Source organism: Triticum aestivum, chromosome 4B (assembly GCF_018294505.1).
Source record: "Triticum aestivum cultivar Chinese Spring chromosome 4B, IWGSC CS RefSeq v2.1, whole genome shotgun sequence".
Taxonomy (NCBI): Eukaryota; Viridiplantae; Streptophyta; class Magnoliopsida; order Poales; family Poaceae; genus Triticum; species Triticum aestivum.
Genome location: NC_057804.1, coordinates 530691663 through 530763751, shown reverse-complemented (window position 1 = coordinate 530763751; position 72089 = coordinate 530691663). Strand labels below are relative to the sequence as shown.

Sequence of the window (72089 nt, the reverse complement as noted above, 5' to 3'; positions counted from 1 at the left end):
ACAACTCTACGCACGCTTAACGTTCGCTTTACCTAAAACAAGTATGAAACTAGAAGGACTTTGTAGGGATTGTTGGATAGAATTGCAAGATAATAAAAGGCACATAAATAAAAAGTAGGGGATGTTTAGATAAAGAAGCAATAAAGTAAATATAGCGAGTGTGGAAAAGTGGTGGTACGAGTTGTGAAATTGTCCCTAAGCAATTGACTACTTTACTAGACCGATAGCAAGTTTTATGTGGGAGAGGCATAAGGTAACATACTTTCTCTTCTTGGATCATATGCACTTATGATTGGAACTCTAGCAAGCATGCGCAACCACTAAAGATCATTAAGGTAAAACCCAACCATAGCATTAAAGCATCAAGTCCCCTTTATCCCATACGCCACAACCCCCTTACTCGGGTTTATGCTTCTGTCACTCAAGCAACCCACTACAAGCGAATCATGAACGTATTGCAACACCCTATAGCGGGAATCCCTCACGCTTGCACAACACGGAGGGCACAAATAGGACAGCAACATAACTACAAGCAAATTAAACCAATCATAGCAATTCACCAATTACCGATAGGACAACAAAAATCTACTCAGACATCATAGGATGGCAACACATCATTGGATAATAATATGAAGCATAAAGCACCATGTTCAAGTAGAGGGTACAGCGGGTTGCGGGAGAGTGGACCGCTAAATATAGATGGGGGAAGGTGACGGAGACGTTGGTGAAGATGACAGAGGTGTTTGTGTAGATCGTGGTGATGATGATGGCCCCCAACGGTGTTCCGGCGCCACCGGAAGCAAGGGGGAGAGAGCCCCCCTTCTTCTTTTTCTTCCTTGACCTTCTCCCTAGATGGGAGAAGGGTTTCCCCTATGGTCCATGGCCTCCATGGCGTGGGAGGGGCGAGAGCCCCTTTGTCGGTGTCAAAACCGGCGGATCTCGGGTAGGGGGTCCTGAACTGTGCGTCTAGGCGGATGGTAACAGGAGACAAGGGACATGATGTTTTTACCCAGGTTCGGGCCCTCTCGGTGGAGGTAAAACCCTACTCCTTCTTGATTAATATTGATGATATGGGTAGTACAAGAGTAGATCTACCACGAGATCAGAGAGGCTAAACCCTAGAAGCTAGCCTATGGTATGATTGTTGTTCGTCCTACGGACTAAAATCCTCCAGTTTATATAGACACTGGAGAGGGGTAGGGTTACACAGAGTCGGTTACAATGGGAGGAGATCTTCGTATCCGTATCGTCAAGCTTGCCTTCCACGCCAAGGAATGTCCCATCCGGACACGAGACGAAGTCTTCAATCTTGTATCTTCATAGTCCAGGAGTCCGGCCAAAGGTTATAGTCCGGTCATCTGGACACCCCCTAATCCGGGACTACCTCAGTAGCCCCTGAACCAGGCTTCAATGACGACAAGTCCGGCGCGCTGATTGTCTTCGGCATTGCAAGGCGGGTTCCTCCTCCGAATACTTCATAGAAGATTTTGAACACAAGGATAGTGTCCGGCTCTACAAAATAAGTTCCACATACCACCGTAGAGAGAATAATATTTGTACAAATCTAATCTGCTGCCATATTTCACAGCATGACATCACGCCACGGCCAAGCCTTTATTCGAATCATTTTACTGTCCCACCTTAGCGTGTTTAGCGAGGCAGTTTATTTGGCACGTCTTGTCGAATCAGAGATCGTGTCCCCTTATTCCGGGATTCTCATCAGTACGGGCGTGGGTAACCCAACTGCACCATTAATCATGGCGCTTGAGAGATAAGCGAGTTTTACTAGGCTGGTGGGGGTACATAGTTTTGTCCGCCCATATAAGGGGATAAGGATCCGCCCTTTCCATCTACGCCTTCTTCCTCCTTTGCTTATCCATCCCCGCGCACTCGAGCTCCAACGCCCAAGTCTGCACTTCCCACCTCAACCTTCTCCAACCATGTCCGGATCAGGAGGCAGGTTGATGGCCTCTTCCGTCACGGAGAGGCATATCAAAAAGTTGAGGAAGGCCGGATACTTGTCAAACGACATTGCGCACCGGCTCCCAGATGAGGGGCAGCTCATCCCCACCCCCAGGCCCCATGAGAGGGTGGTGTTCCTCCCCCATTTCCTCTGTGGACTGCGCTTCCCACTTCACCCATTTGTCAGGGGGCTCATGTTCTACTACGGCCTAGATTTCCACAATTTGGCTCCAAACTTCATCCTCAACATCTCGACGTTTATCGTCGTTTGCGAGGTATTCCTCCGCATCAAGCCCCACTTCAGCTTATGGCTAAAGATCTTCAATGTCAAGCCAAAGGTAGTGGGCGGCCAGCACGCGGAGTGCGGAGGCACCATGGTGGGCAAGATGGCCAACGTCACATGGCTCGAGGGTTCTTTTGTGGAAACCATTAAAGGGTGGCAGTCGGGGTGGTTCTACATCACCGAGCCGCGTGACCCTGAATGGGCAGCGGCCCCCGAATTCTGATCTGGCATCCCCACCCGGCTCACCTCATGGAAAGAGACGGGCCTATCATGGGGTAATTCGGCAGAGCTGACCGGACTCCAAACCTGCGTCAAAGACCTGATTGACAGGAAGGTTAAACTTGTCACCGTAGTCTAGGTCATGCTCTTCCGTCGGATCCTCCCGTGTCAACGACGGGCTTTTAATTTGTGGGAATTTGACCCGGCCCAGCACCAAACTTTGTCCAGGCTCTTCGACACAACGCACGAAGATGCCTGGAAGGTGCTTTTCAAGAGCTCCGAGGTTCACCCTCCCACTACCGAGGATCACGGATTCTGCGCGAAGCGCCAAGCCAGCGCGGTAAGCTTAGTTTACCCATTACAGGGTACTTGTTTTTCATAGATTGACTCTATGCGGGATCTAGACTCCCATTCCTTTAACAGGACTGGCAGAAGAAGTCCGGACAGATCGACTGTCTGGCTCCTTTGCCCGAAGGCCCAGCACATGCCCGCTTGGCGAAGCTGCTGGTCCCGGCACCTCACGTGGTGCCGGAGAAGAAGGCCAAGAAGAAGGCCACGAGAACTCGAAGGAGATCTCGGCGCCTGGTGGTGTCGGACTCGTCGCCCGACGACCCTGAAGCGCCCTCCTCCTCCGAAGATGAGGAGGAGGAAGAAGAAGCCTCTCCCCCTCTGGCAGGGGGAGGAAAGAAAAGGAAGGCCGCCCCAACTAGGGAGGCCGGAGTGTCCAAGAAGGGTAAGACCCTTCTTCTGGACTACGCCACCGACGCCGAAGACGGCGGAGAGGAGTGGCCATCCAGGGCCAAGCCCCTGGCAACATCGTAAGTATCCGGATACTAGAATAACTCATGGCGTTCCTTTAGTGCACAGTATCTTCTAACGCCGAACATAATCATGCAGTCCGCCCAAGGCCCATCTCGACGCTTCATCGAGCGGATCCCTGGATTCGTCGGATGTGAATAGTCTTTCACTTCCGACTGCTACCTCCCCTCGCCCGACGGATGATGCTGAGGTGGAGTCCCAGAAGGGGCCAGGCCAGGAGGAGGTAGCCCCAGAGGCGCCGCAAGGCGACCTTCCGGACTCCAGGCGCAAAGGGGATAAAACCCCAGAGGGATCTAAGTCCGGCCCTGGGCCGGACACCGCACCGGAACCTTCAGTGGTTCCGGAGTCCGGCAGGTGGCCCCTTCGTAAGAAGGGCAAGCCTAGGACACCGGTGACCTCCGTCCAACCGGAGGCACCGGAAAATTTGCTGGAGGTGCTTAACGGCGCCTCCATCAATGGGGAGCACCGCACTATTATGAGTGCGGTGATCCAGAAGGTTCAGTCCGCCAAGAGCGGGCTGATAGAAGCCTGTGCCAGCCTTCTAACAGGCTTTGAGGTATGTATTTAAGACATGTAAAAATATTACCGCATAGAGAGTAGCCCCTGATGCTCAGTTCGGTGTTTGGAAAGAAAAGCCGGACTGAGGATCTGAAAAGATATACGCAGGAGTCTAACATAAATATGTCCATTTGGGAATGCAGGCTGCGCTGCTGACCTCTGCCGCACTGACTGCGGAGGTCGATGCATTGAAGCAGAGCCTCGAGCGGTTCGAGAACGAGCTCGACCTTGCCAAGAAGCAGCTCGAGGGCAAGGAAGCTAAGTAGTACCTTATTTAAGTATATAAAAATATCTGGCTGCAAATAATGACAGGACCAACGTGAATGTTACAGGGGCCACAACCGAGGTGGCGACCCTGAAGGAAGCGCTGTCCAAGGACGAAGACAATGTAGCCGCGGAGCGCAGCGAGCGAGAAAAGCAAGAGGCGCGGGCGGAGGAAGTGTGGCAAGAGCTCCATGCTCTTGTGAAGAAACACGAGAGATTGGAGCTTGACTCAAAGACTCGAGAGTCCGAGATTGCCTCGGCCCTTGAGAGCGCCAGATCTGCCAAGGCCGAAGCCCATAAAGCCCTCCAGGAAATTGAGGCGATGAAGAAGATAGCGGCGGGTAAGGCATTCTTTAAGCAAAGCAAGCACATGAAAGTGAATTACTTGTTACTTACCCGAGTCCGGAGCTCTCCAGGAGCATTCGCAGATCTGCCCCACAGTGTGTCTGCCGCCTCCGCATTCTACCGAGCCGAAGAAGGGAGCTCGGTGGAGAAAGTGTTCTGGTCCCAGTATGCTGAGGCCGGACACCAGCTGCCCTTGAGCGACCAGCTGAAGCAGCTGGTCGAGCTCCATAAGGTAGCCGAACAGGCCATGAAGGGCCTTATAGGCCGGTTGTGGCCTGGGGAGGTCCTGTCTGGGAGCTACTTTGGACTGGTGAGGCGGCTGGTGGATGCCTGTCCACGGCTTGAAGTCATCAAGCACTCTGTATGCATCGAAGGCGCCCGTAGGGCCCTTGCCCGCGCTAAAGTGCACTGGGGCAAGCTAGATGCTGAGAAGTTGGTGACAGATGGGCCACTGGAGGGGAAGGAGCATCGCAGGCCCAAAATGTATTATGAGGGCGTCCTGAAGGGTGCCCGCCTTGTGGCGAATGAATGTACCAGAGATGTAATTTTTGAGTAAACTCGCTCGTGTTTATCCTGTGCGCTAAAAACTTGTTCATATGCGCTAAGCAACGCTTGTTGAATTTAAAATATTACCTTCTGTGCGGCCGTTTATTAAATCTGAGAGATGCGAGTCGTCGGCTTCTGCCCCCATGCCACGAGTGTTGGGGTGTTCGGGATAAACCTGAGTGCTCTTGTTCCCATTCTTGGGTCCTTTGAGGGAGGCGCTCAGCACAACGAACAAGGCAATCAGACTACAATGCTTTATCACTCTCACTTAGCCATAGAATTCTATAATTTTAAATTTCAGCAAAGCCCCTAGTATTCTGAAGACCGAGTTCGGGGCACTATCCACGCCTAGGCCGGACAAAGCTAGCTCCTCGCTCTAAGCGGCATAAGTCTTTAGGGACTCGAAAAACCTCTCGAATAGCGACCGGCTCTCGCCTTATCATGACGGTCAGTTTTAGCTTTCTCTACTGAGGTGCTTAACCCAGCTCAACTGGGGCACAATCACAGCAGTTCTCCCAGCGCTACCTTAGCCGATATAACGGAACGTAAGGTACCAAAACATGGGAGCCGGGCAAACCCAACTATTGACCCAAGACATGATTCGGAGCCGATGCATATAATGCTATAAGTTCGGGGTGCCGCACTCGTGAGAGTGTTCGGACTTCTCACACCATATTCAGGGGTACTTAAGCCCCTGATGTATTGGCCGTACCAAAGTGTATGGTTGCATGATGTCGTAACTGAACATACTTACATAAAAAATGAATGCGATAATAGACAAGAGCTATGCATTGTTTATTAAAAGGCTGCTGTGAAAGCAGAACGATACAAATAGTGCGATAAGCAAGAGATGGATTATTTGATATGTCCCCCTCTAGGGGCAAGCTATGGGACTTTAAGTTAGACAGGTATTTAGCTCGTTAAAGAGACCACCTGGACATTCGACATAGCTTGCTGCCTCCCTGGATGTTGCATCGTGTGTTCGGCGATTGTACTGCCGGACAGGCCTTCCGGAGAATGGAGTCCTGAAAGTAAGAAAAAGGAAATGACAAAATTTGGAGCCCCTAGTGCGGTTGAGCCGCATGTTGGGCGTGCCGTGGTTGTGCCCCTCCCCTTATACCCATGGTACTTCCAGAGCGTAATTATGTATGTGTAACACTGGCTGCACAATTTCCCGAGGGCTGGGGTTGGGGCCGCACTGCTATGCTTGCTCGGAACGTGTCGGGCGGTCTTTTTGTAGGTTACTCCGGGCGCGCTTGACGGTGTCCGGACGTTTAGTATCTGGACTGGAGAATTGCCTTGAGACGCTACTTTGTACTTCCGCCGCTAGGGCCGTATGCTCCTCCGTTCGGGGAGAGCGTTCGGTGTTTCCGTTGACCGTAATGACTCCTCGAGGGCCTGGCATCTTGAGCTTGAGGTATGCGTAGTGCGGCACCGCATTGAACTTTGCAAATGCAGTTCATTCGAGCAGGGCATGATAGCCGATGCGGAATGGGACTATGTCGAAGATTAACTCCTCGCTTCGGAAATTATCCGGGGATCCGAAGACCACTTCTAGTGTAACTGAGCCTGTACAGTTGGCCTCTACACCTGGTATGACGCCTTTAAAGGTTGTCTTTGTGGGTTTAATCCTTGAGGGATCTATGCCCATTTTTTGCACTATATCCTGATAAAGCAGGTTCAGGCTACTGCCGCCGTCCATAAGGACTCTAGTGAGGTGAAATCCATCAATGATTGGGTCTAGAACCAATGCGGCGAATCCGCTGGGGTGGATGCTAGTGGGGTGGTCCCTTCGATCGAAGGTGATCGGGCAGGAGGACCATGGGTTGAACTTTGGGGCGACTGGCTCCAACGCATATACGTCCCTGAGTGCACGCTTCCGTTCCCTTTTAGGGATGTGGGTTGCATATATCATGTTCACCATCCGCACTTGTGGGGGAAAGCCCTTCTGTCCTCTATTGTTCGGCGGCCGGGGCTCCTCCTCGTCGTCGCTATGCAGCCCCTTGTCTCTGTTTTCGGCGCTTGACTTGCCTGCCTGCTTGAACACCCAACAGTCCATGTTAGTGTGATTGGCTGGCTTTTGGGGGGTGTCGTGTATCTGGCACAAGCGATCGAGTATTCGGTCCAAATTGGACGGGCCCGGAGTACTTCTTTTGAATGGCTTTTTCCGCTGACCGGGTTTAGAGCCTCGGAATACGGCGCTAACTGCTGTATCCTCCGCATTGTCACCGTTAATGTGGCGCTTGTGTTTGTGGCCACGCGACCTGCCATTGTTGTCCTTGGTATCCGAATTACCAGGAATCTTGGTCATGTTATTACTGCGAGCTAGCCAGTTGTCTTCTCCCGCACAAAAGCGGGTCATGAGTGTTGTGAGGAATGCCATGGATTTCGGCTTTTCCTGTCCTAGGTGTCGGGCAAGCCATTCGTCATGGATGTTATGTTTGAAGATTGCGAGGGCCTCTGCGTCCGTATAGTCTACTATTTGATTTTTCTTGGTTAAGAACCGTGTCCAAAATTGTCTGGCCGATTCCTCTGGCTGCTGAATGATGTGGCTTAGGTCATCGGCGTCTGGTGATCGCACATAGGTGCCCTGGAAGTTGTCAAGGAATGCGGCTTCCAGGTCCTCCCAGCAACCAATTGACTTTGCTGGCAAGCTGTTAAGCCAATGCCGAGCTGGTCCTTTAAGCTTGAGTGGGAGGTATTTGATAGCATGTAGATCATCACCGTGGGCCATGTGGATATGAAGGAGATAATCCTTGATCCATACCGCAAGATCTGTTGTGCCATCGTATGATTCGATGTTTACAGGTTTAAAACCCTCGGGGATTTGATGATCCATTACTTCATCTGTGAAGCATAGTGGGTGTGCGGCGCCTCTGTACTGGGCTATATCGCGACGTAGCTCAAATGAGCTTTGTTTGCTGTGTTCGGCCTGGCCGTATTTGCCATATCCGGCACGACGGTTATCGTTACGTGTCGTGGGGCGCCCATGTGATCTGTAGATCGATCTTGTTTGCCTTGCCTTGTCCTCCAATATGTCTCATAGCTCCGGCGCGTTTCCCCGTGCCTTGGTATAGCGACGCCGGGGTGCGGCTTGAATTGATGGTCGAGAGGCCTCTCTGTCACGGCCACGAGGTGGCCGGATGGCCGCGTCGTACACTGGTGATGTAGGTTTAGGTGCTTCCACCTTTAATCGGGGTAGCAGTCTGCGCTTTGGGTAGCTCTTAGAGGGGCGTTCGAGTTCATACTCTTCGACCGCAAGGACTTCAGTCCATCGGTCGGCTAGCAAGTCTTGGTCAGCTCTAAGCTGCTGTTGTTTTTTCTTGAGGCTGCTTGCCGTGGCCATAAGCCTGCGTTTGAAACGCTCTTGTTCGACGGGATTCTCAGGCACGACAAATTCGTTGTCTTCGAGGCTTGCCTTGTCTTCGGAGGGAGGCATGTAATTATCATCCTCGACCTCCCTGTCTGCCGCTCTCTCAAGAGGGCTGGCTTCTCCATCCTCCTGTGCTGAATCCTGCTGGAGGGGGTTGTCTTCGGCACTGTTCGGGGTGTTATTATCACCCGTGCCAGAATCACCGTTTTTGCTTTGGCGGGATTTAGAGCGGTGCCACTGACGCCGGCGCTTAGGGTGCTTCTTGGAGGGGTCGTCCTCCGTTGTTCCATCGCCATTCCCTTCTTTTGGGGTGTCCACCATGTATATGTCGTATGACGAGGTGGCCTTCCAGTGCCCTAGAGGCGCTGGGTCTTGGTCGTCTCCTGCATCGTCGTCCATACCGTCGATGTCTTCGGAGTCGAAATCGAGCATGTCGGTTAAATCATCGACAGTGGCTATTAAGTGGGCTGTGGGTGGGCTTTGAATTTCTTTGTCGTCTGCATCCCATCCTTGCTGACCATAGTCCGGCCAGGGCTCTCCTGATAAGGAGAGAGACTTTAGTGAATTCAGAATGTCGCCGAAGGGCGAATGCTGAAAGATGTCCACGGCGGCGAACTCCATGATCGGCGCCCAATAGGATTCGATCGGCAGGGGCGCGGAAGGTTTGGAGTCCGGAGAGGAGTCCGGCACCTTGGAGTCGCGAGCTTCGCAAAGGACAAAGACTGGTGTTTCGCTCGATCGCCGTAGAGGTTGCAGCCCCCGAGGCGGTGTCTAGCCATCCGTCCTTGATTGGCGCAGTCGGCTCCGAACTAAGGGTCGGAGCGGACACCGGGGCGGCCTCTTGGGCACTGTTCGGCGGCAGAGCTAGATCATGCCCATCGCGACAGTGCGGCGCGCCCGGCCGTGGCTCGAATCTGTCGAAGATCAAGTCTTCGCGGATGTCGGTTGTGTAGTTCAAGCTTCCAAATCTGACCTGATGGCCAGGGGCGTAGCTTTCGATCTGCTCCAGACGGCCCAGCGAATTGGCCCGCAGTACAAAGCCGCCGAATACGAAGATCTGTCCGAGGAGAAAAGTCTCACCCTGGACCGCGTCGTTGTTGATGATCGGAGGAGCCATCGGGCCTAAAGATGATGACACAGAGGAATTCTCAATGAAAGCACCAATGTCGGTGTCAAAACCAGCGGATCTCGGGTAGGGGGTCCCGAACTGTGCGTCTAGGCGGATGGTGATAGGAGACAAGGGACATGATGTTTTTACCCAGGTTCAGGCCCTCTCGATGGAGGTAAAACCCTACTCCTGCTTGATTAATATTGATGATATGGGTAGTACAAGAGTAGATCTACCACAAGATCAGAGAGGCTAAACCCTAGAAGCTAGCCTATGGTATGATTGTTGTTCGTCCTACGAACTAAAACCCTTCAGTTTATATAAACACCGGAGAGGGCTAGGGTTACACAGAGTCGGTTACAATGGGAGGAGATCTTCATATCCGTATCGCCAAGCTTGCCTTCCACGCCAAGGAATGTCCCATCCGGACACGAGACAAAGTCTTCAATCTTGTATATTCATAGTCCAGGAGTCCGGCCAAAGGTTATAGTCTGGTCATCCGGACACCCCCTAATCCGGGACTCCCTCACCCTCCGAGATTGGATCTGTCTCTCTGTCTCTCTCTGTTTTGTGTTCCTGATTCTGCCCTTTCACCTTTTCTTATATTCCCGGAGATCCGTAACTCCAATTGGATTGAAACCTTCGCCAAGATTTTTCTCCAAAAATTAGCTTTCTTCCGGCAAAAGAAGAGCATCAACCACCTTACGGGGTGCCCACGAGGGTCAGAGGGCGCCCACCCCCCGGGGCGCGCCCCCCTGCCTCGTGGCCCCCTCGTGCCCCCCTCGGGCACCGTCTCGCGTTGATTTTTCTTCCCAAAAATCATAAATATTCCAAAAATATTCTCCGTCCGTTTTATCATGTTTGGACTTTGTTTGATATGGGGTTTCTGCGAGACATAAAACATGCAACAAACAGAAACTAGCACTGGGCACTGGATCAATATGTTAGTCCCAAAAATAGTATAAAAAGTTGCCAAAAGTATATGAAAGTTGAATAATATTGGCATGGAACAATCAAAAATTATAGGACGACAGAGACGTATCAGCATCCCCAAGCTTAATTCCTTCTCATCCTCGAGTAGGTAAATGATAAAAAAGATAATTTTTTATGTGGAATGCTACCTAGCATAATCTTGATTATGTAATCTAATCATGGAATGAATATTAAGACACGAGGGATTCAAAGCAATAGTCGATCATTTGACATAAAAACAATAATACTCACGCATCCCAACAAACAATCATGCCTTTCAAAATATCAATGCTTACAGAATGTTATCCCTACAAAATCATATAGTCTTTTATGTTCCCTTTTCTTAACACAAGGTACCCCTCATGTCTATCCCGGTGTCAGCAGTTTCTTGCATAGTATAAGCAGTTTCTTGCAACGTTATCATATTGGAAACATAAAGAGGTGGAGATGTAGTTCCTCTCTCATAATAATTGCAAGTTGGAGCATAAAGCACATGCATATTATATCTATCTAAATCATCATGTGCAATGGTAAAATGCAACCCAACAACATAATCCTTAATAAGAGCAAACTTCTCCGATATAGTGTAGTTTGGAGAATTCAAAAAGATAATAGGACTATTATGTGTGGGTGCAATAGCAACAATTTCATGTTTAACATAAGGAACTATGGCAAGTTCATCTCCATAAGCATAATTCATATTGGCATCTTGTCCACAAGCATATCAAGCATCATCAAAAAGGGGTATTTCAAGAGAATCAACGGGATCATAACAATCATCATAGCAATCATCATTCGGTAATCACGAAGGGAAATTAAACAATGTATGAGTTGAAGAGTTACTCTCATTATAAGGTGGGCACGAGTGGTCAATCCGCTCTTCCTCCTTTTGTTCTTCGCTGTCCTCCTCATCTTTTTCATCCAATGAGCTCATAGTTTCATCAATTTCTTCTTCCACAGACTCCTACAAAACATTAGTCTCTTCTTGGACAGCGGAGGAGTCCTCAATATATGGTTTAACATAGGCATTAGAAGCATAATTATCATAACAATATTGAAGTCTGGCAAAATTTTCAGATTTGTAAAGAGTAGCATCATACTTTTCAATCAAGCAAGCAATTTTGTAAGCACCCTTAAAAGCAACAAATTCTTCAATTTCTTGAACATCATAGTAATTATAAACACCCTTAGCATACCAAGATACGATTACATTATCACTAAACTCACATTGATATGGAAGTTGTTTCTTAGGGTTTTCAGAACAACAAGTAAAATCATATATTTCACATAAATTCCAGGCATATCATTGCAAATGATGAATTTGATCCAGTAAAAGTTTCCCTTTTTGAGATAAGTGGTGTAGCACATAATAAGCATGCTCTCTAAATATTTGCCCTCAACTAAGCTAGTTGGGGTTTCAGCACGAGCACATAGGGATCAAAGATGATCCAAGTAAAAAGCTTCAGGAGTGTGATAGATTTTGAGTGGTTCTTCAACCATTGGTGTAGTAGGTACAACTAATTTTTTTGGTATTTTGCATTTCCTACCCATAACTAAAGATAGAAAACAACTAAGAACAACAAATAAAAATTACTTAGTGATAAAGCAAACAAGCACACACGAGAATATTCACCCCACGCTATAACTCCCCGGCAACGGCGCCAGAAAAAGGTTTTCATACCCCACAAGTATAGGGGATCAATTGTAGCCTCTTTCAATAAGTAAGCGTGTCGAACCCAACAAGGATCTAAAGGTAGAACAAATATTCCCTCAAGTTCTATCGACCGCCGATACAACTCTACGCACACTTAACGTTCGATTTACCTAAAACAAGTATGAAACTAGAAGGACTTTGTAGGTGTTGTTAGATAGAATTGCAAGATAATAAAAGGCACGTAAATAAAAAGTAGGGGCTGTTTAGATAAAGAAGAAATAAAGTAAATATAGCGAGTGTGTAAAAGTGGTGGTAGGAGTTGTGAAATTGTCCCTAAGCAATTGACTACTTTACTAGACCGATAGCAAGTTTTATGTGGGAGAGGCATAAGCTAACATACTTTCTCTTCTTGGATCATATGCACTTATGATTGGAACTCTAGCAAGCATCCGCAACTACTAAATATCATTAAGGTCAAACCCAACCATAGCATTAAAGCATCAAGTCCCCTTTATCCCATACGCCACAACCCCCTTACTCGGGTTTATGCTTCTGTCACTCAAGCAACCCACTATAAGCGAATCATGAACGTATTGCAATACCCTACAAAGGGAATCCCTCATGCTTGCCGACACGGAGGGCACAATAGGACAGCAACATAACCACAAGCAAATTAAACCAATCATAGCAATTCACCAATTACCGATAGGACAACAAAAATCTACTCAGACGTCATAGGATGGTAACACATCATTGGATAATAATATGAAGCATAAAGCACCATGTTCAAGTAGAGGGTACAGCGGGTTGCAGGAGAGTGGACCGCTAAATATAGATGGGGGAAGGTGATGGAGACGTTGGTGAAGATGACAAAAGTGTTGGTGTAGATCGCGGTGATGATGATGGCCCCCGGTGGCGTTCCGACACCACAGAAAGCAAGGGAGAGAGAGCCCCCCTTCTTCTTATTCTTCCTTGACCTTCTCCCTAGATGGGAGAAGGGTTTCCCCTATGGTACATGGCCTCCATGGCGTGGGAGGGGCGAGAGCCCCTCCAAGATTGGATCCGTCTCTCTCTGTTTTTGTGTTCCTGATTCTGCCCTTTCACCATTTCTTATATTCCCGGAGATCCGTAACTCCGATTGGACTGAAACCTTCACCAAGATTTTTCTCCGAAAATTAGCTTTCTTGCGGCAAAAGAAGAGCATCAACCGCCTTACGGGGTGCCCACGAGGGTCAGGGGCGTGCCCACCCCCTAGGGCGTGCCCCCCTGCCTCATGGCCCCCTCGGGCACCGTCTCGCGTTGATTTGTTTTCCCAAAAATCATAAATATTCCAAAAATATTCTCCGTCCATTTTTATCCTGTATGGAATTCGTTTGATATGGGGTTTCTCCGAAACATAAAACATGCAACAAACAGGAACTGGCACTGGGCACTAGATCAATATGTTAATCCCAAAAATAATATAAGAAGTTCGCAAAAGTATATGAAAGTTGAATAATATTGGCATGGAACAATCAAAAATTATAGATACGGCGGAGACGTATCAGCATCCCCAAGCTTAATTCCTGCTCGTCCTCGAGAAGGTAAATGATAAAAAAGATAATTTTTGATGTGGAATGCTACCTTGCATAATCTTGATCATGTATTCTAATCATGGAATGAATATTAAGACACGAGTGATTCAAAGCAATAGTCTATCATTTGACATAAAAACAATAATACCCAGGCATCCCAACAAACAATCATGCCTTTCAAAATATCAATGCTTACAGAAGGTTATCCCTACAAAATCATATAGTCTTTTATGTTCCCTTTTCTTAACACAAGGTACCCCTCATGCCTATCCCGGTGTCAGCCAAGCAACACCACGGGGTCTTGTTCATCCACCCCCACCGGGAACTGTTCATCCAAACCCGCGCAGCAACGCTCACTGTTCATCCAGAGGCAGCATCGATCGACTTCAGTTAGCAGCAGTAGTGAAGGAATTGCTCGATCGAGTTCAGTTAACAGCTATCGATCGATCGCTCGGGTTCAGTAACGCGTAGCCTGCAGTGCAATCGCTCGGGTTCAGTAGGCGAACGCCTCGCTCAAGTTCAGTTAGAGCCCAACGCCTCGCACCCACATGTGTGCGTGTACGAGAGAAACGCGTAAACCTCCGTGCATCGCTCGGCCCCGACCACCCACTGTAACCGGGAACACCCTTATATTTTCCTCACCCTCGCTTCAACCATGGTTTTTTCCATCATGGACGGCCCAAAAAATGTCATGCAGCTACGTCTCCGGCCCGCCCTGGACCAAAAGCCCATTTTCTATCATGATTGTTTGTCATAGAAGTAGGAGCCCACCACATCTATGATGATACCAGGTTTTGTCACAATTATCGTCATAGAAGTGTCGTAAGTATGACAGAAAAAAATTCGTTCGGCCCGAAATGTCACGGATGTGTCTTTTTTTTGTAGTGCATGTAGCGATGGACGTGCTCGTCCTCCTCGCTGGCACGGTGACGTACAGTTGGGGAACGTAGTAATTTAAAAATTCTCCTACGTACACGCAAGATCATGTTGATGGCATAGCAAAGAGAGGGGAGAGTGTTGTCCACGTACCCTCGTAGACCGTAAGCGGAAGCGTTATGACAACGCGGTTGATGTAGTCGTACGTCTTCATGATCCGACCGATCCAAGTACCGAACGTACGGCACCTCCGAGTTCAGCACACGTTCAGCTCGATGACGATCCCCGGGCTCCGATCCAGCAAAGCTTCGGGGATGAGTTCCATCAGCATGACGGCGTGGTGACGATGATGATGCTCTACCGGCACAGGGCTTCGCCTAAACTCCGCGACAATATGACCGAGGTGGAATATGGTGGAGGGGGGCACCGCACACGGCGAAGGAACGATCCGTAGATCAACTTGTGTGTCTATGGGGTGCCCCCTGCCCCCGTATATAAAGGAGCAAGGGGGAGGTGCGGCCGGCCTAGGAGGGGGCGCGACAAGTGTTGAGTCCTACTAGGACTCCCTAGTCCTAGTAGGATTCCACCTCCCTTGTTGGAGTAGGAGAAGGGGAAAGAGGGGGAGAGGAAGAAGGAAAGGGGGGCTGCGCCCCTTGTCCAATTCGGACCAGAGGGGGGGCGCAGGCCTCCTTCCTTTTGGCCTCTCTCCTCTATTCCCGTATGGCCCAATAAGGCCCATATACTCCTCGGCGAATTCCCGTAACTCTCCGGTACTCCGAAAAATACCCGAATCACTCGGAACCTGTCCGAACTCCGAATATAGTCGTCCAATATATCGATCTTTACGTCTCGACCATTTCGAGACTCCTCGTCATGTCCCTGATCTCATCCGGGACTCCGAACTCCTTCGGTACATCAAAACTCATAAACTCATAATATAACTGTCATCGAAACCTTAAGCGTGCGGACCCTACGGGTTCGAGAACTATGTAGACATGACCTAGAACTATTCTTGGTCAATAACCAATAGCAGAACCTGGATGCCCATATTGGCTCCTACATATTCTACGAAGATCTTTATCGGTCAAACCGCATAACAACATACTTTGTTCCCTTTGTCATCGGCATGTTACTTGCCCGAGATTCGATCGTCGGTATCCAATACCTAGTTCAATCTCATTACCGGCAAGTCTCTTTACTCGTTAGGTAATGCATCATTCTGTAACTAACTCATTAGCTACATTGCTTGCAACGCTTATAGTGATGTGCATTACCGAGAGGGCCCAGAGATACCTCTCCGACAATCGGAGTGACAAAACCTAATCTCGAAATACGCCAACCCAACATGTACCTTCGGAGACACCTGTAGTACTCCTTTATAATCACCCAGTTACGTTGTGACGTTTGGTAGTACCCAAAGTGTTCCTCCGGTAAACGGGAGTTGCATAATCTCATAGTTACAGGAACATGTATAAGTCATGAAGAAAGCAATAGCAACATACTAAACGATCAAGTGCTAGGCTAACGGAATGGGTCATGTCAATCACATCATTCTCCTAATGATGTGATCCCATTAATCAAATGACAACACATGTCTATGGTTAGGAAACATAACCATCTTTGATTAATGAGCTAGTCAAGTAGAGGCATACTAGTGACTATATGTTTGTCTATGTATTCACACATGTATCATGTTTCCGGTTAATACAATTCTAGCATGAATAATAAACATTTATCATGAAATAAGGAAATAAATAATAACTTTATTATTGCCTCTAGGGCATATTTCCTTCAGTCTCCCACTTGCACTAGAGTCAATAATCTAGTTCACATCGCTATGTGATTTAACACCAATATTCACATCTGCATGTGATTAATACCCATAGTTCACATCATCATGTGATCAACACCCAAAGGGTTTACTAGAGTCAATAATCTAGTTCACATCGCTATGTGATTAACACCCAAAAGAGTACTAAGGTATGATCATGTTTTGCTCGTGAGAGAAGCTTAGTCAACGGGTCTGTCATATTCAGAGCCGTATGTATTTCGCAAATATTCTATGTCCACAATGCTCTGCACGGAGCTACTCTAGCTAATTGCTCCCACTTTCAATATGTATCCAGATTGAGACTTAGAGTCATCTGGATTGGTGTAAAAGCTTGCATCGTTGTAACTTTTACGACGGGCTCTTTTATCACCTCCATAATCGAGAAACATCTCCTTAGTCCTCACTAAGGATATTCTTGACCCATGTCCAGTGATCTACTTATTAGATCAAAATTGTATTCCTTTGCCAAACACAGAGCAAGGTATACAATAGGTCTGGTTCACAGCATAGCATACTTTATAGAACCTATGACTGAGGCATAGGGAATGACTTTTCATTCTCTTTTTATTTTCTGCAATGGTCGGGTCTTGAGTCTTACTCAACTTCACACCTTGTAACACAGGCAAGAACTCCTTCTTTGACTGTTCCATTTTGAACTATTTCAAAAATTTATCAAGGTATGTACTCATTGAAAAATCTTATCAAGCGTCTTGATCTATCTATATAGATATTGATGCTCAATGTGTAAGCAGCTTCACCGAGGTCTTGCTTTGAAAAACTCTTATTCAAGTATCCTTTCATGCTATCCAGAATTTCCATATCATTTCCAATTAACAATATGTCATCCACATATAATATTAGAAATGCTACAGAGCTCCCACTCACTTTCTTGTAAATACAGTTCTTTCCAAAAGTCTGTATAAAACCATATGCTTTGATCAACTCATCAAAGCATATATTCCAACTCCGAGATGCTTGCACCAGTCCATTGATGGATTGCTTGAGCTTGCACACTTTGTTAGCATCTTTAGGATTGACAAAAACTTTCTGGTTGCATCATATACAACTCTTCTTTAATAAATCCATTAAGGAATGCAGTTTTGACATCCATTTGCCAGATTTTATAAAATGTGGCAATTGCTAACATGATTCAGTTAGACTTAAGCTTTGATACGAGTGAGAAAATCTCATCGTATTCAACACCTTGAACTTGTTGAAAACATTTCGCAACAAGTCGAGCTTAGTAGATAGTAACACTACTATCAGTGTCCGTCTTCCTCTTGAAGATCCATTTATTTAACATGGCTTGCTGATCATTGAGCAAGTCAATCAAAGTCCGTACTTTGTTCTCATACATGGATCTTATCTCAGATCTCATGGCCTCAAGCCATTTTGCGGAATCTGGGCTCACCATTGCTTCTTCATAGTTCGTAGGTTCGTCATGGTCTAGTAACATAACTTCCAGAACAGGATTACCATACCACTCTGGTGCGGATCTTACTCTGGAAGACCTACGAGGTTCTGTAGTAACTTAATCTGAAGTTTCATGATCATCATCATTAACTTCCTCACTAATTGGTGTAGTAGTCACAGGAACAGATTTCTGTGATGAACTACTTTCAAATAAGGGAGCAGGTACAGTTACCTCATCAAGTTCTACTTTCCTCCCACTCACTTCTTTCGAGAGAAACTCCTTCTCTAGAAAGGATCTATTCTTAGCAATGAATGTTTCGCCTTTGGATTTATGATAGAAGGAGTACCCAACAGTTTCCTTTGGGTATTCTATTAAGACGCACTTCTCCGATTTGGGTTCGAGCTTATCAGGTTGAAAACCTTTTTCATATAAGCATCGCAACTCCAAACTTTAAGAAACGACAGCTTAGGTTTACTTCTAAACCATAGTTCATACGATGTCGTCTCAACGGATTTAGATGGTGCCCTTTTAACGTGAATGTAGCTGTCTCTAATGCATAACCCCAAAACGATAATGGTAAATCAGTAAGAGACATCATAGATCGCACCATATCCAATAAAGTGCGGTTACGACGTTCGGACACACCATAACGTTGTGGTGTTCCAGGTGGCGTGAGCTGTGAAACTATTCCACATTGTTTTAATTGAAGACCAAACTCGTAACTCAAATATTCGTCTCCGCGATCAGATCGCAGAAACTTTATTTTCTTGTTACGATGATTTTTCCACTTCACTCTGAAATTCTTTGAACCTTTCAACTATTTCAGACTTATGTTTCATCAAGTAGATATACCCATATCTGCTCAAATCATCTTGTGAAGGTCAGAAAATAACGATACTTGCCACGAGCATCAACACTCATTGGATCGCATACATCGGTATGTATTATTTCCAATAAGTCAGTAGCTCGTTCCATTGTTCCGGAGAACGGAGTTTTAGTCATCTTGCCCAAAAGGCACGGTTCGCAAGCATCAAATGATTCATAACCAAGTGATTCCGAAAATCCATCTTTATGGAGTTTCTTCATGCGCTTTACACCGATATGACCCAAACGGCAGTGCCACAAATAAGTTGCACTATCATTATTAACTTTGCATCTTTTGGCATCAATATTATGAATATGTGTATCACTACGATCGAGATCCAACAAACTATTTTCATTGGGTGTATGACCATTGAAGGTCTTATTCATGTAAACAGAATAACAATTATTCTCTAACTTTAAATGAATAACTGTATCGCAATAAACATGATCAAATCATGTTCATGCTCAACGCAAACGCCAAATAACATTTATTTAGGTTTAACACTAATCCCGAAAGTATAGGGAGTGTGCGATGATGATCATATCAATCTTGGAACTACTTCCAACACTCATCGTCACTTCCCCTTCAACTAGTCTCTGTTTATTCTGTAACTCCTGTTTCGAGTTACTAATCTTAGCAACCGAACAAGTATCAAATACTCAGGGGCTACTATAAACACTAGTAAGGTACACATCAATAACCTGTATATCAAATATACCCTTGTTCACTTTGCCATCCTTCTTATCCACCAAATATTCAGGGCATTTCCGCTTCCAGTGACCATTTCCTTTGCAGTGTAAGCACTCAGTTTCAGGCTTTGGTCCAGCTTTGGGCTTCTTCACGGGAGTGACAACTTGTTTGCCATTCTACTTGAAGTTCCCTTTCTTTCCCTTTGCCCTTTTCTTGAAACTAGTGGTCTTGTCAATCATCAACACTTGATGCTCTTTCTTGATTTCTACCTTCGTCGATTTCAACATCACGAAGAGCTCGGGAATCGTTTTCGTCATCCCTTGCATACTATAGTTCATCACGAAGTTCTAGTAACTTAGTGATGGTGACTAGAGAATTCTGTCAATCACTATCTTATCTGGAAGATTAACTCCCACTTGATTCAAGTGATTGAAGTACCCAGACAATCTGAGCACATGCTCACTAGTTGAGCGATTCTCCTCCATCTTTTAGCTATAGAACTTGTTGGAGACTTCATATCTCTCAACTCGGGTATTTGCTTGAAATATTAACTTCAATTCCTGGAACATCTCATATGGTCCATGACGTTCAAAACATCTTTGAAGTCCCGATTCTAAGCCGTTAAGCATGGTGCACTAAACTATCAAGTAGTCATCATATTGAGCTAGCCAAACGTTCATAACGTCTGCATCTGCTCCTGCAATAGGTCTGTCACCTAGCGGTGCATTAAGGACATAATTCTTCTGTGCAGCAATGAGGATAAACCTCAGATCACGGATCCAATCCGCATCATTGCTACTAACATCTTTCAACACAATTTTCTCTAGGAACATATCAAAATAAACATATGAAAGCAACAACGCAAGCTATTGATCTACAACATAATTTGCAAAATACTACCAGGACTAAGTTCATGATAAATTTAAGTTCAATTAATCATATTACTTAAGAACTCCCACTTAGATAGACATCTCTCTAGTCATCTAAGTGATCACGTGATCCAAATCAACTAAACCATGTCCGATCATCACGTGAGATGGAGTAGTTTCAATGGTGAACATCATTATGTTGATCATATCTACTATATGATTCACGCTCGACCTTTCGGTCTCCGTGTTCCGAGGCCATATCTGTATATGCTAGGCTCGTCAAGTTTAACCTGAGTATTCCGCGTGTGCAACTGTTTTGCACCCGTTGTATTTGAACGTAGAGCCTATCACACCCGATCATCACGTGGTGTCTCAGCACGAAGAACTTTCGCAACGGTGCATACTCAGGGAGAACACTTCTTGATAATTAGTGAGAGATCATCTTAAAATGCTACCGTCAATCAAAGCAAGATAAGATGCATAAAGGATAAACATCACATGCAATCAATATAAGTGATATGATATGGCCATCATCATCTTGTGCTTGTGATCTCCATCTTCGAAGCACCGTCGTGATCACCATCGTCACCGGCGCGACACCTTGATCTCCATCGTAGCATCGTTGTCGTTACGCCATCTATTGCTTCTACGACTATCGCTACCGCTTAGTGATAAAGTAAAGCAATTACAGGGCGTTTGCATTTCATACAATAAAGCGACAACCATATGGCTCCTGCCAGTTGCCGATAACTTCGGTTACAAAACATGATCATCTCATACAATAAAATATAGCATCACGTCTTGACCATATCACATCACAACATGCCCTGCAAAAACAAGTTAGACGTCCTCTACTTTGTTGTTGCAAATTTTACGTGGCTGCTACGGGCTTAGCAAGAACCGTTCTTACCTACGCATCAAAACCACAATGATAGTTCGTCAAGTTAGTGCTGTTTTAACCTTCGCAAGGACCGGGCGTAGCCACACTCGATTCAGCGAAAGTGAGAGAGACAGACACCCGCCAGCCACCTTTAAGCACAAGTGCTCGTAATGGTGAAACCAGTCTAGCGTAAGCGTACGCGTAATGTCGGTCCGGGCCGCTTCATCTCACAATACCGCCGAACCAAAGTATGACATGCTGGTAAGCAGTATGACTTGTATTGCCCACAACTCACTTGTGTTCTACTCGTGCATATAACATCAACGCATAAAACCTAGGCTCGGATGCCACAGTTGGGGAACGTAGTAATTTCAAAATTCTCCTACGTACACGCAAGATCATGTTGATGGCATAGCAACGAGAGGGGAGAGTATTGTCCACGTACCCTCGTAGACCGTAAGCGGAAGCGTTATGACAACGCGGTTGATGTAGTCGTACGTCTTCATGATTCGACCGATCCAAGTACCGAACGTACGGCACCTCCGAGTTCAGCACACGTTCAGCTCGATGACGATCCCCGGGCTCCGATCCAGCAAAGCTTCGGGGATGAGTTCCATCAGCACGACGGCGTGGTGACGATGATGATGCTCTACTGGCCCAGGGCTTCGCCTAAACTCCGCGACAATATAACCAAGGTGGAATATGGTGGAGGGGGGCACCGCACACGGCTAAGGAACGATCCGTAGATCAACTTGTGTGTCTATGGGGTGCCCCCTGCCCCCGTATATAAAGGAGCAAGGGGGAGGTGCGGCCGGCCTAGGAGGGGGCGCGCCAAGTGTTGAGTCCTACTAGGACTCCCTAGTCCTAGTAGGATTCCACCTCCCTTGTTGGAGTAGGAGAAGGGGAAAGAGGGGGAGAGGAAGAAGGAAAGGGGGGCTGCGCCCCTTGTCCAATTCGGACCAGAGGGGGGGCGCAGGCCTCCTTCCTTTTGGCCTCTCTCCTCTATTCCCGTATGGCCCAATAAGGCCCATATACTCCCCGGCGAATTCCCGTAACTCTCCGGTACTCCGAAAAATACCCGAATCACTCGGAACCTGTCCGAACTCCGAATATAGTCGTCCAATATATCGATCTTTACGTCTCGACCATTTCGAGACTCCTCGTCATGTCCCCGATCTCATCCGGGACTCCGAACTCCTTCGGTACATCAAAACTCATAAACTCATAATATAACTGTCATCGAAACCTTAAGCGTGCGGACCCTACGGGTTCGAGAACTATGTAGACATGACCTAGAACTATTCTTGGTCAATAACCAATAGCGGAACCTGGATGCCCATATTGGCTCCTACATATTCTACGAAGATCTTTATCGGTCAAACCGCATAACAACATACTTTGTTCCCTTTGTCATCGGTATGTTACTTGCCCGAGATTCGATCGTCGGTATCCAATACCTAGTTCAATCTCGTTACCGGCAAGTCTCTTTACTCGTTACGTAATGCATCATTCCGTAACTAACTCATTAGCTACATTGCTTGCAAGGCTTATAGTGATGTGCATTACCGAGAGGGCCCAGAGATACCTCTCCGACAATCGGAGTGACAAATCCTAATCTCGAAATACGCCAACCCAACATGTACCTTTGGAGACACCTGTAGTACTCCTTTATAATCACCCAGTTACGTTGTGACGTTTGGTAGCACCCAAAGTGTTCCTCCGGTAAACGGGAGTTGCATAATCTCATAGTTACAGGAACATGTATAAGTCATGAAGAAAGCAATAGCAACATACTAAACGATCAAGTGCTAGGCTAACGGAATGGGTCATGTCAATCACATTATTCTCCTAATAATGTGATCCCATTAATCAAATGACAACACATGTCTATGGTTAGGAAACATAACCATCTTTGATTAATGAGCTAGTCAAGTATAGGCATACTAGTGACTATATGTTTGTCTATGTATTCACACATGTATTATGTTTCCGGTTAATACAATTCTAGCATGAATAATAAACATTTATCATGAAATAAGGAAATAAATAATAACTTTATTATTGCCTCTAGGGCATATTTCCTTCACGTACCACCTCCACGGGGTCCTCAAGCCTCCGCGCCGTTGCTGGCCCACGTGACCGCCACCAAAGAAGGTTCGGGTCAACGACGGGCTGGCTCCTAACCTAGTTGCGCCTTCCGGAAGGCAGCACATCCCAGTACCAACTCGGCGGAGCCTAGTCCCGGACATGGCCCCTCTGATCAAGCAGGCCTCCTCCACCGAGTCGACGACGAGGATGCAGGATAGGCATCGTCGACGTCGATGCGGGAATAATTGCTTTAACTAAAAAACTAAACTAGTTCTATTAATTTTTGTACTAAAAATAAAATAGTTGTATTAATTCAATTAGTTCAATTAAGCACTTACTATAAATAAAAATAAACTAGTTCTTACTAAAGGAAATATGCCCTAGAGGCAATAATAAAGTTATTATTTATTTCCTTATTTCATGATAAATGTTTATTATTCATGCTAGAATTGTATTAACCAGAAACATGATACATGTGTGAATACATAGACAAACTGAGTGTCACTAGTATGCCTCTACTTGACTAGCTCATTAATCAAAGATGGTTATGTTTCCTAGCCATGGACAAAGAGTTGTCATTTGATTAACAGGATCACATCATTAGGAGAATGATGTGATTGACTTGACCCATTCCGTTAGCTTAGCACTTGATCGTTTAATATGTTGCTATTGCTTTCTTCATAACTTATACATGTTCCTATGACTATGAGACTATGCAACTCCCGTTTACCGGAGGAACACTTTGTGTGCAACCAAACGTCACAACGTGACTGGGTGATTATAAAGGTGCTCTATAGGTGTCTCCAAAGGTACTTGTTGAGTTGACGTATTTCGAGATTAGGATTTGTCACTCCGATTGTCGGAGAGGTATCTCTGGGCCCTCTCGGTAATGCACATCACTATAAGCCTTGCAAGCAATGTGACTAATGAGTTAGTTATGAGATGATGTATTACATAACGAGTAAAGAGACTTGCTGGTAACGAGATTGAACTAGGTATTGAGATACCGATGATCGAATCTCGGGCAAGTAACATACCGATGACAAAGGGAACAAACGTATGTTGTTATGCGGTTTGACCGATAAAGATCTTCGTAGAATATGTGGGAGCCAATATGAGCATCCAGGTTCCGCTATTGGTTATTGACCGGAGACGTATCTCGGTCATGTCTACATAGTTCTCAAACCCGTAGGGTCCGCATGCTTAAAGTTAGATGACGGTTACATTATGAGTTTACTTGTTTTGATGTACCAAAGGTAGTTTGGAGTCCCGGATGAGATCGGGGACATGACGAGGAGTCTCGAAATGATCGAGATGTAAAGATCGATATATTATACGACTATATTCGGACTTCGGAAAGGTTCCGAGTGATTCGGGTATTTTTCGAAGTACCAGAGAGTTACGGGAATTCGCCGGGGAGTATATGGGCCTTATTGGGCCATACGAGAATAGAGGAGAGAGGCCAAAAGGAAGGAGGCCTGCGCCCCCCCCCTCTGGTCCGAATTGGACAAGGGGTGCAGCCCCTTTTTCCTTCTCCCTCTCCCCCTCTTTCCTTCTCTCCTACTCCTACTAGGAAAGGAGGAGTCCTACTCCCGGTGGGAGTAGGACTCCCCCCTTGGCACGCCCTCCTCCTTGGCCGGCCGCCTCTCCCCTAGCTCCTTTATATACGGGGGCAGGGGGGCACCACAAGGACACGACAATTGATCATTGATCTCTTAGCCGTGTGCGGTGCCCCCCTCCACAATAATCCACCTCGATAATATCATAGTGGTGCTTAGGCGAAGCCCTGCGTCGGTAGAACATCATCATCATCACCACGCCGTCGTGCTGACGGAACTCTCCCACGACACTCGGCTGGATCAGAGTTCGAGGGATGTCATCGAGCTGTACGTGTGCAAGAACTCGGAGGTGTCGTGCTTTCGGTGCTTGATTGATCGGGCCGTGAAGACGTACGACTACATCAACCGCGTTGTACTAACGCTTCCGCTTTCGGTCTACGAGGGTACGTGGACACACTCTCCCCTCACATTGCTATGCATCACCATGATCTTGCGTGTGCGTAGGAAATTTTTGAAATTACTGCGTTCCCCAACACTTACTAAAAATAAACTAGTTCAACTAGTTCTATTAATTTTCTTACTAAAAATAAACTAGTTCTATTAGTTCAACTAGTTCTTACTAAAAATAAACTAGTTCAACTAGTTCTATTAATTTTCTTACTAATTCTATTAAACACTTACGAAAAACAGTAAAAAAAACTAGTTAGATGAACTCTAAAATTTAACCCTAACTAATTTGATGAACTCTAAAATTTAATGAACCCTAACTAATTTGATGAACTCTAAAATTTAACCCTAACTAATTTGATCAACTCTAAAATTTAACCCTAACTAATTTGATGAACTCCAAAAATAATTCTATTTAACAACTATTGCCCTAATTAGCATCTAATTTGATGAACCCTAACTAATTAGACGAACTCTAAAATTTAACCCTAAGAACCCTAGCTAGGCAGAGGTAGAGGAGGAGGAGGAGGAGGGCGTGCTCACCTCGGGCGCCGGCGGAGTTAGGGAGAGGGGCACGCGGCGTCGAGGTCGGGGACGGGGTCGGGGTCGGGGCGGCGGGCGCACGGCGGAGGGCGGCAATGTAGGGGGGCGTCGAGGTCGGGGGTGGGGCGGCGTCGAGGTCGGGGGGGCGGCATCGACGGCATGCGGAGGGCGACGGGTGAGTGCTACTGCTACGTTTTGGGGGAAGTGGCCATGGGGAGAAGAACCATGCGTGGTTAAGTTAAAAGTAGCAGTAGCGCGTTCGAGGAAAAGCGCTATTGCTATGTTAGCTATAGCTAAAAATAGCAATAGCGCTAGATAGCAACAAGCGCTACTGCTAAGATAGCTATAGCACATGTCCAGAAAGCCCGATGCTGCTACGCCTTTCTCCTTTATTTTTGTTTTTCATTTATTTTCATTCACATTTTCTTTTTTTCCTTCCCCTTTTTCTATTTTTTTCATTTTCATTTAGTATTCTATGTGTTTTTCATTTTATTTTCCTTTCCTTAGCAGTAGCACTTTCCGCGTAAAACACGTTACTACAATAATCTTAGCAGCAGCGCGCTTTTCCTAAGCATGCTACTACTATTGCTAGCCTGTCGAGAACAGTAGGGGAACTATAGTAGTAGCGCTTCTTTCACGAGACGCGCTACTGCTACAAACTTAGCTACAGTGTGTTTATTTCACACGCACTAGTGGTAAATTGTAGTAGCCCTTCTTTTTAGCCCACGCTACTGGTAAGTTTCTGTGTATAAGGTTTTCCCTAGTAGTACATTTATTTTCATATGCAATATTTTTACTTTCCGCTGCTACACTGTTAGAATTGCATGTGTAGGTTGATTGCTTGACTTGTGTTAATTGCTAAAATCTGCCCACAACTAAAATTGTGAAAAGGTTAGATTTTTATTTGGTCAAGTAGTCTAATCACCCCCCCCCCCCTCTAGACCTAGTTTCGATCCTACAGATATGAGGACAAGGGGCTGGACATCCCGGTTGGCTTTCGCCCCCACAAGGAGACTACTTCTACTCATAAGTCTCATCTTTGGCCCTATAGCACAATGAAGATTAATCCCGTCACGAAGAATATGACATATGAGTTGTTTCCTTTTCTGGAAATTCTTCACTACATCTTCAGGCACACTCTTTTTCCTTGGATTGGGAACTTGGACCAGGTTCATTCCTATCTAGTGGATATGTTGCTCTTCTTTCTAAGTGGTTTTGGTGATTATGACAATGATTTTGTGGACTAATCATGTGCATTGAGCATTTCAGATATTCATTCATATGGCACGAGACGATTTCTTCCCCTCGGTGTTTAAAGTGAAGACGGTGTAGTTTCCTTCGTTTCAGTTTTGGTGGACTTGAGTCATAGGGGACATCGTACTATCAAGAGGGGGTCCGTATTAGAAAGGTTAGGGTGGAATCAACATGTACACATCTCATTTGCACCCCCAGCTATTTCCCACGTCGTTGGAGTGTCCTCCGTTGTGTTGAGAGTGGCTCGGATGAAGCTAGCGGTAGTACGGCTCCAAGTTCCGCTCTACTACGGCCTCGATTTGGGACTTGCATTTTTTGTGTCGGGATTCAGCGGTAGTCTAGTGGTGGTCCCGCTGGCATACTACCGCTGACCCCACATAGACCCAATCGAGGAGCGGTAGTAGCAGCGGTAGTACCACTTAGCCCATAAGCGGTAGTACAGCAGCTACCACCGCTGCCACTACCTCTCGTGGCCTCCTTCTCTCCATCTCTCCCATGTGTGCTCAGTTCCCAGCGGCAGTACCGCTGGGGCAAGCGGCAGTGCTGCGACGGCCAACGGTAGTACTGCACGCTTGAACGAATATCGCATGGTGCGGGCTGTGCACGGGGATAACGGTTGGATCTTTTTGCCCACTATATAGGGGGGGTCTTATTCTCCAAGAAGACTCACCTCTTCCTTCCCAAAACTCCATTGTTGTTCCAAAGCTCATTTTTTCCCGGTCTCTCTCCCTAGCCAATCAAAACTTGTTGATTTTCTAGGGCTTGCTTGAGAAGGCCTCGATCTACACTTCCACCAAGAGAAACTTGATTCCCCCCACTAATACCTTGTAGATCTTGTTACTCTTGGGTGTTTGAGCATCCTAGATGGTTGAGGTCACCTCGGATCCACATTCCATTGTGGTGAAGCTCCGTCGTGCTGCTGCCTTCAAGCTTGTTGTGGAGATTGCCCCAATCTTGTTTGTAAAGGTTCGGTCGCCGCCTTCAAGGGCACCACTAGTGGAATCATGGCATCTTGCATTGTGCGAGGTGTGAGAAGAATACAGTGGCCCTAGTGGCTTCTTGGGGAGCATTGCGCATCCACACTGCTCTAATAGAGAAGTACTTCCCCTCAAAGGGAAGGAACTTTGGTAACACATCCTCATCTTCACCGGCTCCACGTGTGGTTATTTTGTCCAAGTTATTGTTGTGTTGTATCCTTTACTTGCTTGTGTTGTTAGCATCATATAGGTTGCTCACCTAGTTGCATTTCTAGACAACCTATTTGTTGCTAATCTTATTTTGTTAAGAAAAGCTAAAAATTGATAGTTGCCTATTCACCCCCCCTCTAGTCAACCATATTGATCCATTCAAAAATGTTGTGCCCTTTTGCTCTGTGACGTGGAAGGATCGAGGTTAGTGGCCAACCATGCATCGCACTATAGCTCGTCCTCGCGCTTGTTGAAGCTTTCTCCTCTACTCTTCTTCGGATCGCCGGCTATATCAGTGGATCATCACCCTCCCCCTCCTTCTTCTCCTCCTCCCCCCCCCCCCCTCCGGTTGTTGTTGTCCGGCGGCCCAATGCTGATGTTGGTTTGTGTCCGCAACGGTGTGGGTGTATGACTGTTGTGTGGCGGTTTGAGTATAGGACTGTTGTTGGTAGTTGCCGGTCTGTGTGAGGCTTCCACATGTTCGTCCTCATGGCCACCTCCGCCGCCGCCGCCGCCGTCATGGATGATGTCGAGCATCTCCCTGTCCTGGTCATAGTACGTCGGCTCACCTGCTTTAGGCATTGTAGTGAACAGCATCCAGGCACCCATCTAATCCCCTCCCGCCATCCGCTCCTGGACGAGCTGCCGCGAAGAATACTCAGAGAAGAGTGACGCTGCATTTACGTCGATGATGTAAGGAACCATACCAGCGGGGGTTCCGAGCTGCTTGGCGGCGTAGTAGTACGAAGGTTGTAAGGCTCCGACCACTGTGCCGCCTGTACCGTGTGCGCACTTGTCTGGCGACGTACGCGACAAGAACCACAACCACCATGCCCAATGTCCCCACGTAGGCCCACCGGCAGCAAACTGCTTCTTGATTTTCTTCTCCTCTGCAGCCTTCGCTTTGACGCGGCGAGTTTGCTGCGTAGCCGAGCTGATCTTTCGGGCGAGCGTGATGCTCGGATCCTCCAACACCTCCGTCGCCTCCATCTCCAACAGGTTCTCCGACGGTTTCATGCGTCGGTGGTAGAAGGAAGGAGAGGGTGGGAGAAAAGAACAGAAATTGGACGGAGAGTGACAGGGGGTGGAAGAAGAAAGTGGGGAAATTTTGGCACGCAAAGACTGCCAGTTGCTACAAAAGCGCGGGCTTCGCCTTCCTTTTGGGTGGGTCAAGGGGGCACAGAGGTACGTTTCGCGTGTCCAGACTCCTGCAACACCCCTCCCCCCCTCCCCCCACACACGTTTGGTTCCGCTTTGCGGGAGAAAACACGTCTAGACCGCGTTGGATGGCTTTCGCGGTCCAAACATCGCGTTCCAGACGTATGCAGGCGTTGTGAGGATCGCTGTTGGAGATGCCCTTATTTTCCACCCGTTAACTCCTAATCTTTGTGATTTTTTTTTGCTCAATTAGCTCATTCTTCAAACTTGATTACCCCCGATTTTTTTGCCAATTCATTGATATGTTTATGCAAACAATCCAAATAAATGCACCACATTTAAATACTAACATAAACAATTCAAATGCACTATAATATAATTCAACTATGAGTATAAATAAACTCCATCCAAGCCAAGAAGCAGCAAAAAACATCACCACAAAAGGCGCCGAACGAATAAGTTCGTTCCAAAAAAAATTAGGAAACACATGATGGATCAAAAGCCACCATAGTTTATAAGGACAGCATGCACTCGCGTTGTCACCTCTAGCGCCACCATTGTCACCGCCATCTTTGTCGCCATCGCCACCACCACCAAATGACATGGTTAGGATGTCCTCACAAGTTAACTCGCAATATTGTATCGCCCTCTCGCCCATTTTGCTTGGAACCATGGACATTATAGCACGCTCTTTAGTCACCCTCTTGTTATTATGTTCTTCAGCCTCCAATGCTAGTCGTTGCTCCTCAATCTTCATCTCCTTAATTTTTTCGTCGGCTCCAATGCAGGTATTTCCACCTCAATTTCAAGCATTTATTCTTTCGCTTGCACCTTTCTATCCTCGGCCGCCGCCTTTGCCTTCCACATCTCCTCCTCCATCATCTTCATCTTGTAGAAACAATGCAACTCGTCCACCATTCGGTTGGTCATCAATGCCCTCTGCACCTCCACCACTGCGGTGAGCTCTTCCATGTATGCTCAAACGCCTCCATTCTTCTTTGCCTTTGCATTTTTTTTCTCCATTCAGATGGCCATTAGGAGTGGATGGGATCTTTACCAACTCATTATTATCAATGAATGTGTTAAATATTGTCCTCATTGGTGTTGTTTCATAGTTCCTCCTTATCCATTTCTCATTTCTCACAAGAATCATGTAACAATGATGCAAAGAAAAGCCCTTGCCGCTGTCCCTCTTGTTCCTTTGCCAAGCTTGGTTGGCCGATTTGTACTCGTTAATGGGCACCCACTCGGCGGTGCTAGGTGGACTCTATCAACCCAGAGATGTTTTTGGCTCTGTACTTACTTCTGCTCTGTGCTAGGATGCAGCTATTTTACTTGTTGCCTCACTTCATAATGACTTCGCCTTTGCGACCAAGCAACTAATTCGATGTAAACTAGTACTCCCTCCGTTCCAAAATTCTTGTCTTAGATTTGTCTAGATACGGATGTATCTAATACTAAAACGTGACTTGATACATCCGTATTTAGACAAATCTAAGACATGAATTTTGGGACGGAGGAGTATTCTCCTATTCACCCCCTTTCCCTTTATTAGCTTTTTTCGGGTCCCTTTATTAGTTGATGGACCTCAAAATAGGTTCCATTTAAATGTGCGTGCAATTCCTGGTTGACAACTGAGATGCAATTAAAATGTGCCTGAGAAAGCAACCGGGTGTAAAGTACTGTTGCGGCTGCATCACCTTCATACAATTGAATGAATTAAACATGATTTTGAAAAACATAGTGAGAAGTCACCCAGGGGCTTACTGGCTAGCACCATGGATATTGAGGTAATCATCTTATGTTTGAACTCGCTTTTTGTTATCAATTTAATTGGTGTTGAGTTCCTCTTAGACTTAAGACGCTTAAAAATAAGTCCGGGTCAATGACACTGACTATCTATTATTTTATCTGTCGGTAAACTGGTTAGGTGCATCAGAAGTTGTGTTCAACTTCGGTCCATTGTGGTATGCTTGAAAAGAAAACCGGAGGGAAAGAGAAACCAAGCGAGAAAAATAATTGGAGGGAAGCCTTTTTGGCTTAGCAAAAAGGGTCGCGCAAGTCGCTGTCTTCTTTGGCTTGGGAAACCGAAAGTGACTCACAAATACAAAGCGCCTGCATTACTTAGCCGCCAATAATTGGTGAAAACGAAGGCTTTCTTTGCTGGCTAGAGGGAGCTGGATCGGAGTGCTTATTTTTCGTAACACAACCGCAAGCTTCGGTCAGCCGGCCCTTCCTTTCTCGGTGCATTTCAACATCGCTGTACTATCATGGAAGTAAAATGTCATTTCCCCAGTCATATATCATTGCTTCATTTCTCCTTATCTTCGCCCGTCTCTTTTCCCTTCGTTGGTGTTACTGTATAGGAGGGAAAAAAGAGGAAGAAGAGAGTATCCGGCAGTGTGATTTGTTTGATTCTACTTCAGAGGTGCATCCGTTTACACTTGATTGGTCGTTTTCACCAGCTCTATCCTCAAACGGTGCTAAGTAACTGCCGTCTACGAGAATGACGGTTCACTGCTGAGTCTATACTCCCTCTGCCCGGTGAAAGTTTACATTTAAAATTTATCCATAAAATAGTGTACTTCTATATTTCGAATGCACTTTAAGCGGGAAAAAAATGCTTCTATCTTATCACACGATAATCAAGACTAATTTCATTTTACACATGATCTTCTAAATTTCTACATGCATTTGAACTCATTGGGCGTTGCCTAGGAACGGGTCTGCCGATCCAAGACCGAGGGTGAGCTCGGGGTCCGGGCTCTTCGCGTGCAGAACGACTGCCTTATTCCCAAGCTGCTCCATCGTCTGCACTCCCGTGCGCTGTCCCGGTGGGCCTCCTGGGCCTGGGACCAGTCGGGAGGGAAGTCTCTCTTGGCCCCCCGGGCGTTCCCCCCTTGAGGGTGAGCATTGGCAGACCCTCTTGGAGCTTCTGCTGGTCTACCGTGCCCTCACGAGGGTGGAGGTGGGGGATGGGATGACAACCTCGTTCTGGCAAGACCGGTGGCTCCCCTGCGGCCCGCTCCGCGTGGCCTTTCCTGCTTTATTCACTCATGTGGTTCGTCGGGAGGTGTCGTTTTGGGAGGCCCACCGTTGCGGGATGCGCGCCCTGCTCATGCCCAGACTCACTCCCATGGCGGTGAGAGAGTGCGGGGCTGTCCAACAGTTGGTGGAGGGGGTCCCCTCCCCAGAGGATCCTGACTCCCGGATCGCTGCTCTCTGCGCGGGCCCCAAGGGCAAGTTCTCTTCGCAGGAGGCGTACGCCCTCACGTGCTTCGGGGGCGTCGAGGCGGCGGCTGCGACATTTCTCGGGTCGTCTCGTGCCCCGCCGTGTGTCACGTTATTCGGTTGGCTGCTCTCGCTGCCGCGCATTCATACGCGGGACGTGCTCCTCCGCAAGACCATCAGGCGGGGTGTCCATGTTGTGAGGCTGAGCTTGAGACGGCGAATCACCTCATTTTTGGATGCCCTTTCGCAGTTCAGTTCTGGCGGTGCCTCGGCCTGTCGGCGGTGGGGGCGACGGTGGGGTCTCTTCACTGCTTCGATGCGTCCCCCGCTGTCGGTGCTGCATCGCGTGCCTCCTTCGTCCTTTTTTAGAGAAAAGGCCAGAGCCCGACTTTATAAATAAAGCCATACGGCAGCGTCATGACATCGAACAGGAAAGAGACCAGCTAGCGGAACACCGCAAACAGTGCACCAAGCAAACAATTTGAGACCGACAAAACACGAAGGGATACAGGCATCATGCCAAACACGGCGCGCAGGCCGGGAGGGAGAGAAACCTAAACTCCGCAAACAGCAACCCCAAGATTAGACGACGGGATCTCGCCCGGAGATGAGGGATGCCGAAGCCCGAATTTTGTCGATGAGCAGGTCCAGGGCATCCCGATCTTCCTCCTTAGTCAATGATCTCCACTGCTACAATAGTATACATGATTTGAAAAGAACGTCAGCAGGCTTAGATGGGAAGATATGTTCAATAGTAAATTTGTTCCTAATAGTCCAAAGAGCCCAGCACAAGGCTCCTAGGCCGACCCAAAACACCCTCTTGGTAACCCCAACCAAAACTTTGGCTAGGTTTCAAATATTGGAGAAAGAGGAGGGGTTCCAAGAAACCTGTAACCAAGATCTGACACAACACCAAACTAACTTGGCCAGCACGCAATTGAAAAAGATGTGATCCTCCGTCCTCCTTTGCTGCTGGAGGCTCTGGAAGCGGTGAGACGTCGTCGTCTTCAGGAATGACTTACAATCTCTTGCGGCCACCTTCAAAGCCTGTCGCGACGACGCCATGCTTTGGCGTGCTCGGCTGGCGAAGGGAGATCGCACCCACATTGATGTCTGGCTGTCTGGCCTTAGGTGTGGGTAGTGAGACTTGGTTTGTGAGGCGTGCGTGAAAACTTGTATGCCTCCCCCTCCCTCTTCCTTGTAAATCTGATCACTCTGGGGCTTTGGTCCCCCTTTTGGGTAATATATTCAACTGGCGGAGCCCCCTCCCCCTCCCTCTTCCTTGTGAATTTGATCACTCTGGGGATTTGGTCCCCTTTTTTGGGTAATATATTCAGCTGGCGGAGCCCCCCCCCCCTTTGAAAATCTCATTGGGTTAGATAATTAAAGACGAGAGAGATGGTTTGCTTGCACTTTTTCAATGCATTTCTTGTTTCACTTCACAATTTGTTCTAAAATTGGCCTCCCCTCCCCTCGCGTCGCCTCCCCTGGGCGACACTAGGGGTCCCTCAACCCTAGCACCGCAGGCCTCCCCTCGCACATCTTCCTACTGCCGCTGCCGCCATCGTGGGCCGTGATGGCGGCGGGCCCGGTGCCGAAGGCACCTAGGCGGGCGGAGGCTGTGAGATCTCATCTGAGGCAGCAGGGGTGGCACCTCTCGTGGGAGTCCGAGGGCGGTGGCTAGGGCGGCGACCCTATGCCACGCGGCGGTGGTCGCAGTTCCATGGCCGGCGGGGCGGCAGCCCTGAGATGGATGGCGGCGGTGGTAGCACCTCATCCCGCGGGGTTGGTTGATCTATGCGGAGATGGTGACGGCGGCGGCTGCGAATCCAACGCCCCAATTGGATCCGCCGCGGGGTGGCCTTGCGCCGACCGATGGCACATGGAGGGACTGGTGAGGAGATGACGGAACTCCGCCGGAGTACTGACGGAGGCGTACGTCTTCGTGGCGAGGCTCTGCTCGGTTCCAGCCAGCCTAGAGAGATCGGGGCGACGTGGCTTCCGGTGAAAATTGCGCCTGACTGCGGTCTTGGGGACGATGGCGGCGTCTCGGATGTCGTTCCCTTCTCGAGGCATCGTCGTTGTAGATCACGTCAACCTGATCTGGATGTTCCGGGGGAAACCCTAGATCTGGGTCTATCGGATTAGACGATGACGGCGCTTTCGGTGTCGTTCTCCCTTCTGGGGGCATCATTTTGGAGCAAGTGCTGGCCGGAGGGGACAAAAGGAAGAGCGGTGTTTCATCTTGCCCATTTATGGCAGCTGATCTCGGCGGCGTGGCGCAGTGGAGACTCGGCGCCCGATGCGCGGAGATGGACTCGCGCAGGATGATGGCATTGTCTGGCGTCGTGGTGGCGTCGACGGCAGCTAGGCCGGGCAAGGTAGATTCAATAGTACAACATTGAGGATGGATTGGTGGCAGGTGGTTGCGGCGGCCTCATACCCGGCAGACGTCCTGGTTGAGGAGTGGCCGGACTGGTAGGTGCCCCATACCCCGCAGGCGTCCTGGTTGTGACCTCAGGTCTTAGATGTTAGGATTGGCTGCGAGGTATGTTTGATACTAGACCCAGACTATCAGCATCCCTTCATCAATTGGATAGGAGTAACGACAGTTTTGTTGCCTAGACGATGGCTTCAGTCTTATTGTTGTATGACTTTGTAAGATCTTGTGTGAATAATTAATAAAGTGACTACATGCATCGTCCAGATGCAGAGGCCGGGGGTCCTCTTCCATTTCAAAAAAAATTGTTCCAAAAAATTTATATGTATACTTTTCACCACATGGATATGTTTTGAAACATTTAAGATTTGGATTGACAACAAAATGAGGCACCTTAAGACTAGCCACAATGGATAGTAAGATAGAGTAGTAACATGCCCATGTTACTACTCTATGTTACTATTTTTATAATGGGGAGTAACATATGTGTGGCAACATACGCAACACTTTATTTATTAAGCTATAGACTCATTTTGCCTTGATATGTACGATGTTATTCATACTATTAGGCTAGTCATAGTGGGAGTAACATAAGTAGTAACATAGATGCCACATAAGCAAAAAAGATGATGTGTCATGTAATTAAAGAGGAGAGAGACAAATAGAGTAACATATTATGTTACCATAACATAGCGGTTCCCAATACAAAATGAGTCTACAAAGCAATAAATGAAGACATGTATGTTACTACATATATGACACTTCCCACTATGAAGGTAGTAACATGGACTAGTAACATATGTATATTACTAGTCTAAGTTACTCCCCACTATGACCAGCCTTAGGCTAGCCATAGTGGGAGTAACTTAGGTAGTAACATAACACATTCCAAGAAAAAATTGCTTATGTGGCATAGAGTTAATGAGGAAAGAGATGCTTGTGGTAACATAATATGTTACTGTAACATAACACATCCCGAGGTAAAATGAGTCTATATCTCATTTAATGAAGGCTTGTATGTTACCATCCATATGTTACTACCAATTATGAAGGTAGCAACATAGACTAGTAACATATGCATGTTACTAGTCTAAGTTACTCCCCACTATGACCAGCCTTAGTAATTAGCTATGTTATCACATGTATTTTTTTCTTCATTTATTGATTGCCACATCACCTATTTTATCTAGATATGTGTGATGTTATTATCTATGTTAACTCTTTCACGCCACAATTATTGTCTGGCCACTCCGCGAAAGCTTGACACGTCGACTCTGACACTGCGGTGATAATATGCAGGTTCGGCATCCAAATGGCTGATCAAGGACAGCAACAACCTCTGATCCCGATCGGTGGCTTTGCATCCAAATGTCTAACCTTGAGGCAACAGATTCTTGCTCCGCCATACAGCTAATGCCATCCTCATTGTCTCCTCACTCCTTTTCTATTTGGGGGCTCATTGTCTCCTCACTCCGTTAATTTTATTTCCTCGTCGTGTACGCGACCGTGGGAGCAACAACTGTGATGGTCTGGAGTATTGTACCGATACATACAACCAATACGACTGTGAGTATACATACATACGTCAGGTCACATTTTACCCTGCTAGCTTCTTAAATACAATGGCATGCAAGTCCATGGCAGCAGTCAGCGAAAGGACGAGCACAAACTGAGGCGGAGCGGCGTTTGGAAAACAAGGCGGGTTGAGTTGGAGTCAGGGTACGCTTGCCCGAAAATACTCTCCTGTCGACACCTCGGCAAGTTTCCTCCTCCTCCTACTAGTTTGCTTCAGCTGACAACGTTGGGGTTGTTTGGTTTGAGACTAAGTTTGCCAAAGCTTGCCACATCTAAGGTTAGGCAAAATTTGATCAACTTAGGTGTGTGTTTGGTTCAAGCCACACTATGGTCCCACATCACATATACACAACAAATGTGGCAAGATTTTCTTAGGCTTGCCAACTTGCGGCTCTCATTTTAAAGAACTAACCTTAAACAAGTTTAGCAACATTGTATGGCAAAATGTGGCACTCTTAGACCTAGAACCAAACAAACCCAACATCCTCCGGCCGCAACCAAAATTTCGGCCCCGAAAACTTGAGAAACCCAACCATCATCAGATGAGATTCACATGAAAGAAGAAGGCAATAATCAAAGCAGATAGGGACTTCTTTTCCCTTGGCGTCCCATTCCATCCAAATCAACCAACAGCGTCTCGTCAGCTGAAAAAAAATGAGAGAGAGAGAGAGCTCGGCCCGCAAAAGTCCAAGGGAATATCAGCGGCCGCGCTACGCGACAAGGCGCCTGCCATGCTCGGCCCCCCGGTTGAGTCCACTCGCCAGATGCCGCGCCAGCCCCCACGTGTACGACAGCGATCCCTCCGCGTCACCGGGGTAACCTCACCGGCGTCGCCCGTCAGCCGGCCGACCCTCCCCCACCCCCAACTTAATGCACCGCTCTCTGCTCCCTTGCTTGCTCGCCTCTCCTCCCTCTTTTTTATACTTGCTCCGGCCGGCTTCATCTGCTCTCTGCTCCCCCACCCTTCCTCATCAGCTTCCCACGCAAGCCCGTCGCGTCCACGACCGGTGGTTGCCACGCCCGCGACTGGCCGGTGGCGATTGCGCGCGCGCGCTTTTATGCTCCACGCAGCTCGCTTCTTCTTCTTGGACTCTTGTAGCAGCGCGGCTAGCGGTGGTGCACCCGGCCCCGGAAGGAAGATTCTGCTGCTGCCATGGAGGTCGACACATCGTCCGCGACGGCCAAGAGCGGCGGGGCGCCGCCGCTGCCGCCGCCCGGCCCGCCCGCCAAGAAGAAGCGTGCTCTCCCCGGCATGCCAGGTGATTACTCTATTTAATTAACCTCTTGCGATTGACCGAAAGCGCGAGCTGAGGCTGCTTAATTTACCGAGCGAGCGAGGCTCTTGTTGGCTTGTGGGGGTGATCTTGGTTCGTGCACACACGCAGATCCCGACGCGGAGGTGATCGCGCTGTCGCCCAAGACGCTGATGGCGACCAACCGGTTCGTGTGCGAGATCTGCAACAAGGGGTTCCAGCGGGACCAGAACCTGCAGCTGCACCGGCGGGGCCACAACCTGCCGTGGAAGCTCCGGCAGCGGAGCGGCAAGGAGGTGCGCAAGCGGGTGTACGTGTGCCCGGAGTCGAGCTGCGTGCACCACGACCCCTCCCGCGCCCTCGGCGACCTCACCGGCATCAAGAAGCACTTCTGCCGCAAGCACGGCGAGAAGAAGTGGAAGTGCGAAAAGTGCTCCAAGAAGTACGCCGTGCAGTCCGACTGGAAGGCGCACACCAAGACCTGCGGCTCCCGCGAGTACCGCTGCGACTGCGGCACCCTCTTCTCCAGGTCCGTCTCCGTCTCCGTCCCTCCCTCCCTCCTCGCCGCCACCAATTTGCTTCTTCCACTATCCATTTACTGACTGACTGACTGACTGACTGACAAATTGGCGGCGCGTGCGTGCAGGAGGGACAGCTTCATCACCCACCGCGCCTTCTGCGACGCGCTGGCAGAGGAGAGCGCCAAGGCGCGCGCGCCGCCGCCGGAGGACGGGAGCTCAGGCGCTGCTGGCCCGCCGGCCCTACCGCCGCCGCAGGCACCACCACCAGCCGCTCCGATGCCACTGCAACAGCTGCCGCCGGCGCCGGCCCCGGCGCCCGCGCCGCAGCAGCACGAGGAGCAAGGTAATGGTCAACGCACTACTATTCATCCGTCCATTTTAGCTGCTCTCGCTCTGGTCAGGTCAAAATTGACAGTACTGGAGGTGCTGCCGCTTTGACCACTGCGTTAGTATGTTTTGGAGCGTTATGGTGTTTGTAAGATTGCGTGACGGGGAAGAAGGATTTTACTGTGGTGGATTTTTGTCTGGAATGAAACCGAGACCGAGAGATCTCCCCAAAAAATGCAGTTTTTGTCCGAGAGCTAGGGGGAGCAGTGACCGAGTACATACATGTTCTTGCACGCCCGCATCTCGAAATCCAATTGATTAGTAAGTTTACACACGCGTTGAATTCATAGAGAGAGAGAGAATTCAGATTCATTTTTGGGAGCATAGTGATCCTACTTGATGGCTTCTTTTTGGATCGTGTAAAGGTCTGTGTGAGTTGTGAGTTCTGATTAGTGGCTTTGTGATGCAATCCCAGTTGAAGTGCAGAACCTTTCTGGAGTTTGGACTTTGGGAACTTCGAATCATCATCAGCCGAGAAAGAGAAAAGTAGCCCACGAACACACGAAAAAGAGCCCCATCATGACTAGGCTCGCTCCTCCCTTTGCTTTCTGGCCCTGTCTCTCTCTATTGCACGAGCTTTTAGCGCTTAACATTTTAATTCGTTTAATTTTATGTCTGTGATCTGAATCTTGCCGCTGATTTGCTGAGACATTTGTGGTTCATGCAGAGCGGGAGATCGGCGCTGCCGCGCCTGAGTCCGTCGTCCAGTACGCGCCGCCGGCGCCGCCGATGCCGTCCCCGCCCTCAGTCAACGGCGCCAATGTCAGTGCCAGCACCAGCAGCGTCTCGGCCACGTCGCAGAGCCTCCTCGGCAGCATGTTCGCGCCGTCTTCCGTGGCCCAGGCGCCGCAGTACCCGGAGCGCGCACTGGCCGCCAAGCCCCCGTCGCTGTGCCTCGCGACCGATGCTGCGTCCGCCCAGTTCTCGGCCCCTGCGGCTGACCGGCAACAGCAGCAGCAGCTCCCGCCGCCGTCGCCGTCCCCGTCGGCGCACATGTCGGCCACGGCGCTGCTGCAGAAGGCGGCGCAGATGGGCGCCACCTCGTCGAGCTCCTCGTTCCTGCGTGGGCTGGGCCTCGACATCTCGTCGTCCTCGCCGGCGTCGACGTCGTCAGGTCAGCAGCAGCACCACCACCAGCAACACCACCAAGAAGCCATGCAGATGCAGTTCCCGGAGGGGTCGCTGCAGCAATGGCCGCCGCGGTTGGAGCCCGAGCCAGCCCCGATGATGTCGGCCGGGCTGGGCCTCGGGCTGCCATACGACTCGACCGGCGGTCCGATGGGGTTGCCGGAGCTCATGATGGGCCAGTCGTCACTGTTCAGCGCCAAGCCAGCCACGCTGGACTTCCTGGGGCTGGGGATGAGCCCCACGGGCGCGACCACGAGCAGGGGCCTCCCGGTGTTCATGCAGCCCATGGGCGGCGCAGTCGGCATGGCCCGGAGCGGCAGCGGCGCCGCCGAGACGTTCGGCGCCGGCCGGGGCGCTCAGGCGAAGCCGTGGGAGAGGAACCCGAGCAGCTCACCAATCCTGTAAAATGCCACTAGCACTGCTGGGCAGTAGTAGTAACACGTAGCACAGCAGCTGTGAATCGGCCAGGTTACGCTTAATCAATTAGCAGCAGCTAGCCAGTCCTTCGCCGTTCTTTTGTTTCTTAGGTTACAACCAAGCAAGTTACTTTTGTTCCTTTAGGCTTCAGCTTAGTACGAACGCCTGGCCTGCCCTGCGCTGCCCTGAAGCAAAGTTTCTTTTGAAGTTCACACACCAGTCAGTGTCTTTCTCCATCAGCTCTTCTCTGCTTTGTCGTTTGCACTTGTTTCCCCTTGTTTGCTTCCTTGTTCTTGTCACCTTGCTGCCACTGGCCCCTGCATTTGAGCGCGGCACTAGAGCAGCACAGTGCGTAAGTGGAATTTAATTTGGTGACCACCTGACCTGCTGCCTGCCTTCGGCCGGGAGATGATAAAAGCATTCAAACTATGCCCCCAAATGATATTGGGCGTGCATCGTCATGTCACCAGATTGGCACAATTCTCTCCCCCAGCTTGCGATGGTTATGAATGCTGCTAACTTGTGTGGGCGCCAGGTGCATGCATGGGTTGGTGACTCATGCTTTAAGTTGGTCAGGTGTTGCATACTTCTGTGGAAGTAGTAGTACTAGTAGTTGGGTGCATGACGAGCTCCATCAATGGTTTATGGCCGGCCTCATCTTTCAGATAATTGTACCAGCATCCTAAATTTCATATTCCGAGTAACTTAAGTCCATTATTGGCGATGCGCCTATGATGTTTAATGTGATGGCGCTGGACGGATTTTTTTTTTGTACGATTAGGTGCGCGTCCTCTTCCAGGACAATGCAGCGGCAGGTCGTGTTCACATGGAATAATTGGTTGTTCGAACAGTGGATTCTGTGCATCGATGCAATGTCACCCTGAAGTTTACGACACAGGATATCGTTATGTGCAAGTCCAACCGTGCAAGCAAAGCTTAGGGCATCTCTAGCCGATCCATCATATCTTCGATCATCAAAATCAGAAGCGTCATTTTTTCGATCATCAAAATCACTACGGATGCAATCCCTCATAGCTGTGAAAGCTTCAGAGCCCACGCGCAAACTCGTTATCGTTATAATACACCTTGAACCTTCAAATTTTCCTTGTGTGTGGGAAACGTGGGAAACGTGTGCCATTGCCACATAGCACGCATAAATTCATAGGTAATATTGCCATCAAATGATTCATTGAAGGAGATTCTACAAGCAAAACTGAACTAGGACTACAAACGATTTATGTATAGGGGCGGAAACTAAGTTGCGCTTCGACTTAAGTACATATACATAATTAACTGAGAATGGCGTTTTGGCTCCAGGCCTCCATGGAGGCCATTTTTTCTAAAAAAAATCAAAATTCAAAATTTTCAGTTTCAAGAAAATCTGATTTTTTTTACATGTAAACAAGGTGTGACAGGTTTGTGTGTATAATTTCAGGATGAAATAAGTTGACATGCAACCTATCCAAAAAAGACAAATTCATGGTCTAGAAGGATTAATAGTGTCATGTGTTAAAAAGCCTCATTGTTGTCTTTTTGCACAACCCTCATTTCAACGTATTTCATCATGAAAATTTACACACTTGTGCCCTATGTATTCATCTATCTCTGTATTAGTTTTTTCAGATTATTTTGGAATGTAAAAATATGAATTTTCACAAATTTTGAATTTTGCATTTGGAGGCCTCCATGAAGCCGGCATCCAAAAGCAATTTCAGAAATTAACTATAGTAATGAAGTGGAATTTGTTGTGTCGGTAGCGGCGGAACATGTCAGTGTTGGACATACCGGCGCTGAATGTGGCATTGCAGGACACCATGGTGTTGAAACGAGCTAGGGTAGCCTCGTTCCACTTCGTCCATGTGTCATTGTCGGCATCCGGGGTGGGCGTACGGTCCAACAGGTGTTAGGCCAACTTCACCGCGTGACCCATCCGTGATCCATTTGGTTCGAATTTGTCCGTTTAGGGTAAAATACGACCCAGCGGTAATACCCAAACGGACCGAGTTGTCTGTTGGACGCTTTTTTGTCCTTCCCAACCCCAAACCTAGAGCAAACTTGGTCCAAGAATGCTCCCAAATGGACAGAAAACGGACACTCTCCTCGTCCCTCTCGTCCGCTCATGTCCGCCCGTGCCTTCCCTCTGGCCCACAAATCAGAGACCGAGAGGCTGGACGGGATGCGCGGCCGCCGGGGCGCGGGCTGGGCGTGGCGCGTGGTGCCGGCCGCCGGGGCGTGGGCTGGGCGTGGCGCGTGGCGCCGGCCACCGAGGCGCGGGCTGGGCGCGGCGCCGGCCGCCGGGGCGCGGGCTGGGCATGGGGCCAGCCAGCCCCCGGAGCGCATGCAGGGCGGGGCGCGGGGCGCGGGCACGGCAGCCCCAGGAGCCCGGCCACCGGGGCGCGGGCAAGGCAAGGCGCGGGCCGCCGGGGCACGCGGCGCCAGCCCCCGAGCGCGGCAGGCCGGGGCGTGGGGCGCGGGCCGCCGAGCACGTGGAGGAGCTGCCGGAGACGAGGAGCTCGGGGTGGACATGCTTAGAAAGGTTTCCAAAGTATGCATGCGAGAAAGCCTACGCATGTTCTTATAATTAAGGGTAATGGAACCGGAAACTATGGTGTTTCAAAAGTTGATGAGAAAAGATTGAAAACGGATATGGTGCCATACGCTTCAGCTGTTGAATCTCAATATATTACCATGACATAGTTCACGTATCTAGGTTGTTTTGGCAATGTCCAGTCCATATATAGATCACTGGAATGGACTCAAAGATATCGGCTTCATGCTGAAAGAAATAAATGCTCTCAAAAAATTGTGAGTACAAAGACAGGAGTTGTGAAATGTATAGCGAATTCCACAATTGTCGCTAATTTTCACACTTGGAGTTTTGGTGTGGAAAAGCTCCAAAGAATGAAATAATTACCATCAATGCGATGCAAAATATGTTATAGCCTGATATGAGGCTGAGGGACAGGCAAAATGGTTAAGTATACCTTTACCCGGAGTTGATAATGGTTGACAACAGCGATTACTATTTTAAGTTTTTCCCTCCTATGACAACGAGTCAAGTGTTGACGCCAAACACACTGACACAGAATTATGCGTTGTAAAGGAGAAAGTCCGAAATTATGTAGAAATGCTTGAAGTATAAAAGCAACAGACAAGTGGTTGCAAATCTACTTATTAAAGACTTGCCGCCCAGTGTGTTCGAAGAACACACAGTCGACATGGGTTTTATGGTATAGTCTAAGATTTCCGGACAATAAAAGGGCCCAAGGTTAAAGAATCTGTTTCAAAACAGAGGAGTGTGTTGTAGGTGTTGATTCTGTCGGGAATGAACCGTGATGATGAGACATGCTCTACATGCAAATCTGTGATGGAACGAGTACTTTGAAAAGAGTTATTTCAAAGTATAAAGTTAAAAGTATAATGATGAGATCAAGGAGGAGAATGTTAGGTTGATGTGTCCACCAATAGGCCCAACGGCTCATTGGGCCCTTGACCGACGCCCTGATCGGGGGCGTCCAGCCTAAGCAAGGCTGGTGGGCCCCTGTCGCGCAGTGCTATAAAGAGAAGGTGGGGACCAGAGGCACGAGGTACGAGGTTCATCGCCGCCACTGTTCCCCACTCCTAACCCTAATCCGATCCAGAGGGAGGCACTGAAGCGACGGGAAGTGCCACCAGCCACTTCACCGAGCCACTTCACCGTCGACCTCTACGCCGAGCTCCCATCCGTTCACCACCGGCACCGGGAGCTCCTCTAGAGCCAAGGAGAAGGTAGCTGCTCCTCCTCCTTCCATCTCTCTGTACTCCCTCATGTACAGATCACAGACACACCGATCTACTCTGAATATCATGGCCTAGTCGATCCCATGGTTCTAACATGGCGAGCTTGAAGTTCGCCGACGGTGCTTCCTCGTCGTGCACATCTTCACCTTCCTTGATTGGTGGACTTTCTTCCTTGATGACGACGGCCATGGGATCTCGTGTTGGGTGATGCGTCATCGAGAGGAGTGGGAAACTTTAGGTGTTGTTTCCGGAGAAGTGGAGGCGCATGCACATGAGCGGCACGCAACAGGGAATGATGACGAGAATGGGCATTAGGGCAGCCGACAGACGGCGTGTGGCCATCAAGGGGTGCATTTTCGGAAGGAAACGCAACTATGTCATTGGTACCGGCGTGAAAGAGATGAAAGAGAAAGGATGATGGTCATGAAATTTTCGGTTCACGTGTGGTTAAATTTGGAGCGAGCTTCATATGAACCCCGGCCCCGCCCAGCCTCCAAATATGTGGGCTCGAGGAGCTAATGTGGAGCGTTCTCTAATTATTTTGTTGATGGCGATCCATATGGCGCATATGCTAGAGTGGGTTTTTGAACCTTTCGTGCTTTTATATACACATAAATTATTTATACGTGGATGTTTTTACAAAAAAGAAGAAGCGATGCAATAGTCTAAAGACAAAGCGTTCAATAAGGATGTAATGCATGTGCACCGTCGACGGCAATGATCGTTTCAACAGTGAAAGCCAGATCACATGTTTTCACCTTAAAGATGGAATGATATTCCGGTCACCGTCTTGATGAGCAATCATTTGTGGGTTGCACCATCACTCTTTCAATCAACCTTACTATACGGAATTAGCAGCCAACAGCCACCACCATAACTTATCTTCAAGGGCGAACCAACCTATGGTTGAATGGTTAGTGAGACAGTGGTATTCTCAACCCATGAGGATTCAAATTCTGGTGCTCGCATTATTCCTAGATTTATTTCAGAATATTTGGTAATGCGTTTTCAGTGGGATAAAATGTTTCTGTCAACAACGAGGCGCCTACGACGACTTCGTAAATCTCAAGATGATATACTGGCTCAGTCTCTCATAGCAGCTCATGGGGTAGGGTATGCGTGTGTACGTTTATAGAGATACGTGTATGCGAGTATGTACGAGCGCTTGTGTCTGTACTGTGTTAAGAAAAATCTCTTTAAGGTATACCAACTACCCAAGATCAACCTCGGATCAAACCAAATTAGTTCTCCTCTACTACCTCGCACGTCAAGCTTACAAACGGCCACGAGCGACCACCGTGATCGGGGCCGTTGTTCGTTTTGCTTGGATTTAACCTTACCTTTTCTTCGAGAATCGAGTTTGATCTTTACCTGGCCGCGTTCTGAACGATCTTCCTGCTCTGCCACGAAGTAGTCGTTGGGTTCCGTGTAGGCGAGCCCTCAAGTTTGAGGAGTCTCGTCTTCCCCGTGAGCCTGACTAGCTTTTCGCGTGTGTTCGAGTGCCCTGCCCGCTGGCGACTGCCCAGCATGCGCCGGTGTAATACGGACAGAGGTCGCTTTTGTAGTACAGTACTGGGTTGATGATGGCTTTGGGACTGCTAAAGTCGGAATCTCGCATAGCTGCAGGCTGCTGGCTAGCTAGGGTAGACCACAGTCTACCATAGGCCGATGCAGCAAAGCTTGAAAAAGTCGTGTTGCTGCACTCGGACGATATGCATGCTTGTCCTCTCTCGCTTGGTTCGGGTTTTGTTTTACATTTTGTCTTGTACAAACGCTGGTAGGAATATTAATTGCGAATTAGGCAACCAATGTAGTAGTACTTGCATGTCTAGGACGTGTCGTGGGAAAATGTATGGCGTTGGATGTTTGGTACAGGGACTAGACTAGAAAAAATCCCTTTTAGTTCCTATGTATTCAAACAAGAGGGATTTTTTTATAGAAATTAGAAAAAGACTCTATTAAAAGGTGTTTTTTTCATTAATCCCTAATCCTTCAAAAATGTCTAGTCTCTTGCAACCAAACAATGGAAGAGTTCCCGCGCTCGTGATCAAGCGGCTCCAGCGTGGCGGTTTTGTCCGTGATGCGCGTGCCGGGGTGCAGTCGCGGCTTTGCCGGATTCTGTGTGCCATCGCCAGTGGAATAGCACGCCCTGGGCCCATTCCACAGTGCGCAGCTAGCTAGATACCCCTACGCGTATCCCAGCCGCGCTCGGCTTGTCACGTGGACATGCATGCTTGCATGCATATGCATGAGGAGAGAGCCAAGTCGATGGAAGTGGGCCACCCTACAGTGTGCGTCCTACGGCTAGCGTTGAAGGCGTGGGACGGTCCGACCATGTGATGTGATCACCATTCGGCGGTCAGCACCGGACAGTCAGGATTTGTGGCTAAGCGAGGAATTCTGGTGCGCCCATCGTTCACACGCGGACAAGCTGAAGCCGCCTGCTCACCTTGGCCCCGAAGGTCTGCCTCCAGATTTGGGTAAACCAATGGTACTGCCATTGCTTCTGGCCACCAGATGAATTACTGTACACTACATTGCAGTAAACTGCAAGTAGTAGTCGCTGCCGGTGTAGGGCCGGGGTGGGACTAACGTGAATTAAGAATGACGGGACCAAGTCACATCTGACGCGCAGAACGGCTCCGGTCCCTGCCCTGCCTCCTGGAGATAGAATGGCCGACGCCGCATGCGTGCCTGTCGCCGAGCCTGGGCGCGCCGTGGCCCGGGTTTCCGCACGCGGGAAGAGACTTCGGACCCAAGCTACAGCTACAGCTCCTGCTGTCCAGCCGATCTCCCGAAGAGGAATCTTACGCATGCACACGGCCGGCGCGCACACCGTCTCGGAACTGTGCGCGCTCGCGGTCGACGACACGACACCGGGCGCCTACGACACGCCAAAACGGGGCCTGTCGCACGCCAAAACCCACGCGCCCCCCCCCGTTCGCACGCACGCACGCACGCGTGCGCCCGCGGACGTCTTGCAGGCCCCATCGCATGCACATGCACCTGCGAGGGACCCCGGCCGGTCAAAGGCGACAGCTCGGAGTGAATGCCCCGTCCCCGCACGTCAGGTCGATCGATCGACCCGATCGGAACTGGCCCTAAATGCCCATGCAGCCCCACCTACCCCCACCTGTTCCGTTTCAATGCGCTGCCTGGCTCCGGCCGGTGTCGTCCGTCGCCTCAGGCAACCTGCCCGTGCATACCAAGTATAGGATGTAACGATCATGGATGCATGGATGGGCAGCCATGGGATCGGAGGAGGGAGCGTACCGTGAGCACTGTGAGTGTGAGTGTCGTCGTCCTGGACTTCCGGCCGTTCCGTGAGCCTCGCTCCGTGCACGGGCTCAGCCGGCCGCGACCCGACGCTCCCGCAAGATGCATCGTGAACTTGCACGTTTGTTCCCCTCACGTGAACAAGCTTTTGTTTTGCACACACCTAGCTGTATCGACTTCGATGTTGGGCCACCTACTCGCCGGAAAAATCGATGGGAACAGGATTGCTTTTACCAGCGTGTTCTTATCGTATCAAGCGTTCATGCTTGAATCCTTAAACTGGGTTAGATGGTGCAAAGAGGAAGCCGCAAGAAACCAAGATATATATTAGGTGAGAGATACTATGTACGTAAGCAATTGCGCTACGTTAGAGGGCGCCTGTCCATCTCTCCGCAGGCTGTGTAGGATGTAGGGTGTAGGCTGTAGGTGGACGATTGCACTGAAAGACAAGATTATATTGGCCGGCACATGATGCCGGGGTAGAGCGTTCTGTATGATACAAGTGACATGTTTTTATATCGAGATTCGTCGTTGTGTGGTTGACTTCCAAGCATCAATCATCTACGTCAGTCTAGCTTATAGCGGATTACATAGGTGGTAAGAGTTTTCTTTGATGCGCTGAAAGTTGGAACTTGGACCTGGTGACCTGCTCCAATCTCAAAAAAAAATCAACACTAACTGAATAGCCAGCTTAGCGCTGGGCGGATGCTGTCATCAGCAGGCAGGTCGGTCCCGGACATCAATTCAGAGTCCCAAACTATAAAGAATTTTTCACTAAACAGGAAGCATTTCATCTGAGTTAGCTCGTCCTGCTGCCGTACGAAATAGAAGGGAGAATGAAGAACAATTTACAAAAAGCGGGGATAGCTCAGTTGGGAGAGCGTCAGACTGAAGATCTCAAGGTCGCGTGTTCGATCCACGCTCACCGCAAAACATTTTTTGGAATACCTCGGCCCAGGCTTTTTATTCTGATGTATTTTTGAAGGGGATATTTAAACATTTTTTTATTATTCCTTTGTAACACAGCCCAACCCAGATATCCCGCGGTAGGCGCCTCCATAAATGGGCCGGCCCAGGCGCGCAGAAGGCCGCGGCCTCGTTTTTTTTAGTTTTTTTCATGTTTTTATTTCATATGTCCAAAAAAATCTTTCTTATTTCTTTTTTCCTTTTATTTACTTTCCTTTATATTTCAAAAAATTCAACATAAATATATTAAAAAATATTTTTTTGTTAACTCAGCATTTGAAAAATTGTTTACATAAAATGTTTATCATGTATACAAATATATATTTAAAAAAGTTGATGTTTATCTTGTATATAAATGTATGTGAAAAAAGCTGATCATGTATTTGAAAAACTTGGTCAAGCATTTGAAAAAAATGTTAAACAAGTATTTTAAAAATGTTATGAAGGTGTATAGAGATAAATGATAACTAAGCATTTGTTTAGAAAAATGTTAATCAAGCATTTGAAAAAAATGTTAAAAAAGTATTTGAAAAATGTTATATGTTAATAGGACAGTTATTCAAGAAAAATGTGTATAGAAAAAATGTTGACAATGCATAAAAAATATCAAACTTGTATTTGAAAAATGTTACAAATGTGTATAGATAGAAAATGGCCATGTATTCAAAAAAATGTTAATCTTGTTTGAAAAAAGTTATTCAAGAATTTAAGAAGTATGTATAGAAAAATGTTGTCCCTATATTTAGAAACTCTTACTTGTATTTGAAATATTTTCAATGTGGATGAAGAAAATGTTACTCATGTATACAACGTGAGTGAAAATTTTATCATGTATTTAGAAAATATCATTTGAAAAATGTTAAACAACTATTTAAAAAATGTTAATCAAGCATCTGAATTTTGTTTAATGTGTATGGAAAAAATGTTGACCATTTATAACAAATGTTAATCTTGTATTTGAAAAATGTCAACAAGCATTCACAAAACTTAAAATGCGTATAGATAAATGTTGACAATGTATTCAAAAGAGCTTAACCTTCTATTTTAAAATATCAATCAAGCATTAAAAAATCTAAAAATGTGTATTAAAATGTTGGACATGTATTACAAAATCTTAAAGTTGTATTTGAAAAATCTGTACTTGTTTTGGATTTTTTTAAATTATTCAAAAAATTAGAATGAAAACCAAAAAGAAACAATAGAAACAAAAAAAAAAACAAAAAAGAAACAAAAGAAACCAAAGAAACAAGAAAATGAAAAAGAAAAGAAACAAGTGTAAAAAGAATAGAAAGCTGTGAAAACCAGTAAAGAAACACAGGAAAAATAACGGTTAAAAACTTAGAAAGAAACAAGAAGGAAAAAATGAGAAAGAAAAGAAAATACCACAAAAAAAAAGAACCCGAAGAAAAATATAGATTAACAGAAAAAACAAAAGAAACTCCTAAAAAGAAATTCAAAGGAAACCAATGCAAAAATGTGAAACCGAGAAAGACTCAAAGAAAACCATTGAAAACCAACAAAGAAAAACAGAAGAAAATAGGAAAGTAAAAAAATAACCATTTAAAACGAAAAAAAATTAAGAAATAATAAAGAAAAAAAGACAATAAAACCCAGGAATAAAAGGAGAAAAAGGTGAAAAACAAAGGGAAAACAAGAAACCAAAGAAACCCGTGAAGAAAGAACAAACCAATAGAAAAAAGAAAAGTAAAGAAATAGAAAAGAAAAAAGACAGATAAATCAGAGCAATGCTACACACACAAACAACCTTTTTATGGGATCAACTAAATGGCTTACCTGGCATGTTTTGACTGGATAGAAATAAAGTGAGGGGCCCACCCCCACTGAAATTCAAGGGGGAGAGGATTAGTTTAGAAACAGCCCGTAAAACATTGTAACAACCCGTGTAATTAGTACTTTCGGATAAATTTTGCATGCTGTGAATAGTCCATTTGTGTTCCATGGTGGGCATTTTTACCTTTTTTTTTCATGGGTTTGGGCTTCTCGCATGCAAATGCTTCACGAAGAGCTGCCTAATTAGCCAATAACTAAGCTAGCAGGTATAAGCATTAGTAAAGTTTCGTGTGATCCCTACTACTTAAAAAGAACGTAAACTTTTCATTTCATCTTTATCCCTTCGTCCAGCCTTCCATGAACATGATAATCAATCACCTTAATTTACTTACATTCTGAATCAATCTTCTAATCAAAATATAAGGTAATTCACGGTCAATTTGAAAAGGCTCCGCTCGCGTCGCTCTCTCCCCCTGGGGCGACTCGGGCGACTCCGAGAAACCTAGCCGCTGATACGTCCCGGTCGTATCTATAATTTTTGATTGTTCCATGTGAATATTCTACAACTTTCATGTACTTTTGACAACTTTTTATACTATTTTTGAGACTAACATATTGATTCAGTGCCGAGTGCCAGTTCCTGTTTGTTGCATGTTTTTTTGTTTCGCAGAAACCCCATATCAAACGGAGTCCAAATGGAATAAAAATGGATGGAGATTTGTTTTGGAATATTTATGATTTTTGAGAAGAAGAATCAACCTGAGACGATACTCGAGTGGCCCACGAGGCAGGGGGAGCTCCCTAGGGGAGTGGGTGCACCCCTGACCCTCGTGGCCACTCCGTAAGGCGGTTGGTTCCCTTCTTTGGCTGCAAGAAATCCAATATCCGGATAGAAATCGTGTCCAAAGGACAACCCAATCGGAGTTACGGATCTCCGGGAATATAAAAATGGTGAAATGGCAGAATCAGGAATGCAGAAACAGAGAGAGACAGAGAGACATATCCAATCTCGAAGGGGCTCTCGCCCCTCCCACGCCATGGAGACCATGGACCAGAGGGGAAACCCTTCTCCCATCTAGGGAGAAGGTCAAGAAAGAAGAAGAAGAAGGGGGGCTCTCTCCCCCTCGCTTCCGGTGGCGCCGGAATGCTGCCGGGGGCCATCGTCATCACCGCGATCTACACCAACACCTCTGTCATCTTCACCAACATCTCCATCACCTTCCCCCCTCCATATTCAACGGTCCACTCTCCCGGAACCCGCTGTACCCTCTACTTGAACATGGTGCTTTATGCTTCATATTATTATCCAATGATGTGTTGCCATCCTATGATGTCTGAGTAGATTTTTGTTGTCCTATTGGTAATTGGTGAATTGCTATGACTGGTTTAATTTGCTTGTGGTTATGTTGCTATCCTATGGTGCTCTCCGTGTTGCGCAAGCGTGAGGGATTCCCACTGTAGAGTTTTGCAATACGTTCATGATTCGCTTATAGTGGGTTGCTTGAGTGACAGAAGCATAAACCCGAGTAAGGGGGTTGTGGCATATGGGATAAAGGAGACTTGATACTTTAATGCTATGGTTGGGTTTTACCTTAATGATCTTTAGTAGTTGCGGACGCTTGCTAGAGTTCCAATCATATGTGCATATGATCCAAGAAGAGAAAGTATGTTAGCTTATGCCTCTTCCACATAAAACTTGCTATCGGTCTAGTAAAGTAGTCAATTGCTTAGGGACAATTTTGCAACTCCTACCACCACTTTTCCACACTCACTAAACTAAGTTTATTGCTTCTTTATCTAAACAGCCCATAGTTTATATTTACGTCCTCTTTATATTCTTGCAAACCTATCCAACAACACCTATAAAGTACTTCTAGTTTCATACATGTTTTAGGTAAAGCGAACGTTAAGCGTGCGTAGAGTTGTATCGGTGGTCGATAGAACTTGAGGGAATATTTGTTCTACCTTTAGCTCCTCATTGGGTTCGACACGTTTACTTATCGAAAGAGGCTACAATTGATCCCCTATACTTGTGGGTTATCAGCCGCCGCCACCAAGAACTCCCTCCTCCTATCCCTTCACCGCTGCCGGGCTAAGCCCGGGGGCTGATGGCGGTGGCGGGGGATCTCCTCTCTCACGCATCTCCGGGTTGGGGCGGGTGTCGTGGTACTAAGACTAACAATAAGAGTAGGGGGTACATATGAGGAGGCAAGGTCCTAGCTACGGTGAGATTGTACGCAAGTGTTTACGAGTTCAGGCCCCTCTCATAGGAGGTAAAAGCCCTACGTCTCGGTGCCCTGAGGCGGTCGAATGGATTATGATGTGTGTTACAGGGGGTGCGAACCCTTGTGCCAGAGGAGGGGGTGGCTTATATAGAGTGCGCAGGACCCCAGCCATCCCCCGTTACGGAGAGTTCAATGTACATAAAGAGAGGGCATTACTGATAACGCCAGCTATAAAGTGCTATTAATGCCTTTGAAGACTACGGAGTGAATGCTTGACCGTTGTTGTCCTGTGTGACTCCTGGTCTTCACTAGGTCGAGTGGTTTCTTGTATGGTCGAGTGATATCGGGAAGGAGGGGTACCCGAGTGATATTACTGGTCGAGTGGATTGCACTGGACGTCTTCAATTGGTATTCCCTGTTGTCTCTGGGGTGCCTTTGCTTCTAGGGTAGTGACCTTGGGTAGGGCGTATAGGTGAGGCCTATGACCCTACCCTAGGTATATATCCTCATCATTAGCCCCTGAATGGATTGATGTTCGAGAGAAAAGAAGGTGGAAGTTAATCTTGCCTTGAGTGTTGTGCTCTATAAGTACTTGAGTTGGCCTGGAGGCCTATGTTGAAACTGCAGCTTCGTTTCAGCCACCTTGATCAATTCAGTAGGTCGTCGAGTGGGTTTGAAACGCCACCCCGTCGAGTGTTATCTCCATCACGAAATCTTCGGCGCGATTGGTTACGGCGTGTCCGGGATCTCACGGGATTCGAAATTTTGGGGAGGTGCGTGGGGCAGGGCGCGCCGCGATGAGCGGGATGGATAGACAAGGGTGCCTCGATTTCCGCGCCACCTTTTTTGCCACGTACCGAGCGCGTGATTGTTGCGGGATTTGACAGGACCGTCCGCGCCCGCGCGTTAGCCACTCGGAAGCGGCTCTTTATAAGGCGTCGAGGCCAAGGCGTTTGCACTGTGCGCTCCCGTCTTCCCCCAATCTCCTCTGCTTCTTCGCAGTTGTCTTCTCCTCCACTCTCGACACCGCCGCGCCGCCACCATGGTGAAGGACAAGATGGCAGCGCTGGAACGTGCAAAGAAGGCGTCAGGGGCGGCGAAGGGCAAGAAGACAGCTCGAGGGTCGTCGTCAAGGTCCGGGTTGCCGGCGGGTTGGATCCAGGGCGATTGGATCAGATCTTCGCTCCGGCCAGAGGACTTAGAGGAGCTGGCCGACTCCGGTTTGATTGTCGAGGGAGCCGCGAGGTTGCCGAAGGGGGAGACGAAGCCACAACCGCGGTCGGGTGAGTGCGTCTTGCTCGCCACCCATGTCGACCAGGGTTTCTCCCTTCCAACGTATCCTTTCTTTAGGAATTTCTTGAACTTCTTCGGATCTCAGCTCCACCACTTCTCCCCCCAACACCATCACGTACCTCGCCGCATTTGTGGCCATGTGCGAAAACTTCCTGGGCTATCGACCGCACTGGGGTCTTTTCAAGCATATCTTTACAATATGCTCCTAGTCGGTGAAGAAAGCCAATTCGAGTGAAGAGAGGACGCATGTGATCCAAATGTGCGGGGGCTTGGGGATCCAGAAGAGAAAACAGAGTGCTTTCCCTTCCATGACACTTCCTGAGTCGGTCAGGGGCTGGCAGTCGACCTGGTTATACTGCCAGGACATTGCGACTGCCGGTCACTTGACCGGTATTCCTCCCTTATCTTTAGATCGCGCCCAAACGCCTTCTTCGTTGAAAGTGACAGCCGCCGAGAGGGTGGAAACGGACATGTTGGTGGAGAGGGTGGTCCAGTTGATCAACTAGGGTGTAACAAGCATGGGCTTGCTGGAGGTGTTTCTCAGTCGACAGATCCAGCCGCTCCAGGCTTGTGACCATCCGATGTGGATGTACTCTAGAGCCAACGACACTGCTCGGGTCCACCCAGAGGAGGTCTCAGCCGCGATGGTGGCCCAGTGGTTGAAAGGTATCACGAGAAACAAGGACAACCCCAGAGGAGCCAAGAGAGTCGACCCATTCAGCGCCAACAACTAGCCTGACAAGGTTTGACCTTTGTTTCCGACTGTATTCATGTATGTCTTGCATCTGTCTCTGAATCCGACTGAAATTTATTCGACTCTTTGTCTTGTAGATTTATACTGAGATGTACTCCATGCCCAACGGTGAACAAACCCTGGAGCAAGAGCAGGAGGGGGAGGACAGCATAGAAGAGAACGGCAATTGGCAGTCTCCAGAGGATGACGACGAGGAAGAAAGGGACGAGTCGGACGATGATGAGGGGGTCGACTCGCCTCCATGCTTAGAGCACCGATCCAAGCTTCTTCATGATCCGGCAGGCGGGCGCGGCAAGACCGCGGCTCCAAGCACCCAAGCACAGAAATGCACTCGGACATTGACTCCGGAGCCGACGGAGAAGGTTGCCAAGCAGCCCAAGGTCATGCCCTCAAAGGCTCGGAAGACCCTGCCCAAGATCAAGATGGACGTTCCTGTCGCCTCTGGGTGAGCGCTCGATCTTTCTGCGTTTTCTTCTTCCAACCGATACTTTTGTTTTTACCAAGTGGAGTATGAACTTTTTCAGCGCCGCGACTTCTGCGACTGACATGGATGTTGAAAGGCCACCGAGGACGAGGAAGCCGATGACGCGGCCACTTCCAGAGCTGGTAGGCCCTTTCCAACTTGAATTTATTCTGCCGATTGATTTGCTGGTTGATTGAACTCTTGGGATTGTTTTTGTTGCAGCTCTGCGGGACGTCATTACCCTTCCAGATGATGAAGACAAAGAGGAGCCTCTGAGAGAGAGAAGAAGGAGGGGCAGGGCCTTGAGCGGGAAGGCGACTGAGGGACAAGTGCTTGAGCTGGTGGTTGAGCGATCCGGAGATTTGGCCCGGACCAGCGTCACTTTCGCCACCCCGCTGTCGACTGACCATCCATCAGGGTCAACTTCTCAGGCCCCTGCTGCTCCGTTACAACTCCACGCATATGATCCCGTGGCTGCTCTAACTGCGTTGCCGTCATCCCTCTTTGTTGCATACCAGACTCCAGACGATCCACCGAGTGCTTCCAGGGAGGCTCTTCTCCAGGTGAACCTTGTGATGGAGCAAATGAAAGTGGTGCATGAGGCCAGTCAGGTCGCCTACAACGCCACTACTGCTTTGCAAGTGAACGTCAAGGTTTGTTGATTTCTGGCTGATCTTTTGAGTAGTGATAGTTGCAACTGTCGCTTCACTGCCCATACGATGTCCTTGGATGAGCGTTTTGGAACCTTTTATGTGCATCTATGAGTCTGCATTTCTCATCCAACCACCCACTGTGGTGTTTCTGTAGCCAAACGGAATAGGTTTTCCGCTTGAGTCGAGTGTTTCTCTGAACCAGTGGGGGCACGCATAGTGCACCCACAGGGCGTAGTCCTCGAGACCGCGCTTGACTGCTGGTAGTCGGTTGGGTTTGAGAATTGCTTCTTCTTCTTTTTTTACTCATGCTGGGCAGACCATGCCGAGTGTAAGAACCGGACCAGTGGGGGCACGCCAAGTGCACCCACTGGATGTAGTCCCTGAGACTACTGTTGAATGTTTGATTCGGCGGTAGTCTTAGAACAACTTTCACTAAGACTAACTTTTGTTCCCATCAACTGACATATCCCTTTTGCTGACTGTAGAAGTCTTGTGATCTTAGGGCTCAACTTTTTGAGCTAGATAAGAAGCAGATCAGTATCAACCTTGATCTGGAACTGGCTAAGAAGAACCTCAAGAAGGCCCAGGATCAAACAACTATCATGGGAGGTAATCACTCGGAACCTATAACCTTATGATTCTTCCTTTCTTCTTTCCAGTCTCTTTGAACCGAGTGATTCCACTCGAACATATGTGCATAGTAAAAACCGTCAACTTCAGGCTCGTCTGAAGAATATTATTTCTTTAGAGAAAATGAAGCAGGCTCTGGAGCAGAAGGACCTGGATCTTGCTACGGCCCAGAAGGAGGCGCGAGAGAAAACAACACTTGCGGACAAGAAGCTGGCTTCAGTCGGCAAGTTGGAAGACGAGATTGCGCAACTGAAGAAGGACAAGGAGAGCTTGACTGATGAAGTGGGGAACCTCAAAGCCAAGAAGAGTGAGCTGGAGTCTTATTTGGGGCAGCTTGCTGCAAAGTTGGTCTTAAAGCTTGAAGGTATTTCCTCTTGTTTGACTGATTTGAGACGTCGATTGACATGTCTTGTTAAATTGTCGATTCACTGTTTTTTCGACTGCGCAGAACTTTGCCAGGACTTTGAAGCAGAAACTGGGCGGGTTGAGACTGGTCTCGGTCCCATAAATTGTCCCGTCAAAGATGACGTTGTGATGAACGTGTTGCAGCTGGAGTCTCGCTTGGACAGTGTCATGGACTATCTCGCTCGACTAAAGGCCGCGATGACGCGGGTTGATGCTGAACTCTGGCATCAGGTGGAACTTTTGCAGGATCTCAAGTCTCTGATGGCTCAACTGAATCAAATCCCAGTCAAGTGCAGGAATGGAAGAAGTCATCTGCTCGGTGTGTAGACCTGGCCATGGAAACCCGGCCCGGACAGCCCGGCCCGGCCCGATCTAAAAAAGCCCAACCCGGCCCGGCCCGACCTTGCCCATGGGCCGGGCTTGGGCCTGATTTTTAGGCCCAATGGCCAGGCCGGGCCGGGCTCGGGCCTGCCATATTTGCCATTTAACGAAGAGGCCCGGCCCGTGGCCCGAGGCCCGTCGGGCTTTTTGACTGATGGGCCGGGCTCGGGCCTGAAATCTAGGCCCGACGGCCGGGCTGGGCCGGGCTCGGGCCCAGGTTTTTTGCAACGGGCTTTGTTTGGCCCGGCCCGAAGCCCGGCCCGGCCCGACATTTGGCCAGGTATATCGGTGTGGTACTGATGTTGCTCTATCACTGGTCCGAGTGCACTGCAAGGACATCAAAGAATACAAGCTGGCGGCCCTCAAGGTTGCCAACACAGAAAAGCTCTCTTTCCAGAATTTCATGGACACCTTCCTTGATGCCACCACTCGCATCGCAGACAACATCGACCTTGACAGTTTCTGCGATCCAGCAAGTCCTTCTCCAGCCGAGTGAATGAAACATTAAGTCCCACCTTTTATTTGCCTCGAGATGCCGAGTGGTTATGTAACCGCTAAAACTCTTTCGGGCTTGGTGCCCGTGCACTTCTGCCCGTCGCGGTTCTGAATCTTTGCAGGATTTATCTGAACTTCGTTTTTCTTGAATATCTTGGCTCTTGCTTTTGTTGCTTCCGGGTGTTTTCCGATTCTGAACGGACTTGTCCTTGACGACGTGCTTAGTCAACACCTTGTCGTCCTTGTGGGCCGAGATGGAGTGCATGTTGTACTTGCAACACAACTTATACATGGTGTTTAGTCGGCACCTCATCGTCCTTGCGGATCAGGATGGAGCGTACGCTGTATTTGTGGCGTAGCTCAGACGTGGTGTTCAGTCGACACCTCGTCGTCCTTGTGGATCGAGATGGAGCGCACATTGTACTTGTGATGCAGCTCAGACATGGTGTTCAGTCGACACCTTGTCGTCCTTGTGGATCAGGATGGAGCATACGTTGTATTTGTGGCGTAGCTCAGGGGATCTTTCGTGACTTAGGCGATTACGGGGTCGCAGCTAAGCCTCCAAGTGGGAGGATTGCTCTCCACTCGGAATGTTTTTAACTTAGGTGATTACGGGGTCGCGGCTAAGCCCTCAAGTGGGAGGATTGCTCTCCACTCGGAGTGTTTTTAACTTAGGCGATTACGGGGACGTAGCTAAGCCCCCGAGTGGGAGGATTGCTCTCCACTCAGAATGTTTTTAACTTAGGCGATTACGGGGTTGCAGCTAAGCCCCTGAGTGGGAGGATTGCTCTCCACTCCGAATGTTTTGAACTTAGGCGATTACAGGGTCGCAGCTAAGCCCCCGAGTGGGAGGATTGCTCTCCACTCGGATTTTTTTAACTTAGGTGATTACGGGTCCGCAGCTAAGCCCCCGAGTGGGAGGATTGCTCTCCACTCGGAATGTTTTTAACTTAGGCGATTACGGGGTCACAGCTAAGCCCCCGAGTGGGAGGATTGCTCTCCACTCGGAATGTTTTTAACTCAGGCGATTACGAGGTCGCAGCTAAGCCCCCGAGTGGGAGGATTGCTCTCCACTCGGAATGTTTTTAACTTAGGCGATTACAGGGTCGCAGCTAAGCCCATGAGTGGGATGGTTGCTCTCCACTCGGAATGTTTTTAACTTAGGCGATTACGGGGTCGCAGCTAAGCCCCCGAGTGGGAGGATTGCTCTCCACTCAGAGTGTTTTTAACTTAGGCGAATCGGATTCACAGCTAAGCCACCCACTGGGGGATTTGGACACAGATGATTATGGGAAACCAATCATTATGATACTGAAAAAATCTTGTCTTTGGAAAGCAAATTGAAATACTTTTATTACAACTCGTCAGGTCGAGTGATCTATCTGTTGAAGTGGCAGAGCAGCTCTGCGTCCCACGCACGTGGCTCGTCCATCTTCTTGGCTATGTTTTAGATGTGGTAAGCTCCATTGTGAAGCACCTTGGTGATGATGAAGGGGCCCTCCCAGGCCGGAGCAAGCTTGTGAGGCCGTTTCCGATCCACTCGGAGTACCAGGTCTCCTTCTTGGAACACTCGTCCTCTGACATTTCGGGAATGGAAACGATGCGGATCTTGCTGGTAGATGGTCGACTGAATCAAAGCCATCTTGCGCTCTTCTTCCAGGAGATCAACGGCGTCTTCTCGTGCTTGCTCTGCTTCAGCTTGTGTGAATAGTTCCACTCGGGGGGCATTGTGCAACAAATCACTCGGAAGTACAGCCTCGGCACTGTACACCAAGAAGAAAGGAGCCCGGTCAGTCGACCAATTCGGTGTTGTTCTCATCCCCCACAAGACGGACGGCAACTCTATTACCCCGGCTCCAGCAGCATGCTTGAGGTCGCACATTAGGCGGGGCTTTAATCCTTGGAGGATCAAACCATTCGCCCTTTCTGCTTGTCCATTCGACTGCGGGTGTGCGACTGATGCGTAGTTGACCCGAGTTCCTTGGGTCGCACAGTGGAAGGATCGATATGGTTGACTAGAGGGGGGGGGGTGAATAGGCAACTAACAATTTTTAGACTTTTCTTTAACAATTTAAACCTTGCAATGAAATAGGTTGTCTAGATGTGCAACTACGTGGACAACCTATATGATGCAAAGACAATGAGCACACAAGCAAGCAATGGATATAGCACAAGTAAGCTTGCAAAAGTAAAGGGATAAGATAACCAAGAGTGGACCCGGTGGAGACGAGAATGTGTTACCGAAGTTCCTTCCGTTTAAGGGGAAGTACGTCTCCGTTAGAGCGGTGTGGAGGCACAATGCTCCCCAAGAAGCCACTAGGGCCACCGTAATCTCCTCACGCCCTCACACAATGTGAGATGCCGTGATTCCACTATTGGAGCCCTTGAAGGCGACAACTGGACCTTTACAAACAAGATTGGGGCTATCTCCACAACACTTGGAGGCTCCTAATAATCCCGCAAAGCTTCACCACAATGGAGTATGGCTTCGAGGTGACCTCAACCGTCTAGGGTGCTCAACACCCAAGAGTAACAAGATCCGCAAGGGATAAGTGGGGGGAATCAAATATCCTGTGGTGGAAGTGTAGATCGGGCACTTGTCACCCAATCCCGAGCAAATCAACAAGTTTGATTGGCTAGGGAGAGAGATCGAGTGAAAATGGAGCTTGGAGCAACAATGGAGCTTAGGGGTGGAAGAGGTGGTCAACTAGAGGTAGAAGACACCCCTTATATAGTCGAGGGAAAAATCCAACCGTTATCCACATGTTCAGCCTGCGACACGCGGTACTATCGCTCCAGGGGCGCGGTACTACCGTGAGGCTGTGCGGTACTACCGTGGCTGACCACAGTACTACCGCGACAGCAGCACAGGCCAGAACTAGCCTGACAAGGGGGCAGTACTACCGCTTGCACGGTACTACCGCACCCACTTGCGGTACTACCGCTTGGCAGGAAAGTCACGGCCTCGGAAGGGCGCGGATGAAATAAATTACATCCGTGCCTACTTCCGCTGAAACTGGGGTGGTACAAAAAATCCGACGCGGTACTCCCGCTCGCGAGGCGCGATACTACCGTGCGGGCGCAGATGTAAAAAATTACATCCGCGCCTACTACCGCGACCCTGCGGTACTAGGCAGGAGGGCCACGGTACTATGACTCCTAGGGAGCGGTACTACCGTGGGCCCCCGCGGTACTACCGCGCTGGACGAGCGGTACTATCGTGGAGGGCGCGGATGTAAAAAATTACATCCGCCCCTACTACCGCACCAGAGCGGCACAAGGCATGGGAGCCGCGGTACTACCGCTCCAGATGAGCGGTACTACCATGACACACAGCGGTACTACCGCGTGTACTTGCGGTACTACCGCAAGTACATCAGTAGTCGTCAGATTCCCGCACAACCTAGATAACAAAGGGAAGCTCCAAAATGCAAGGAAAGGAGGAACAAGTGTACGTGTTGATTCCACCCAAACCTTTCCGACGCGGACCCCCTCTTAATAGTACAGCTCTCCTACGACTCAAATCCACCAAAGAGAAACGTAGAACAACGCCGACTTCAATAGTCTCCGAGGGGCACCGAATCGTCTCATGCCTAGAGATGAAGTATCTGAGAAACTCAAGGCACACGATTTGTCCGCAAATGCATTGTCATCAATCACCAAAACACCTGAGGGATAAATATGCCCTTACAATCTCCCCCTTTTTGGTGGATTGATGACAACACGGGATTTGCATATAGATAAGATAATTTAGAGCAGTGGCAAACCCCACCGCTCTAAAATATAGACGGGCTCCCCCTAGATGTGTGCAGTTTAGATGAATGCTTTGGACTGCATAGCACACAGACTAGGATCAACACTCCCCCTATATTTTAGAGACCAAGGCATGATAATAAGCATAGCATAGCATAAAGATAACACAATATAACACAAGCTCGCTAGGATAGATAGAGTGCATATGTCTTACACCAAACGAAGTAAAGCTACCAAGGTTCAAACGAGAAAGCAACAAATAGTTCAAACGAGAAAGCAGCAAACGCACGACACACTCGCAAACACACGACACACTCGCAAATCCCTACGCTCTCTCCCCCTTTGGCATCAAGACGCCAAAAAGGCAGAGGGGACACCTACACACAAGAGGTGGCTCACGCAGAGAACTCGTCCCAAGCCTCTCCGTCGGTTTCCTCGGCAGCAGGGATGTTCTCCTCGACATCCTCCTCAGACTCAGTCCACCTGTAGCCCTGCTTCTCCATCCACTCGGCCTCTAGAGTGATGTGCTCCTCAGACCCGCCAGACACTGCCTCACCATAGAGCTGCAAGATCTTGTTGTCCCAGCGACGACTCTCCTTGGACGCCACGTGAGTCCTGTACTGCCCCTTGGCTTGCATGCAGAAAAGAGTCTTCATCTTGTCCTTCAGCTTCTTGGCCCATGATGGCATAGCGGCACTCTGGGAAGGCCTAGCAGCACGGCCCTCAGCAACATCCTCGGCGCCAACATCCTCCTCATCAACAGCAGCCCTAGCAGCAGACGCCTCGGCACAAGTAGTGGTGTTGGCCCAGTTGGATTTGATACGCAGGTAGATGGGCTCATGGCGAACCCAGTCTGGAGCAAGAAACTCCTCATCAGGGAACATCTTCTCCCAAGTCTTTGAAATTAGCAGAAACAGATAGGGCCCATAGATAGGCACCTTGCGGTTGAACACTGCAAACAGGAGCTCACACCACATGATGTGTGAGACATCAAGTGGCTGAGACTGAGACGAACGAGCCTCCTCGCAGATGAGCATCATGTCCACCATATAGGCATGAACCTTGTCTTTGTCACCGATGCGAGGGAACAAGGAGTTGCGAAAGATGCGATACATGATATCCAGGAAGGGGTTGAGCACCAAAGTTGTCTTGCCATTGGCGAGCGCCTTCTCAACCATGAATGGGGCAAGCCTGTCCTTGCTGGTAGACTCAACATTGGCATGGGGGTGAACACCCACTGGAGAGTCGAGCCCATCATCAGGAACCTAGAGGAGATCCATGAACTCCTTCCAGGTAGCAGACAGCTTACGGCCATTGGTCATCCAGGTCATCCTCCGTTCCTCATCGGAGTGAAAGTAGACTGAGGCAAAGAACTGACAGATAAGCTCAGGGTCATAGTCGAGGTGGAAGGTTAACACATGCTCAATGCCAAACTGCTCCACCAAGTCCAGAGCCTCTCCAAAGTAGTCACGAAACTTGTCCTTCCTCATGTGATGCATGTCAATCCACTTCACCTCCACATAGGTATTCTGCTTGTTCTTGATGACATCCAGATAGACGTTGGTATGTTGCTTGTTCTAGAACAGCTCACAGCCTCTGAAAGTGGCACGCGGGTGCACATAAGGGTGAAGCTGCCTGAGACGGACATAATCATCTTGGGCTATCTCATCCATGCCCTTAGCGGGCTCCTTGTGCTTGCTAGCCGAGTGCTTGACATTGCGCTTGGAGGCAGACGAGCCCTCTGGTACTTCACCTGGGTTGCGCAAACGTTTGGAGCCAGTGTCACGACTGGGGTTGGACCGGCGAGAGCCACCACCTGAGACACACACTCAAAACACCAAAGACGTGAAAAGATCAATGCAAAGGCCACAAAAAACACAAGAAACACACAGAAGGCATTGGTGTAGAAGCCGGCTTGACATCACTTAGCTTGAATCTTTTAAGCATGTCTTGAGTGTATTTGGCTTGGTTGATGAAGGTTCCTTCTCTTCGTTGTTTGATGTCAAAACCAAGGAAGAACTTCAACTCTCCCATCGAAGACATCTTGAACTTGGAGGTCATGAGAGCGGCAAATTCCTCATTGAAAGCTTTGTTAGGAGAACCAAACATAATATCATCAACATATAGTTGGCATACAAACAACTCCCCTTTGACCTTCTTAGTAAAAAGAGTGGGATCGATTTGTCCTACTTCAAATCCACGATCTTGTAGCAACTCGGTAAGGTGGTCATACCACGCACTTGGGGCTTGTTTAAGGCCATAGAGTGCCTTATCGAGTTGATACACATGATCCGGGAAGTAGGGGTCCTCGAACCCGGGGGGTTGCTTGACATAAACCAACTCATTAATGGAACCATTAAGAAAAGCACTTTTCACATCCATTTGTTGCAACTTAAAGTTGTGATGGGAAGCATAAGCAATCAACAAACAAATGGATTCAAGATGAGCAACGGGAGCAAAGGTTTCACCGTAGTCGATGCCCTCGACTTGGGAGTAGCCTTGTGCTACCAATCTTGCCTTGTTGCGAATGATGTTCGCATGAGCATCTTGCTTGTTCTTGAAGATCCACTTTGTTCCAATGATGTTGTGGTTCCCCGAAGGTCTTGGCACCAATCTCCACACCTTGTTGTACTCGAAGTTGTTTAGTTCTTCATGCATGGCATTGAGCCAATCCGAGTCTTCGAGCGCCTCATAGACCTTTTTGGGTTCAACACAAGAGATAAACGCATGATGTTCACAATAGTTAGCTAATTGTCTAGGAGTGCTTACCCCCTTTCTTAGACTTCCAACCACGTTTTCTGTGAGATGGCCTTGGGTGGTGAGTTTGGAAGCAATCTTCACGGCACGACGCTCTAATTCTTCCTCGGGTGTGGAAGGTGGAAGGTTAACTTGATCATCTTGAGCGCCGTCTTGAGCTTGCTCATGATCTTGAACTTGCTCGAGGGGGAGAACTTGACCTTGGGCATCATTTAGAGGTTCACCTCCATCTTGAGGTTGATCTTGCCCTTGGTCTTGTTCATGAAGGTGAGGGCCTTCACTTTGTTCTTCGGAAGCGTGTGGGTCTTGGGGAGGTGATGGCTCCACTTGAGTGGAGCATTGTCCTTCTCCTTCGGCCACAAGGGGTTCCTCAATGGGTAGGATATGACCAATACCCATTCTTCTTATGGCTTGGGGAGGAATTTCATCACCTACATCACAAGTACCACTCTGCTCCACTTGGGAGCCGTTATTTTCATCAAACTCTACGTTACACGTCTCCTCAATGAGTCCGTTGGACTTGTTGAGAACACGGTAAGCATGAGAGTTTGTAGCATAACCAACAAATATGCCCACATGAGCTCTAGCTTCAAATTTAGACAAACGAACGCCTTTCTTGAGAATGAAACACTTACACCCGAACACCCGGAAGTACTTGAGATTGGGCTTGTTCCCGGTGAGTATCTCATACGGAGTCTTGTTCAAGCCTTTGCGGAGATAGAGCCGATTGGATGCATGACAAGCTATGTTGATGGCTTCGGCCCAGAAGTTGTATGGAGACTTGAACTCCGCCATCATGGTCCTTGCCGCATCCATCAACGTCCGATTCTTCCTCTCCGCAACACCATTTTGTTGAGGGGTATATGGTGCAGAATATTGGTGCTTGATCCCTTCATCACTAAGAAACTCATCCAAGGTGTAGTTCTTGAACTCGGTGCCGTTGTCACTTCTTATTGTCAAGATCTTTGCATTGTGTTGACGTTGAGCTTCATTTGCAAAGTCGATGACGGTTTGTTGAGTCTCACTCTTCCTCTTGAAGAAGTATACCCACGTGTATCTTGAATAATCATCCACTATCACCAAGCAATACTTTCTACCCCCAAGACTATCAAAGGATGGGGGCCCAAAGAGGTCCATGTGGAGGAGCTCCAAGGGTCTCTTCGAGTAGATGATAGTCGTGGGAGGGTGAGCCGTCTCATGAAGCTTTCCTTCGATACAAGCACTGCAAACACGATCTTTGGCAAAACTAACATTCGTTAGTCCATGGACATGGTCCCCCTTGAGAAGACTTTGCAAAGATCTCATATTGACGTGGGCTAAACGGCGATGCCAAAGCCATCCCACATCAACTTTAGCCATTAGGCATGTCGCGGTCTTAGTGGGTTGCTCCGAGAAGTTAACCACATAGAGACCGTTCTCGACATGCCCAACAAAGGCTACTTTAAGAGTCTTGCTCCACAAGAGGGCCACGGTATCAATATCAAAGAAGGTGGCAAAACCCATGAGTGCGAGTTGACGAACGGAAAGTAAATTGAACGCAAGGGACTCAACAAGCATGACTTTCTCGATCGTTAGATCATGAGAAATGACAACCTTGCCAAGACCCAATACCTTAGAATGTGAGGCATCACCCCATTCGACATTGGTGGGCATAGATGGGATATTGTGCACGTCCACCACCAAGTCCTTGCTCCCGGTCATATGATTTGTTGCTCCACTATCGAGCAACCATGATCCCCCACCGGAAGCAAACACCTACAAGAGATCAATGCTTGGTTTTAGGTACCCATTGAGTAATGGGTCCTTTGATGTTAGTAACAAGGGTCTTAGGAACCCAAATAGACCATTCAATGTACTCATAAGGAGAACCAACAAATTTAGCATAAACATGTCCATCACTAGCACGGCACAACACATAAGAGGGGTTAAAGTCGCCAGCTTTGTTGGGAGAGATGGCGTTGCGCTCTTTGGCTTCACCACTCTTCCCATTGTTCTTCTTCTCCTTAGGAGCACCTTCTCCCTCCTTCACAAAGGTTTGCGTGAGCGGAGGAGGTCGATTGGTCTTGCTCTTCTTCTCCTTGTTCTTCTTCTTGTTCTTGGACTTGGGTGCGAACCCAACTCCCTCCTTGCCCACAACTTCCTTTTGATTGCTCAAAAGGTCATTTAGGTTCTTCTCGCCTTGTATGCATGACACAAGACCTTTCTCGAGTTGTTCCTTCAACTTGGCATTTTCCTCCACAAGATGCACATGCTCACAACATGGGTTAGTAGCATTTGCATTATCAATTAAGACCATGTGAGGAAATGTGGCCTTTTCCTTAGTTAGCTTAACTTGGAGTTGAGCATGAGACTCCTTGAGGGTGGCATGAGCACCTTTCAAGACCTTGTGGGCCTTGTCAAGTACATCAAACTCCTCCGTGAGTCTAACATGATCAACCCCAAGTTTAGCCTTCTCGGAAGCTAGAACACGAGACACAACAAGAGCATGATCAAGATCTTTCTTTAGTTTAGCATGACCATCGTTGTGTGACTCCTCAAGAGCCAAACGATGCTCACGCTCTTCCTCAAGAGCATTAGAGAGATCCGATATCTCATCGGCATAGTCACGACTATGACTTTCCATCTTAGTGATGGTTTCTTCATGAGCCTCGATCATGTCATTGGCTTCACCAAGTTGTTCCAAGAGAGCAACGAAATGCTTCTTGGATTTGCCCTTGAGCTTACTCATGAAGGACTCAAATTCATTGATCTCCTCATTAGACCCCTTACCATTATCAAAGTCATCCGTTGAAGGAGGGTTAGGAATAATGGTGGTTTTGATGTTGGGGGTTACCTTGTTGGTGGCCTTAGCCATGAGGCACTTGGCGGTGATGTTCTCGTTAGGTGCATCGAAGAGAGACACCCGAGGAGTTGAGACAATGGCAACGGATGCCATGGCCATTGTTTCACCATCTTCATCATCATCGTCATCCTCACGGTATTCTTCTTGAACCACCAACCCGCGAGAAGGAGTCTTCTTGGTGAAGTTGTTCTTGTTGGGGAAGGACTTGGCTTTGTCTTTTCGAATGAACTTGCCACCATTGTCTTCCCGCTTCTCGTATGGACAATCCGCAACGAAATGGCTGACATTGCCACAGTTGAAACAAGTTCTAACTCGTTGCTTCCCCTTGAGGCCACTTGAGTTGTTCTTGTTGAAGTTGGGTCTTGTAGTCTTCTTACTCCAAAACTGTCTTGAGGCAAGAGCCATGTGCTCATGATAATCATACTTCGTGTCCTCGGGGTTGCTCTCCTCATCTTCCTCTTCTTCTTCTTCTTCCACACTAACCTTGGCCTTCAAGGCAAGATTGGGCTTCTTTGCCCTTTGGGAACGGAGCACCGCATTGTCGGCGGTCTTATCCAAGATGTTCATTGCAACAAACTCATCCAACACTTCACCAGAGGTCATGGAGTGGAAGTCCGGTCTTTGGCGGATGACGGAGGACATGGCCTTGTTGTAGGGCATCATGGCCTTGAGGAACTTGCGCTTGATCCAGTTGTCATCCGTGTCCTTACTCCCATGATCTCGGAGTGCGACCGCAAGTTTGGTCACTCTTCGAAAGAGCTCACGAGGTTCTTCATCCTCTTTCATTGCAAACTCATCGGCTTCATCTTGCACCACTTCATAGTTGGAGCGTTGAATGCTAGCACTTCCTCTATACATACGCTCGACACACTTCCATGCTTCTTTAGCCATGACATGAGGTCGAAGATGAGGGAGATCTTCGGGAAGGATAGCATCTTGGATGATGAAGAGAGCACTCTCATTGAATTGATTGTCCACTTCTTCTCGAGGGGTGAAGTTGCTTGGATCATGAGGATAGAAACCTTCTTCAATAATTCTCCAAAGGTTAGTATTCACATGTTTTAAATGACGCTTGAAGCGATAAACCCAAGAATCATAATCTTCATTTTTCACATATTTAGGAGGAGGACCGGCATGATTCAAATGAGTAGAGGGGATCGGTCCTCTATACACCGGGGGTTCCACATGGGCAAAGATGCCGGTGCCATTTCTACCACTAGTAGATGGACTCTTTTCATTGTTAGCTTCCCCCTTATCGGAGTTAGCATCCGTCACCTTGTTAGTGGGATCACCCACTTTCATTGGTGAGGTAGATAGTTTAAGTCCCTCTAGAAATTCAGTAAACATGCTTTTAACCTCGGCCGTCATGGAGGTTTTCAATGTGTCTAAAGCCACATTGAATTCCTCACGTGAGACCGAGGTTCCCCCTTCGGCCGAAGACGAGATGGGATTCACACCGGAGTGTTCCTCCGCACCGTCGTTGACGTCAACCATACTCTTCGGACGGCAAAGTCCTTAATAAAGAGACGAGGCTCTGATACCAATTGAAAGGATCGATATGGTTGACTAGAGGGGGGGGGGTGAATAGGCAACTAACAATTTTTAGACTTTTCTTTAACAATTTAAACCTTGCAATGAAATAGGTTGTCTAGATGTGCAACTACGTGGACAACCTATATGATGCAAAGACAATGAGAACACAAGCAAGCAATGGATATAGCACAAGTAAGCTTGCAAAAGTAAAGGGATAAGATAACCAAGAGTGGAGCCGGTGGAGACGAGGATGTGTTACCGAAGTTCCTTCCTTTTAAGGGGAAGTACGTCTCCGTTAGAGCGGTGTGGAGGCACAATGCTCCCCAAGAAGCCACTAGGGCCACCGTAATCTCCTCACGCCCTCACACAATGCGAGATGCCGTGATTCCACTATTGGAGCCCTTGAAGGCGGCAACCGGACCTTTACAAACAAGATTGGGGCTATCTCCACAACACTTGGAGGCTCCCAATAATCCCGCGAAGCTTCACCACAATGGAGTATGGCTTCGAGGTGACCTCAACTGTCTAGGGTGCTCAACACCCAAGAGTAAGAAGATCCGCAAGGGATAAGTGGGGGGAATCAAATATCCTGTGGTGGAAGTGTAGATCGGGCACTTGTCACCCAATCTCGAGCAAATCAACAAGTTTGATTGGCTAGGGAGAGAGATCGAGTGAAAATGGAGCTTGGAGCAACAATGGAGCTTAGAGGTGGAAGAGGTGGTCAACTAGAGGTAGAAGACACCCCTGATATAGTCGAGGGAAAAATCCAACCGTTATCCACATGTTCAGCCCGCGACACGTGGTACTACCGCTCGTGGGGCGCGGTACTACCGCGAGGCTGTGTGGTACTACCGTGGCTGACCACAGTACTACCGCGACAGCAGCACAGGCCGAAACTAGCCTGACAAGGGGGTAGTACTACCGCTTGCGCGATACTACCGCACCCACTTGCGGTACTATTGCTTGGCAGGAAAGTCACGGCCTGGGAAGGGCGCGGATGAAATAAATTACATCCGTGCCTACTTCCGCTGAAACTTGGGTGGTACAAAAAATCCGACGCGGTACTACCGCTCGCGAGGCGCGGTACTACCGTGCGGGCGCGGATGTAAAAAATTACATCCGCGCCTACTACCGCGACCCTGCGGTACTACGCAGGAGGGCCACGGTACTACGACTCCTAGGGAGCGGTACTACCGTGGGCCCCCGCGGTACTACCGCGCTAGACGAGCGGTACTACCGTGGAGGGCGCGGATGTAAAAAATTACATCCGCCCCTACTACCGCACCAGAGCGGCACAAGGCCTGGGAGCCGCGGTACTACCGCTCCAGATGAGCGGTACTACCATGACACACAGCGGTACTACCGCGTGTACTTGCGGTACTACCGCAAGTACATCAGTAGTCGTCAGATTCCCGCACAACCTAGATAACAAAGGGAAGCTCCAAAATGCAGGGAAAGGAGGAACAAGTGTACGTGTTGATTCCACCCAAACCTTTCCGACGCGGACCCCCTCTTAATAGTACGACTCTCCTACGACTCAAATCCACCAAAGAGAAACGTAGAACAATGCCGACTTCAATAGTCTCCGAGGGGCACCGAGTTGTCTCATGCCTAGAGATGAAGTATCTGAGAAACTCAAGGCACACGATTAGTCCGCAAATGCATTGTCATCAATCACCAAAACACCTGAGGGATAAATATGCCCTTACACACAGAACGCCTTAAACTCGTCAGAATCAAAGTTGGAGCCATTATCTGTGATAATGCTGTGAGGAACTCCATATCTGAATATGAACTCCTTGATGAAACTTACAGCGGTGCTTGCACCAAGGTTCTTGATGGGCCTAGCTTCGATCCACTTGGTGAACTTGTCGACTGCTACAAGCAAATGTGTGAAACCACTTGCACTGGTTTTGAAGGGGCCAACCATATCCAACCCCCAGACTGCAAATGGCCAGACGAGTGGAATAGTCTTCAAGGCAGACGCAGGTTTGTGAGACATGTTGGAGTAGAACTGGCAGCCTGCACACTTGTCCACTATATCTTTTGCTATTTCGTTTGCTCGAGGCCAGTAAAATCCCACTCGGTATGCTTTGGCCACAATGGTCCAAGAGGACGCATGGTGACCACAGGTCCCGAGTGGATATCATTTAGGATCATTCGACCTTCCTCTAGGGTGATGCAGCGCTGAGCCACTCCTGTGACACTTTCTCTGTAAAGCTGCCCTTTTATCACTGTGAAGGCTTTGGATCGACAGAGTATCTGACAGGCTTCGTCCTCATCCTTTGGGAGTTCCTTCCTGAGAATGTACGCAATGTACGGTACTGTCCAATCGGGTGTGATCACCAAGACCTCCATGATCAAGTCGACCACAGCTGGAACCTCGATTTCAGTCGGGTTGGTAAAACTTATCGGTTGCGGGGGCTCTTCCTTGAAGGGATCCTCTTGTACTTACAGGGTGTGAAGATGCTCCAAGAACACATTGCTGGGGACAGGTTTCCGAGTGGCACCTATCTTCACCAGATCATCAGCAGCCTGATTCTTGATTCATGGTATGTGGTGGAGCTCTAACCCCTCAAACTTCTTCTCTAGCTTTCTCACTGCGTTGAAATAACCAGTCATTGTGGGACTCCTGACATCCCATTCCTTCATTGCCTGATTAACCACTAAATCCGAGTCATCCTAGACCATCAGGCACCGAACGCCGAGTGAAATGGCCATACGCAACCCATACAATAGTGCCTCATATTCAGCTTCATTGTTAGAGGAATCAAAGTGAATCTGGAGGACATAACTGAGCTTGTCACCTCGTGTGGACACTAAGACCACTCCTGCGCCAGAGCCATTTAACATCTTGGATCCATCAAAGAACATGGTCCAATGTTCCGACTGGATTTGAGTCGGCTGCTGTTGTTTTGTCCACTCTGCGAGGAAAACTGCAATTGCTTGAGACTTGATGGCCTTCTTTGCCTCAAACTTAATATCTAATGGAAGAAGTTCAATCGCCCACTTTGCCACTCGACCAGTTGCGTCTCTGTTATTCAGAATCTCTGACAATGGAGCTGTTGGGGAACGTTGCAGAAAATAAAAAATTTCCTACGGTTTCGCCAAGATCAATCTATGAGTTCATCTAGCAACGAGAGATAGGAGTGCGTCTACATACCCTTGTAGATCGAGCAGAAGCGTTCAAGAGAACGGGGTTGAGGGAGTCGTACTCGTCGTGATCCAAATCATCGGAGATCCTAGCGCCGAACGGACGGCACCTCCGCGTTCAACACACGTACGGTCAGCGTGACGTCTCCTCCTTCTTGATCCAGCAAGGGGGAAGGAGAGGTTGATGAAGATCCAGCAGCACGACGGCATGGTGGTGGATGCAGCAGGGATCCCGGCAGGGCTTCGCCAAGCGTCTGCGGGAGGGAGACGTGTAGCAAGGGGGAAGGGAGGCGCCAAGTGCAAGGGTGCGGCTGCCCTCCCTCCCCCTGTATATATAGGGTCCCTAGGGGGGTGCCGGCCCTAGGAGATGGGATCTCCTAGGGGGGCGGCGGCCAAGGGGGGTGCCTTGCCCCCCAAGGCAAGTGGAGGCGCCCCCTCCCCTAGGGTTCCCAACCCTAGGCGCAGGGGGGCCAGGGGGGAGCACCAGCCCACCAGGGGCTGGTTCCCCTCCCACTTCAGCCCATGGGGCCCTCCGAGATGGGTGGCCCCACCCGGTGGACCCCCGGGACCCTTCTGGTGGTCCCGGTACAATACCGGTGACCCCTGAAACTTTCCCGATGGCCGAAACTCGACTTCCCATATATAATTC

General features: G+C 48.5%; 1 protein-coding gene and 1 non-coding gene across 2 annotated transcripts; both read left to right on the top strand.

Annotated features, from left to right (window-relative positions):
- The first annotated feature begins 37472 nt into the window (after positions 1-37472).
- LOC123093118 (zinc finger protein GAI-ASSOCIATED FACTOR 1) lies at positions 37473-40529 on the top strand. Its single transcript, XM_044515025.1, has 4 exons — positions 37473-37843; positions 37970-38366; positions 38484-38701; positions 39413-40529. The coding sequence occupies exons 1-4, from the start codon at positions 37738-37740 to the stop codon at positions 40276-40278; spliced, it is 1587 nt and encodes a 528-aa protein (XP_044370960.1). The 5' UTR covers positions 37473-37737; the 3' UTR covers positions 40279-40529.
- Positions 40530-48203: 7674 nt separating this feature from the next.
- On the top strand, positions 48204-48276 carry TRNAF-GAA (transfer RNA phenylalanine (anticodon GAA)). The gene has a single exon. It is a non-coding gene; the product is annotated as a tRNA-Phe (tRNA).
- The last annotated feature ends 23813 nt before the right edge of the window (positions 48277-72089 follow it).

What these genes read in the sequence shown, in the direction of transcription:
- LOC123093118 (XM_044515025.1), top strand. Translation starts at nt 37,738, where the DNA reads ATGGAGGTCGACACATCGTCCGCGACGGCCAAGAGCGGCGGGGCGCCG. An exon ending in TGCTCTCCCCGGCATGCCAG is followed by an intron (nt 37,844 to 37,969) that starts GTGATTACTCTA and finishes GCACACACGCAG; the next exon opens with ATCCCGACGCGGAGGTGATC. An exon ending in TGCGGCACCCTCTTCTCCAG is followed by an intron (nt 38,367 to 38,483) that starts GTCCGTCTCCGT and finishes GCGTGCGTGCAG; the next exon opens with GAGGGACAGCTTCATCACCC.